This window comes from Triturus cristatus, chromosome 1_2, assembly GCF_964204655.1.
Source record: "Triturus cristatus chromosome 1_2, aTriCri1.1, whole genome shotgun sequence".
NCBI classification, from domain to species: Eukaryota; Metazoa; Chordata; class Amphibia; order Caudata; family Salamandridae; genus Triturus; species Triturus cristatus.
The window spans coordinates 218,680,847-218,752,935 of NC_140580.1; the positions used below are offsets into that span (position 1 = coordinate 218,680,847).

Below are 72,089 nucleotides of genomic sequence, written 5' to 3' on the forward strand. Positions count from 1 at the left end.
ATCGAGTGGAAATGTTTCCTGTTCCGGTATGCCTGCTCATGTGCCTGTGGTGGTATCAGGGCCACATGTGTCCCATCAATAGATCCGATGACGTTCGGCATCCTCCCCAGTGTATAAAAGGCATCCTTTATTTCAGGGAGCTCAGCTGGGCTAGGGAACTTGATGTACAGGTCAAGGAAATGCAACATCTCCTCAAAGACATCGCGTAGCACACGACTAAACATAGTTTGCGACATACCACCTGCTGTAGCCACAGTGTACTGGAAGGTACCAGTAGCAAAGAAGTGCAGGACTGCCATGACCTTTACCTCTGGGGTCAGTGCTGTAGGGTATGTCCGGCCAGGTAGCAGATGTGGCGCCAACTGCTCCGCCAACTCCCCAATCAGTGGCCTGGTGAAGCGGTACCGTCGGATGCAGTCACGGTCCTGCATGGTTTCAAGGTCTGGGAATGGTCGATGGACAGCTGGTGCCCTGCAGAACAGAGATGAACAAAGGAAGATTGTCGGTTCATCCACCCATGTGGCCATGACCAGGCTCAATATCATGACATTACACAATGTACTGAGGTGTGTGCTGTTGGACATGGACACATATGTCACCTACATGACCATCACCTCACATCTCAATTCCACATGTCCACATAAGTCCCATGTAGTGCAATGGCCAATCATTTGGCTGTGTCACCCGACCTATGTACTGCTGTGACATTACAAACACACACCACAGTGACAAGTGAGGCCTGATGTCTCCCAGGCATCACATATCTTTGCCATGCAGATACCCAGGGTCCCTGTATTGCCATATCAACACTGGCATGGACATGGCGTATCACGAACACACCACAAGGCAAGCGTGAGTCCCACAGGTAGTGGCCACTGTTGTCCCTGCAGGCCCTAAATGTACATCTCTTAGACACAAACACACCATCAAGGTTGCTGCATATACCACATGGATGTGGAGACTGTCTCCCATTGGGCACATTTGATCGGACAAATCTGAGACACAACATGCACACAGACTGTGGGTGCACATCTGAATTGTGGCTACAGGTCTCACTGTGACGTACATGCCATCACCCCCAGGACTCAGGGTGTATGTGACATGTCCTAAACATATCCAACATGCAACTGTGTCCGTAACTCATGCCCATTACTGTACATTTGCACATCACAGTGGTAATGTGCACAACACACAAAGGATTCTGCCCCATGTACATGTGCACAGCCTGGGAATGGCTGAACAAAAGTGCCACCCAACAAACAAAATGTTGCCCCCCCAACACACAGGGAATGCAGCCTTACATGCCATGGGACACTGTGTGAACAATGCTGTAGTGTGGTAGGTGTGCACAGGTGTCCCTGGCAAGTAATTGTGTGTTTAGTCCGTCAAATAGTCACACCAATGAGGTCCAACGCGGGTGACAATGAGTACGCATTGCACGGTTCATGACCGAGCCGTGCGTACGCTTTGCCATTGACTGCAATGAGGTCCGACGCGGGTGACAATGCGTACGCATTGCACGGTTCATGACCGAGCCGTGCGTACGCTTTGCCATTGACTGCAATGAGGTCCGACGCGGGTGACAATGCGTACGCACTGCACGGTTCATGACCAAGCCGTGCGTGCGCTTTGCCATTGACTGCAATGAGGTCCGACGCCGGTGACAATGCGTACTCATTGCACGGTTCATGACCGAGCCGTGCGTGCGCTTTGCCATTGACTGCAACGAGGTCCGACGCGGGTGGCAATGCATACGCATTGCACGGTTCATGACGGAGCCGTGCGTACGCTTTGCCATTGACTGCAGTGAGGTCCGACGCAGGTGACTATCATGCATGCGCGTCGGGCAGGCATGGTCCGAGACAGGCGTACGCCTTGGCCATTGAATCGTATAGACGGGTGCATGTGTACTTTAAAAAAAACGCGTTGTACAGTCAGTTGACCGAGCCGGGCGCACCCATTGGCTCTGGACTGTCATGGAGACGGATGCGGATTCAAAACTTGTATGAGTTGTGCGCTGGAAATTCAGTTGGATGCCTACAACAATGTTGCAATTCCTAGTGTTTCATGAAGGTAAAGATTTGAACGATGCGGAAGATGTGTACGAGTCTTACATTTCCATGGATTGGCCAGATTCATAGAATGCAACCGTGTTGGACCTGTCACTGGGGACACATGGCACAGAGTCTGCCTCTGCAGCACAGATATAAGGCTGGCTGGACGCCAGGGATCTCACTTGCCTGCACTACATGCTACTGGACCACATCCCTGCTACCACTGCTGCTGTCTCTGCATCCTCTGGCTCCTGCTATGGCACGTACTCTGGAGAGGACCCCAGCCTTCACTGAGGAGGAGAACTAGGCCCTGCTGGACGGGCTCCTTCCAGAGTACAGCAAGCTGTATGGGAAACCAGGGGAGCAGGTGAGTGTGCAGTCCACTGCCTTCCTAATTGTGCATGTTGTCTGACTAGCAGTACTAGCAGTGTGTACACCAGTGGCAAGCATTCTCACTGAGTACTTTCACCCCTCATAGTGTGTAGGTACATGTAATGAACAGGTGTTCTGCAGCTAAAGTGCATTTGTGCAAGCTTAAACTTCCCAGGCATTGTTAACATGTCAGACATGCAGGGCATTTGTCCATTTCCATGGGTGCACTACCTGTGTAACTAATTTTCCTTTGTGATGATGACATGTATATCCAAATGTGTGCAGCACAAATATGGGGCATGTGTGTTAATGGACTTTTAACTTTGTCATCCTCACAGGTTGATGCCCACCAGAAGCATGAGATATGCCTGACCATCGTCTGGGCAGTTCGTTTGGTGGGTTCTACAAGCGTCGGATCCGCAACTGCCAGAAGAGGTGGTAGGACCTTCGTGGCTGGACCCAGAGGATCACTAGAGTCCAGCTGAAGCTGTCACCTCCCCGCAGAAGGGGCGGACACCGGACCCTGACCCCCCACATGCTCCGGATCCTGGCGGTGGTCTTTCCGGACCTGGATAGGCAGCTGAAGGCCAGACAGCAGCAAGAGGGGGTAAGTCCATGCCTAATCTGTGTACTATGTCTGACATGCTAATTGCAGTCTTTTGGCCAGGTCAGACTTCCACATTACGTAGGTCTTGTAGTCCAGTACTCAGGTCCCTCAATTGTGTGATGCACCCTCCTCGTCTGTTCAACAGGCATGGCCCCTACAGTCTGTTGCTTGTGTCACTACGGCAATGTGTCCCTGCAGTCAGCTATGCTTCAACTTTCGGACAGCATCTGTTCCCATGAGTTTGTTGTGTGTATCATGGGTGGGTCAATTGTTCACCCAATGCCTGGGATCTGACATGTGATCTGTGTGTGCCCTTGATATGTGTTCCAATTGCTGGTCTGACTCACCACATGTGGCTGGGGTATGTCAAACAAACCCATGCAGCAGGGGACTCCAATTTGTGGGCCTCAGGAGTATGTATATAAAGTATGTCACACTTGCTTAGCCACCTGACTACTGTCCAGGGCCAAACACTGCTTCATATAGACCTGGGCAGTCATGTCTCCTCAAGGTAATTTAGAAACAGTCTGTAATCCCATTCCTGTGTATCAACTTACAGCTTGTGCTTAGTGACATGTGCCTTCAGGTGTCTACCTCTGTGTCATTATGGTGTGGCTTCCTGTTACGTACAACTGGGGTGTCCATGATTTTGAGAGTCAGCAGGACATCTGAGATGTGACTGTGAGAGACAAGACCTGTGTGACATATAGGTGTGTGATCATCTGACAGCGCACAATGGTGTATGCAACTATGTACTTCAGGCAGCTGGGTCACATGCACGGCAGACTGTGATGTGCTAATGTACAGGGAGTTGTGTTTGCAGAGACTCATATGTCTGATTTGCATGATGTGGGGTCTTCTGGGTCCTGGATATGTTGTTTGCAGGGGATGGGCAAGTGCACTTGTCATATGCAGAGTTTGCTTTACCCCTGAGCTATGATTGTGACACAGTAAATACTGTTGTTGTCTGGATGCCCTGCCCCTGTGACAGGAGACAGTGATGACTGACTTTCCAGGCATGCCAGTGCCATGGCATTTAACTTGCTATGAGTAATCCTGCATTGTGTTCAAGTGTGCACCATACACCACAGTGTGGCATTGACTATCAGGACATGAGAACATCATAGTGTGTGTTGCTTGCATGCATCACAAGCATGTGAAATGAGTTTCTGCCCATCCCTTCATCCGTAGTACGAAAAACAATGGTCCTGGACCATGAATCAAGGTAGGACCTAGTTCCTAATTTAGTGATATCATTCACATATTTTGTACTACCTGTAATCTATTTTGGTAGCTCATAGTATCCAATACAATATTATTCATATAGTCAACCATGCAATAGACCAATATCAATAAATAAATCAAGCATATTTATTTTTTAAATTTCCATTATCAATTTTTCAAGGTTGTTCCAAGGGGAACGTGCAAATAGTAAAGGTGCTTTAAGTAAGGAAGAGTGAAAAAAGGGAGAAGAAGATATTTTGGAGGTTGTGACATAGAAAACTTAGACAAGTTGAGCAATGGATTGGTTATCATTCACCATCCAAATGCATAGACCTGGTTACGTGTAACAGTTTATGCGATAAATAAATCAGGCAGATGTACATTCATTAGAAGTCAATTCTTAATAGGCACGTGGGTAGGTAAACGTATCCCAGGTTCATATATGGGGGTGTCGACGTTTCGATCCGTCTTAATGGCCTAATGCGGAAGTTTGAACCTTGGCCGTGCGGATCTTCATCAGGACTGGGGAACAACCTGGAGATGGTTAAGGGCCTGGTAGATTGCCTAAAATTAATAAGAATAAGGTGAGGGTATTGCATGGGATTATGATTAAAAACCCAATTAAGGGGCCTGTAAAGGGCTGATGAGGGCTTACCCGCTGCGATGTATGAAGCGAGTTCCTGCTTATGAATATTCAGTGGTGTACATCATATGGCTGGCCTCCGTATGTGGGGTGCCACACAGTAGTAGTGGTGGGGGCTGTAAAATTAAGGAGCCGGCTGTCAATTTATAGAGCCATTCAGGTAGAGTATAGAGTACACGTGTGAGGAGTACAAGAGGATTACCTCAAAAGCGTGGTGCCACCCACTTGCGATCCGAATCTTTGTCCAGTGGAGTCAATCCAAATCTAAAAGGGTATGATGGAGTGTAGTTAGAGGACAAGTTTGGCCAGATATTGAAGAACGGGGGTAAAAGGCTCTCTCACACAGGCTAATTACCTTGTGCCGCTCAAAATCCAGCGTCCATCCGTAACGCGTGTGTTTGTTTTCTGGACACCGCGCACCGCGAGGACGTCTATTTGAGAAGGCGTCGACGTAGGGGCTACGGTACCGGAGCGTGTAAAAGAAAGAGTTAAAAGACTCAGACCGGGTTGCAGGTTCCGAGTCAACCTGGTGTTTGTTCACAGGGGGTCAATTATAGATATTTAGAACGCGGAAACCTTTCCATAGATAAGGGTAATGTTTACAAACGCACCGAGCTATCGGTATTAAACCTCAGATATAATTACTTCAAAAAGAGAGGCGTCCCTTACACTTCTGTCGGGAGTGTGGGCCATCATAGATTAGGGCACTCAGGGAAGGTTGTAATTTATTTACAGTTTTTTATATATATTATATTTTTTACAAACCAACAATCAGACGAAAAAATGGTGACAATAATGAAACAAACTAAGACATACAGTTTAGCCAATTAGGTCAACATCATCTACGTACATAGAGCAGTGTTGTACACGGTAGTTAAAATTATTGGTTCAGCATTATGTACAACATGAAATGTCAAGAACGTACAATAACCAGAATTACAAGGTGTACAACAGGGGTAAGTTAGCATAGCAAGTTGTGTGATAAGGGTTCCGGTCATGGCTACCGTTGATGTGTGTTACACGGTTATTGTGGGACAATACTACGGTGATACTTGTCAGTAAACAAAGTAGTGTTTGAGTATAACTCAATAATTTACAGAAAATGCTCCACTAAGGCCCTAGTGACTTCATAACCGGTTGTACATGTATGTCACAGTGTTGGATTCATCCGATCTGCATAATCGAGATCTGCTTGCTAATTTCTTCAAATTCGTTCAGACCCTTTGTGATCGTGTCCAGAGAGTGTATCCACCTGCACTCTCGTTTGCTGAGTATACTGTTGAAATCACCACCTCTTGGGTTGGGTTTAACCTTCTCAATTACCCACCATTTCAGGCTATCTGCAGTGTGTTCGAATGTAGAGAAATGTTCCACAAGGGGGGCGCCGGGTGTCTTGCAGCGTATGCGACTACAATGTTGCAAGATACGGCACTTCACTTTCTGGATAGTCTGACCCACATACATAAAGTCGCATGGGCAGACAATGGCATAGATGACTCCCGTAGTATTACAGTTGCTGTGTTCGTTGAGTTGGTATGTCTGATTATTATGTGAAAATTCCGTTATATCTTTTGTCAGTCTACAGGCCTTGCATGATCCACATTTATGGTGACCTCTGATAGGTGGAATTCCCCAAAGTGTGTTTTGGCTTCCTGTGCGTGGTGTGGGGAGTAGAGATTTTACTACATGATCTCTTATATTCTTGCCTTTCCTGAAAGCATGTAGAGGTGGTGGTAGATTACCCAAGTCTTCTGCTATTAAGTGCCAGTGTTGATTGATAGCTTTTTTGATAGCACTGCTTTTCGTGTTAAATGTCGTGACGCATACTAGGCGTTCTTCCTTGGTGTTTGATCTGGATTGTGGGACTAGTAAAAACTCTCTATGGTTGTGCCATGCTCGTTTACGTGCCTGTTTTAATAGTCTGATGGGGTATCCACGTTCTAATAATCTAGCTAGGAGGCTAGCAGATTCATCAAAGTAATCCTCTTTTTTTGAGCAGTTCCTACGTAACCTCAGGAATTGACCAAAGGGTAAGTTATCCCTGAGGTTACGTGGATGGTGACTAGTGTAACGTAGCAGTGTATTCCGTTCGCTGTCTTTCCTATAGAGACTCGTGTGTAGTTTGCCTGATTGTGACTTGATGATAATGTCTAGGAAGTGCACCGCTTCTCTATTGAATTCTAGAGTGAATTGGATGTCATCGGAACATGTGTTAAGCCAGTGATGGAACGTTACCAATTGTTCATCATTGCCCTGCCAAATGATTAGTACATCATCGATGTAACGACGCCAGAGTGCTATATTGGCCCTATAAGGGTTGAGGTCACTGAAGACAAAGTGATGTTCGTACTCGTTCATATAGATAATAGCCAGATTGGGAGCAAAGCTTGCTCCCATCGCTACGCCCTTCGTCTGGTTGTAGAAACTACCCTGAAATGTAAAGTAATTCCTAGTCATTGCAATCCTAAGTAGTGAGATTATGAATTCAGTGGGAACTTCATGTGGAGCAGGTCTGGTGTTAAGTGCTGATTCCATGCTGGTAAGTGCTAGATGTTGTGGAATATTAGTGTAGAGGGACGTTATATCCATAGTGGCCAGTAAATGTGTATTGGAGTCACAAGGGCGCTCGTCCACTAATTGGATTGTTTGCATTGTGTCTCTGAGGTAAGTCGCAGTATTCTCTGCGATGGGTTTAAGGAATACATCCACGTATTTACATAGAGGCTCTAAGATTGATCCACATCCAGAGATTATTGGTCTACCCGGTGGGTCTTCCATACGCTTATGTATCTTTGGTAGGATGTAAATAGTGGGTATTCTCGGGTGTTTGTTATTTAAATATTCATACTCTAGTTTGTTTAGATAGCCTGTTTCTAAGGCCCTTTTAGTCACCTCACTTATGATGTTGCTTATCTCCTGTGTGGGGTCCCTGCTGAGTTTGGTATAATTGCCTTCAACTGACAGCTGTGCTAGGATCTCTTTTTTGTAGTCATCCACATTCTGAAGAACAATTGCCCCGCCTTTATCCGCGGGTTTAATCACGATGTTGGTGTTCTTTTTAAGGGTTTCTAGGGCCTCCCTTTCCAGTTTACTCACGTTATATTTCACATATTGTTTTTTTGTCAGTATGGAATCAATGTCCCTCATGACTACCTGTTCATATGCCAGCAATTTATGTGACATTAGGTGAGTAGGTGGATTAAACTTGGAAGGTGGTCTAAGTCCACTGGCCGAGAAAACCGGATTGTGGGGAGTCTTAAGGAAATAGTGTTTCAAGCGGATTTTCCTAAAGAATTGGTGCAATTCCATTTTCAAGTTAAAGGTGTTAGGCATGGAGGTTGGTACAAAAGAGAGGCCTTTCTCAAGGATTCCCTGTTCATTAGATGTCAGTGTATAGCCTGATAAATTGACTATCGGATTCCTGGGTGCATGGACTACCATCTGTAGTGCTGTCGTCGTGTCTGTATTTCTCCATGTGTCTCCTGTTGAAAGTGTGTCTGTTTCTTCATTTGGCCCCTCCCTTGGTTCCATGTTCCTCCTCTTGAACCCCTGGGCCTGCCCCAGGGGCGTCCCCGTCCTCGCTGACCCCACCATGGCTCCTCCACTAAAAAAGGGGGCTGTTGGTAGTTCTGCCCTGTGGGGGGTGCACTTGTATTTGTACTTGAACTAGGTCCTGCACGTTCTGTGTCACTATCAGGGTTACTGCCATCATTGTAGCTACGGCTATACCTCTGACTAACATTGTATGCATTATGTCAGATAAGGAAACTTTGTCTTATAGCGAGGACTACATAGACAAATTATTGCAGGAACAGGAAGGCAATACCTTTCTGGGGAGTACCACTACTAGTATAGACCTGACACTTAATGAAAAAGTATCCAAACTAGAACGCTTAGAGAAAAAACTAATCAGAACTCGTCTACATGGACACACACTAGCTAAATACCTCAAATCCAATGTAATCCCTGTAGGGTTACAAGTAAGGAATGAACCAGCCATTTTTCTTGATAATCCAAAATTTAAAGAGAACTTTAGCTTTGTTTCAAATAACTGCTCCAGGCACTGGATGGTGCTAGGCATTGAAACTGCGGTGGAAGAAGTGCAACGTCTAACTAAAGAGATCCACGATTTGAAAAAAGAGATCATTGAGGACAAGGCACTACTCAATGCCAAGGAAGCTTTAGAAAGGCTGGAGAGAACCATTCGTGAATTTGATATTTACACACAGGCTACCAAACTAGATAAAGTAGCCAGGGACATCAAGGTGTATGACAAAAGAACTACTTATCCATACCTACAGGAGGGCTATTACATAAGGGAACCCCAGGGCACTTTCTCTAGTAGAGGCAGGAGTGGATTCAGAAGGTACACAACCTTCTCTGGATCATCGTTCGGCAGTAACCCTGATAGTGACACAGAACGTGCAGGACCTAGTTCAAGTACAAATACAAGTGCACCCCCCACAGGGCAGAACTACCAACAGCCCCCTTTTTTAGTGGAGGAGCCATGGTGGGGTCAGCGAGGACGGGGACGCCCCTGGGGCAGGCCCAGGGGTTCAAGAGGAGGAACATGGAACCAAGGGAGGGGCCAAATGAAGAAACAGACACACTTTCAACAGGAGACACATGGAGAAATACAGACACGACGACAGCACTACAGATGGTAGTCCATGCACCCAGGAATCCGATAGTCAATTTATCAGGCTATACACTGACATCTAATGAACAGGGAATCCTTGAGAAAGGCCTCTCTTTTGTACCAACCTCCATGCCTAACACCTTTAACTTGAAAATGGAATTGCACCAATTCTTTAGGAAAATCCGCTTGAAACACTATTTCCTTAAGACTCCCCACAATCCGGTTTTCTCGGCCAGTGGACTTAGACCACCTTCCAAGTTTAATCCACCTACTCACCTAATGTCACATAAATTGCTGGCATATGAACAGGTAGTCATGAGGGACATTGATTCCATACTGACAAAAAGACAATATGTGAAATATAACGTGAGTAAACTGGAAAGGGAGGCCCTAGAAACCCTTAAAAAGAACACCAACATCGTGATTAAACCCGCGGATAAAGGCGGGGCAATTGTTCTTCAGAATGTGGATGACTACAAAAAAGAGATCCTAGCACAGCTGTCAGTTGAAGGCAATTATACCAAACTCAGCAGGGACCCCACACAGGAGATAAGCAACATCATAAGTGAGGTGACTAAAAGGGCCTTAGAAACGGGCTATCTAAACAAACTAGAGTATGAATATTTAAATAACAAACACCCGAGAATACCCACTATTTACACCCTACCAAAGATACATAAGCATATGGAAGACCCACCGGGTAGACCAATAATCTCTGGATGTGGATCAATCTTAGAGCCTCTATGTAAATACGTGGATGTATTCCTTAAACCCATCGCAGAGAATACTGCGACTTACCTCAGAGACACAATGCAAACAATCCAATTAGTGGACGAGCGCCCTTGTGACTCCAATACACATTTACTGGCCACTATGGATATAACGTCCCTCTACACTAATATTCCACAACATCTAGCACTTACCAGCATGGAATCAGCACTTAACACCAGACCTGCTCCAGATGAAGTTCCCACTGAATTCATAATCTCACTACTTAGGATTGCAATGACTAGGAATTACTTTACATTTCAGGGTAGTTTCTACAACCAGACGAAGGGCGTAGCGATGGGAGCAAGCTTTGCTCCCAATCTGGCTATTATCTATATGAACGAGTACGAACATCACTTTGTCCTCAGTGACCTCAACCCTTATAGGGCCAATATAGCACTCTGGCGTCGTTACATCGATGATGTACTAATCATTTGGCAGGGCAATGATGAACAATTGGTAACGTTCCATCACTGGCTTAACACATGTTCCGATGACATCCAATTCACTCTAGAATTCAATAGAGAAGCGGTGCACTTCCTAGACATTATCATCAAGTCACAATCAGGCAAACTACACACGAGTCTCTATAGGAAAGACAGCGAACGGAATACACTGCTACGTTACACTAGTCACCATCCACGTAACCTCAGGGATAACTTACCCTTTGGTCAATTCCTGAGGTTACGTAGGAACTGCTCAAAAAAAGAGGATTACTTTGATGAATCTGCTAGCCTCCTAGCTAGATTATTAGAACGTGGATACCCCATCAGACTATTAAAACAGGCACGTAAACGAGCATGGCACAACCATAGAGAGTTTTTACTAGTCCCACAATCCAGATCAAACACCAAGGAAGAACGCCTAGTATGCGTCACGACATTTAACACGAAAAGCAGTGCTATCAAAAAAGCTATCAATCAACACTGGCACTTAATAGCAGAAGACTTGGGTAATCTACCACCACCTCTACATGCTTTCAGGAAAGGCAAGAATATAAGAGATCATGTAGTAAAATCTCTACTCCCCACACCACGCACAGGAAGCCAAAACACACTTTGGGGAATTCCACCTATCAGAGGTCACCATAAATGTGGATCATGCAAGGCCTGTAGACTGACAAAAGATATAACGGAATTTTCACATAATAATCAGACATACCAACTCAACGAACACAGCAACTGTAATACTACGGGAGTCATCTATGCCATTGTCTGCCCATGCGACTTTATGTATGTGGGTCAGACTATCCAGAAAGTGAAGTGCCGTATCTTGCAAAATTGTAGTCGCATACGCTGCAAGACACCCGGCGCCCCCCTTGTGGAACATTTCTCTACATTCGAATACACTGCAGATAGCCTGAAATGGTGGGTAATTGAGAAGGTTAAACCCAACCCAAGAGGTGGTGATTTCAACAGTATACTCAGCAAACGAGAGTGCAGGTGGATACACTCTCTGGACACGATCACAAAGGGTCTGAACGAATTTGAAGAAATTAGCAAGCAGATCTCGATTATGCAGATCGGATGAATCCAACACTGTGACATACATGTACAACCGGTTATGAAGTCACTAGGGCCTTAGTGGAGCATTTTCTGTAAATTATTGAGTTATACTCAAACACTACTTTGTTTACTGACAAGTATCACCGTAGTATTGTCCCACAATAACCGTGTAACACACATCAACGGTAGCCATGACCGGAACCCTTATCACACAACTTGCTATGCTAACTTACCCCTGTTGTACACCTTGTAATTCTGGTTATTGTACGTTCTTGACATTTCATGTTGTACATAATGCTGAACCAATAATTTTAACTACCGTGTACAACACTGCTCTATGTACGTAGATGATGTTGACCTAATTCGCTAAACTGTATGTCTTAGTTTGTTTCATTATTGTCACCATTTTTTCGTCTGATTGTTGGTTTGTAAAAAATATAATATATATAAAAAACTGTAAATAAATTACAACCTTCCCTGAGTGCCCTAATCCATGATGGCCCACACTCCCGACAGAAGTGTAAGGGACGCCTCTCTTTTTGAAGTAATTATATCTGAGGTTTAATACCGATAGCTCGGTGCGTTTGTAAACATTACCCTTATCTATGGAAAGGTTTCCGCGTTCTAAATATCTATAATTGACCCCCTGTGAACAAACACCAGGTTGACTCGGAACCGGCAACCCGGTCTGAGTCTTTTAACTCTTTCTTTTACACGCTCCGGTACCGTAGCCCCTACGTCGACGCCTTCTCAAATAGACGTCCTCGCGGTGCGCGGTGTCCAGAAAACAAACACACGCGTTACGGATGGACGCTGGATTTTGAGCGGCACAAGGTAATTAGCCTGTGTGAGAGAGCCTTTTACCCCCGTTCTTCAATATCTGGCCAAGCTTGTCCTCTAACTACACTCCATCATACCCTTTTAGATTTGGATTGACTCCACTGGACAAAGATTCGGATCGCAAGTGGGTGGCACCACGCTTTTGAGGTAATCCTCTTGTACTCCTCACACGTGTACTCTATACTCTACCTGAATGGCTCTATAAATTGACAGCCGGCTCCTTAATTTTACAGCCCCCACCAGTACTACTGTGTGGCACCCCACATACGGAGGCCAGCCATATGATGTACACCACTGAATATTCATAAGCAGGAACTCGCTTCATACATCGCAGCGGGTAAGCCCTCATCAGCCCTTTACAGGCCCCTTAATTGGGTTTTTAATCATAATCCCATGCAATACCCTCACCTAATTCTTATTAATTTTAGGCAATCTACCAGGCCCTTAACCATCTCCAGGTTGTTCCCCAGTCCTGATGAAGATCCGCACGGCCAAGGTTCAAACTTCCGCATTAGGCCATTAAGACGGATCGAAACGTCGACACCCCCATATATGAACCTGGGATACGTTTACCTACCCACGTGCCTATTAAGAATTGACTTCTAATGAATGTACATCTGCCTGATTTATTTATCGCATAAACTGTTACACGTAACCAGGTCTATGCATTTGGATGGTGAATGATAACCAATCCATTGCTCAACTTGTCTAAGTTTTCTATGTCACAACCTCCAAAATATCTTCTTCTCCCTTTTTTCACTCTTCCTTACTTAAAGCACCTTTACTATTTGCACGTTCCCCTTGGAACAACCTCGAAAAATTGATAATGGAAATTTAAAAAATAAAATGCTTGATTTATTTATTGATATTGGTCTATTGCATGGTTGACTATATGAATAATATTGTATTGGATACTATGAGCTACCAAAATAGATTATAGGTAGTACAAAATATGTGAATGATATCACTAAGTTAGGAACTAGGTCCTACCTTGATTCATGGTCCAGGACCATTGTTTTTCGTACTATATTGCACCCAGGTCCTTGACTTTTTTTTGGGTTACCCCATTGTTTGTAATGGTTACCTTTGTGCAGGCAAGTCCTGCGAGGGTTTTATGTTAAATGTTGTATGTTAATTGTTATATGTTAATTGTTGATTTGATTCTTATAGTTTCTGTTTAGCCATCATTGTAGCTACGGCTATACCTCTGACTAACATTGCATGCATTATGTCAGATAAGGAAACTTTGTCTTATAGCGAGGACTACATAGACAAATTATTGCAGGAACAGGAAGGCAATACCTTTCTGGGGAGTACCACTACTAGTATAGACCTGACACTTAATGAAAAAGTATCCAAACTAGAACGCTTAGAGAAAAAACTAATCAGAACTCGTCTACATGGACACACACTAGCTAAATACCTCAAATCCAATGTAATCCCTGTAGGGTTACAAGTAAGGAATGAACCAGCCATTTTTCTTGATAATTCAAAATTTAAAGAGAACGTTAGCTTTGTTTCAAATAACTGCTCCAGGCACTGGATGGTGCTAGGCATTGAAACTGCGGTGGAAGAAGTGCAACGTCTAACTAAAGAGATCCACGATTTGAAAAAAGAGATCATTGAGGACAAGGCACTACTCAATGCCAAGGAAGCTTTAGAAAGGCTGGAGAGAACCATTCGTGAATTTGATGTTTACACACAGGCTACCAAACTAGATAAAGTAGCCAGGGACATCAAGGTGTATGACAAAAGAACTACTTATCCATACCTACAGGAGGGCTATTACATAAGGGAACCCCAGGGCACTTTCTCTAGTAGAGGCAGGAGTGGATTCAGAAGGTACACAACCTTCTCTGGATCATCGTTCGGCAGTAACCCTGATAGTGACACAGAACGTGCAGGACCTAGTTCAAGTACAAATACAAGTGCACCCCCCACAGGGCAGAACTACCAACAGCCCCCTTTTTTAGTGGAGGAGCCATGGTGGGGTCAGCGAGGACGGGGACGCCCCTGGGGCAGGCCCAGGGGTTCAAGAGGAGGAACATGGAACCAAGGGAGGGGCCAAATGAAGAAACAGACACACTTTCAACAGGAGACACATGGAGAAATACAGACACGACGACAGCACTACAGATGGTAGTCCATGCACCCAGGAATCCGATAGTCAATTTATCAGGCTATACACTGACATCTAATGAACAGGGAATCCTTGAGAAAGGCCTCTCTTTTGTACCAACCTCCATGCCTAACACCTTTAACTTGAAAATGGAATTGCACCAATTCTTTAGGAAAATCCGCTTGAAACACTATTTCCTTAAGACTCCCCACAATCCGGTTTTCTCGGCCAGTGGACTTAGACCACCTTCCAAGTTTAATCCACCTACTCACCTAATGTCACATAAATTGCTGGCATATGAACAGGTAGTCATGAGGGACATTGATTCCATACTGACAAAAAGACAATATGTGAAATATAACGTGAGTAAACTGGAAAGGGAGGCCCTAGAAACCCTTAAAAAGAACACCAACATCGTGATTAAACCCGCGGATAAAGGCGGGGCAATTGTTCTTCAGAATGTGGATGACTACAAAAAAGAGATCCTAGCACAGCTGTCAGTTGAAGGCAATTATACCAAACTCAGCAGGTACCCCACACAGGAGATAAGCAACATCATAAGTGAGGTGACTAAAGGGCCTTAGAAACGGGCTATCTAAACAAACTAGAGTATGAATATTTAAATAACAAACACCCGAGAATACCCACTATTTACACCCTACCAAAGATACATAAGCGTATGGAAGACCCACCGGGTAGACCAATAATCTCTGGATGTGGATCAATCTTAGAGCCTCTATGTAAATACGTGGATGTATTCCTTAAACCCATCGCAGAGAATACTGCGACTTACCTCAGAGACACAATGCAAACAATCCAATTAGTGGACGAGCGCCCTTGTGACTCCAATACACATTTACTGGCCACTATGGATATAACGTCCCTCTACACTAATATTCCACAACATCTAGCACTTACCAGCATGGAATCAGCACTTAACACCAGACCTGCTCCACATGAAGTTCCCACTGAATTCATAATCTCACTACTTAGGATTGCAATGACTAGGAATTACTTTACATTTCAGGGTAGTTTCTACAACCAGACGAAGGGCGTAGCGATGGGAGCAAGCTTTGCTCCCAATCTGGCTATTATCTATATGAACGAGTACGAACATCACTTTGTCCTCAGTGACCTCAACCCTTATAGGGCCAATATAGCACTCTGGCGTCGTTACATCGATGATGTACTAATCATTTGGCAGGGCAATGATGAACAATTGGTAACGTTCCATCACTGGCTTAACACATGTTCCGATGACATCCAATTCACTCTAGAATTCAATAGAGAAGCGGTGCACTTCCTAGACATTATCATCAAGTCACAATCAGGCAAACTACACACGAGTCTCTATAGGAAAGACAGCGAACGGAATACACTGCTACGTTACACTAGTCACCATCCACGTAACCTCAGGGATAACTTACCCTTTGGTCAATTCCTGAGGTTACGTAGGAACTGCTCAAAAAAAGAGGATTACTTTGATGAATCTGCTAGCCTCCTAGCTAGATTATTAGAACGTGGATACCCCATCAGACTATTAAAACAGGCACGTAAACGAGCATGGCTCAACCATAGAGAGTTTTTACTAGTCCCACAATCCAGATCAAACACCAAGGAAGAACGCCTAGTATGCGTCACGACATTTAACACGAAAAGCAGTGCTATCAAAAAAGCTATCAATCAACACTGGCACTTAATAGCAGAAGACTTGGGTAATCTACCACCACCTCTACATGCTTTCAGGAAAGGCAAGAATATAAGAGATCATGTAGTAAAATCTCTACTCCCCACACCACGCACAGGAAGCCAAAACACACTTTGGGGAATTCCACCTATCAGAGGTCACCATAAATGTGGATCATGCAAGGCCTGTAGACTGACAAAAGATATAACGGAATTTTCACATAATAATCAGACATACCAACTCAACGAACACAGCAACTGTAATACTACGGGAGTCATCTATGCCATTGTCTGCCCATGCGACTTTATGTATGTGGGTCAGACTATCCAGAAAGTGAAGTGCCGTATCTTGCAACATTGTAGTCGCATACGCTGCAAGACACCCGGCGCCCCCCTTGTGGAACATTTCTCTACATTCGAACACACTGCAGATAGCCTGAAATGGTGGGTAATTGAGAAGGTTAAACCCAACCCAAGAGGTGGTGATTTCAACAGTATACTCAGCAAACGAGAGTGCAGGTAGATACACTCTCTGGACACGATCACAAAGGGTCTGAACGAATTTGAAGAAATTAGCAAGCAGATCTCGATTATGCAGATCGGATGAATCCAACACTGTGACATACATGTACAACCGGTTATGAAGTCACTAGGGCCTTAGTGGAGCATTTTCTGTAAATTATTGAGTTATACTCAAACACTACTTTGTTTACTGACAAGTATCACCGTAGTATTGTCCCACAATAACCGTGTAACACACATCAACGGTAGCCATGACCGGAACCCTTATCACACAACTTGCTATGCTAACTTACCCCTGTTGTACACCTTGTAATTCTGGTTATTGTACGTTCTTGACATTTCATGTTGTACATAATGCTGAACCAATAATTTTAACTACCGTGTACAACACTGCTCTATGTACGTAGATGATGTTGACCTAATTGGCTAAACTGTATGTCTTAGTTTGTTTCATTATTGTCACCATTTTTTCGTCTGATTGTTGGTTTGTAAAAAATATAATATATATAAAAAACTGTAAATAAATTACAACCTTCCCTGAGTGCCCTAATCCATGATGGCCCACACTCCCGACAGAAGTGTAAGGGACGCCTCTCTTTTTGAAGTAATTATATCTGAGGTTTAATACCGATAGCTCGGTGCGTTTGTAAACATTACCCTTATCTATGGAAAGGTTTCCGCGTTCTAAATATCTATAATTGACCCCCTGTGAACAAACACCAGGTTGACTCGGAACCGGCAACCCGGTCTGAGTCTTTTAACTCTTTCTTTTACACGCTCCGGTACCGTAGCCCCTACGTCGACTCCTTCTCAAATAGACGTCCTCGCGGTGCGCGGTGTCCAGAAAACAAACACACGCGTTACGGATGGACGCTGGATTTTGAGCGGCACAAGGTAATTAGCCTGTGTGAGAGAGCCTTTTACCCCCGTTCTTCAATATCTGGCCAAGCTTGTCCTCTAACTACACTCCATCATACCCTTTTAGATTTGGATTGACTCCACTGGACAAAGATTCGGATCGCAAGTGGGTGGCACCACGCTTTTGAGGTAATCCTCTTGTACTCCTCACACGTGTACTCTATACTCTACCTGAATGGCTCTATAAATTGACAGCCGGCTCCTTAATTTTACAGCCCCCACCAGTACTACTGTGTGGCACCCCACATACGGAGGCCAGCCATATGATGTACACCACTGAATATTCATAAGCAGGAACTCGCTTCATACATCGCAGCGGGTAAGCCCTCATCAGCCCTTTACAGGCCCCTTAATTGGGTTTTTAATCATAATCCCATGCAATACCCTCACCTTATTCTTATTAATTTTAGGCAATCTACCAGGCCCTTAACCATCTCCAGGTTGTTCCCCAGTCCTGATGAAGATCCGCACGGCCAAGGTTCAAACTTCCGCATTAGGCCATTAAGACGGATCGAAACGTCGACACCCCCATATATGAACCTGGGATACGTTTACCTACCCACGTGCCTATTAAGAATTGACTTCTAATGAATGTACATCTGCCTGATTTATTTATCGCATAAACTGTTACACGTAACCAGGTCTATGCATTTGGATGGTGAATGATAACCAATCCATTGCTCAACTTGTCTAAGTTTTCTATGTCACAACCTCCAAAATATCTTCTTCTCCCTTTTTTCACTCTTCCTTACTTAAAGCACCTTTACTATTTGCACGTTCCCCTTGGAACAACCTCGAAAAATTGATAATGGAAATTTAAAAAATAAAATGCTTGATTTATTTATTGATATTGGTCTATTGCATGGTTGACTATATGAATAATATTGTATTGGATACTATGAGCTACCAAAATAGATTATAGGTAGTACAAAATATGTGAATGATATCACTAAGTTAGGAACTAGGTCCTACCTTGATTCATGGTCCAGGACCATTGTTTTTCGTACTATATTGCACCCAGGTCCTTGACTTTTTTTTGGGTTACCCCATTGTTTGTAATGGTTACCTTTGTGCAGGCAAGTCCTGCGAGGGTTTTATGTTAAATGTTGTATGTTAATTGTTATATGTTAATTGTTGATTTGATTCTTATAGTTTCTGTTTAGCCATCATTGTAGCTACGGCTATACCTCTGACTAACATTGCATGCATTATGTCAGATAAGGAAACTTTGTCTTATAGCGAGGACTACATAGACAAATTATTGCAGGAACAGGAAGGCAATACCTTTCTGGGGAGTACCACTACTAGTATAGACCTGACACTTAATGAAAAAGTATCCAAACTAGAACGCTTAGAGAAAAAACTAATCAGAACTCGTCTACATGGACACACACTAGCTAAATACCTCAAATCCAATGTAATCCCTGTAGGGTTACAAGTAAGGAATGAACCAGCCATTTTTCTTGATAATTCAAAATTTAAAGAGAACGTTAGCTTTGTTTCAAATAACTGCTCCAGGCACTGGATGGTGCTAGGCATTGAAACTGCGGTGGAAGAAGTGCAACGTCTAACTAAAGAGATCCACGATTTGAAAAAAGAGATCATTGAGGACAAGGCACTACTCAATGCCAAGGAAGCTTTAGAAAGGCTGGAGAGAACCATTCGTGAATTTGATGTTTACACACAGGCTACCAAACTAGATAAAGTAGCCAGGGACATCAAGGTGTATGACAAAAGAACTACTTATCCATACCTACAGGAGGGCTATTACATAAGGGAACCCCAGGGCACTTTCTCTAGTAGAGGCAGGAGTGGATTCAGAAGGTACACAACCTTCTCTGGATCATCGTTCGGCAGTAACCCTGATAGTGACACAGAACGTGCAGGACCTAGTTCAAGTACAAATACAAGTGCACCCCCCACAGGGCAGAACTACCAACAGACCCCTTTTTTAGTGGAGGAGCCATGGTGGGGTCAGCGAGGACGGGGACGCCCCTGGGGCAGGCCCAGGGGTTCAAGAGGAGGAACATGGAACCAAGGGAGGGGCCAAATGAAGAAACAGACACACTTTCAACAGGAGACACATGGAGAAATACAGACACGACGACAGCACTACAGATGGTAGTCCATGCACCCAGGAATCCGATAGTCAATTTATCAGGCTATACACTGACATCTAATGAACAGGGAATCCTTGAGAAAGGCCTCTCTTTTGTACCAACCTCCATGCCTAACACCTTTAACTTGAAAATGGAATTGCACCAATTCTTTAGGAAAATCCGCTTGAAACACTATTTCCTTAAGACTCCCCACAATCCGGTTTTCTCGGCCAGTGGACTTAGACCACCTTCCAAGTTTAATCCACCTACTCACCTAATGTCACATAAATTGCTGGCATATGAACAGGTAGTCATGAGGGACATTGATTCCATACTGACAAAAAGACAATATGTGAAATATAACGTGAGTAAACTGGAAAGGGAGGCCCTAGAAACCCTTAAAAAGAACACCAACATCGTGATTAAACCCGCGGATAAAGGCGGGGCAATTGTTCTTCAGAATGTGGATGACTACAAAAAAGAGATCCTAGCACAGCTGTCAGTTGAAGGCAATTATACCAAACTCAGCAGGTACCCCACACAGGAGATAAGCAACATCATAAGTGAGGTGACTAAAGGGCCTTAGAAACGGGCTATCTAAACAAACTAGAGTATGAATATTTAAATAACAAACACCCGAGAATACCCACTATTTACACCCTACCAAAGATACATAAGCGTATGGAAGACCCACCGGGTAGACCAATAATCTCTGGATGTGGATCAATCTTAGAGCCTCTATGTAAATACGTGGATGTATTCCTTAAACCCATCGCAGAGAATACTGCGACTTACCTCAGAGACACAATGCAAACAATCCAATTAGTGGACGAGCGCCCTTGTGACTCCAATACACATTTACTGGCCACTATGGATATAACGTCCCTCTACACTAATATTCCACAACATCTAGCACTTACCAGCATGGAATCAGCACTTAACACCAGACCTGCTCCACATGAAGTTCCCACTGAATTCATAATCTCACTACTTAGGATTGCAATGACTAGGAATTACTTTACATTTCAGGGTAGTTTCTACAACCAGACGAAGGGCGTAGCGATGGGAGCAAGCTTTGCTCCCAATCTGGCTATTATCTATATGAACGAGTACGAACATCACTTTGTCCTCAGTGACCTCAACCCTTATAGGGCCAATATAGCACTCTGGCGTCGTTACATCGATGATGTACTAATCATTTGGCAGGGCAATGATGAACAATTGGTAACGTTCCATCACTGGCTTAACACATGTTCCGATGACATCCAATTCACTCTAGAATTCAATAGAGAAGCGGTGCACTTCCTAGACATTATCATCAAGTCACAATCAGGCAAACTACACACGAGTCTCTATAGGAAAGACAGCGAACGGAATACACTGCTACGTTACACTAGTCACCATCCACGTAACCTCAGGGATAACTTACCCTTTGGTCAATTCCTGAGGTTACGTAGGAACTGCTCAAAAAAAGAGGATTACTTTGATGAATCTGCTAGCCTCCTAGCTAGATTATTAGAACGTGGATACCCCATCAGACTATTAAAACAGGCACGTAAACGAGCATGGCTCAACCATAGAGAGTTTTTACTAGTCCCACAATCCAGATCAAACACCAAGGAAGAACGCCTAGTATGCGTCACGACATTTAACACGAAAAGCAGTGCTATCAAAAAAGCTATCAATCAACACTGGCACTTAATAGCAGAAGACTTGGGTAATCTACCACCACCTCTACATGCTTTCAGGAAAGGCAAGAATATAAGAGATCATGTAGTAAAATCTCTACTCCCCACACCACGCACAGGAAGCCAAAACACACTTTGGGGAATTCCACCTATCAGAGGTCACCATAAATGTGGATCATGCAAGGCCTGTAGACTGACAAAAGATATAACGGAATTTTCACATAATAATCAGACATACCAACTCAACGAACACAGCAACTGTAATACTACGGGAGTCATCTATGCCATTGTCTGCCCATGCGACTTTATGTATGTGGGTCAGACTATCCAGAAAGTGAAGTGCCGTATCTTGCAACATTGTAGTCGCATACGCTGCAAGACACCCGGCGCCCCCCTTGTGGAACATTTCTCTACATTCGAACACACTGCAGATAGCCTGAAATGGTGGGTAATTGAGAAGGTTAAACCCAACCCAAGAGGTGGTGATTTCAACAGTATACTCAGCAAACGAGAGTGCGGGTAGATACACTCTCTGGACACGATCACAAAGGGTCTGAACGAATTTGAAGAAATTAGCAAGCAGATCTCGATTATGCAGATCGGATGAATCCAACACTGTGACATACATGTACAACCGGTTATGAAGTCACTAGGGCCTTAGTGGAGCATTTTCTGTAAATTATTGAGTTATACTCAAACACTACTTTGTTTACTGACAAGTATCACCGTAGTATTGTCCCACAATAACCGTGTAACACACATCAACGGTAGCCATGACCGGAACCCTTATCACACAACTTGCTATGCTAACTTACCCCTGTTGTACACCTTGTAATTCTGGTTATTGTACGTTCTTGACATTTCATGTTGTACATAATGCTGAACCAATAATTTTAACTACCGTGTACAACACTGCTCTATGTACGTAGATGATGTTGACCTAATTGGCTAAACTGTATGTCTTAGTTTGTTTCATTATTGTCACCATTTTTTCGTCTGATTGTTGGTTTGTAAAAAATATAATATATATAAAAAACTGTAAATAAATTACAACCTTCCCTGAGTGCCCTAATCCATGATGGCCCACACTCCCGACAGAAGTGTAAGGGACGCCTCTCTTTTTGAAGTAATTATATCTGAGGTTTAATACCGATAGCTCGGTGCGTTTGTAAACATTACCCTTATCTATGGAAAGGTTTCCGCGTTCTAAATATCTATAATTGACCCCCTGTGAACAAACACCAGGCTGACTCGGAACCGGCAACCCGGTCTGAGTCTTTTAACTCTTTCTTTTACACGCTCCGGTACCGTAGCCCCTACGTCGACTCCTTCTCAAATAGACGTCCTCGCGGTGCGCGGTGTCCAGAAAACAAACACACGCGTTACGGATGGACGCTGGATTTTGAGCGGCACAAGGTAATTAGCCTGTGTGAGAGAGCCTTTTACCCCCGTTCTTCAATATCTGGCCAAACTTGTCCTCTAACTACACTCCATCATACCCTTTTAGATTTGGATTGACTCCACTGGACAAAGATTCGGATTGCAAGTGGGTGGCACCACGCTTTTGAGGTAATCCTCTTGTACTCCTCACACGTGTACTCTATACTCTACCTGAATGGCTCTATAAATTGACAGCCGGCTCCTTAATTTTACAGCCCCCACCACTACTACTGTGTGGCACCCCACATACGGAGGCCAGCCATATGATGTACACCACTGAATATTCATAAGCAGGAACTCGCTTCATACATCGCAGCGGGTAAGCCCTCATCAGCCCTTTACAGGCCCCTTAATTGGGTTTTTAATCATAATCCCATGCAATACCCTCACCTTATTCTTATTAATTTTAGGCAATCTACCAAGCCCTTAACCATCTCCAGGTTGTTCCCCAGTCCCGATGAAGATCCGCACGGCCAAGGTTCAAACTTCCGCATTAGGCCATTAAGACGGATCGAAACGTCGACACCCCCATATATGAACCTGGGATACGTTTACCTACCCACGTGCCTATTAAGAATTGACTTCTAATGAATGTACATCTGCCTGATTTATTTATCGCATAAACTGTTACACGTAACCAGGTCTGTGCATTTGGATGGTGAATGATAACCAATCCATTGCTCAACTTGTCTAAGTTTTCTATGTCACAACCTCCAAAATATCTTCTTCTCCCTTTTTTCACTCTTCCTTACTTAAAGCACCTTTACTATTTGCACGTTCCCCTTGGAACAACCTCAAAAAATTGATAATGGAAATTTAAAAAATAAAATGCTTGATTTATTTATTGATATTGGTCTATTGCATGGTTGACTATATGAATAATATTGTATTGGATACTATGAGCTACCAAAATAGATTATAGGTAGTACAAAATATGTGAATGATATCACTAAGTTAGGAACTAGGTCCTACCTTGATTCATGGTCCAGGACCATTGTTTTTCGTACTATATTGCACCCAGGTCCTTGACTTTTTTTTGGGTTACCCCATTGTTTGTAATGGCATCCCTTCATCCGGACACCTGTACTGAGTCAGTGGCAAGAGATGTGCTGTGTGTATAGTGACATACTCCTACATGTTCACTTGCATGTACAACTAATGTGTGGGTGGTGCATGTCGGCACATTGGGGTATTAGCATCCAACATGCAACAGACATATGGTGCAAGTCAAGGAGGGATATGTGTGCCATGGTTGATGTTGACAATGACAATTGGCTTATTCTAAACAGTGTTGGCACTTTTAGCAGTGTTCAGCTGATGATGCCAGGGCTTGCCCTGTGATGTGATGTGATGTACTCACTGTGGTGTGTGCAGTCAGTGCAGGTGACTGATGTTGTTCTCTTTCTTCCTATTCCTATCCAGATACATCCACGACCACAGGAGGGGACAGCTCCACAGACCAGGAGGAGCCCCAGAGCCTGACAGGGACAGAAGGAGAGGAGTCGGGGGACCCAGTGGCACGGAGGGCGAGTGGAGCCACACCGAGGAGTCGTCAGCACCATCCATCCCAGCTGAGGGCCACAGCAGCTCTGAGGATGACTCCCTTATGGAGGTGGGTGTCAGCAGCCACCAAACCCCAGCTAGTGAGGCTGTCCCTGCCACCGCCCCCACCACCACCATCACCACCCTTCCATCGGCTCCTGTCCTAGAGGTCCGTGGAGGCTCCCATGTTCGGGAGCATATCTCCTTTGTGCCAGGCACCGCACCCCTGCACCTGTGTCCCCTGCTGCCCTGAGTGAGGAGTCTGTGGACTTACTTATACAGATCCATGTAGGGCAGACATCGATGCTGAGTGTCCTCCATGCACACAACAGTCTGTTGATACAACTGGTGACGTTCATGTAGGGCATTTCATCGGGCATATCTGCCCTACAGAGGACCAATCAGTCCATGGCCTCCTCCCTGATGGCAGCAGTGTCCCTCCTCCAACAGTCCCGCACCCCTTCTACCCCTGCACCACCCACAATTCCTAGCAGCCTACCTGTCCCAAGCACACACACACCTGCACATTCTCACAAAGCCACAGACACGGGCAGCACACAAACACCCAAACCAAGGGCTAGACTTGCACACAAGCAAGCGCAGGGGACTGATACCACACTCACAGTGGCTGGTTTGCAGACACACACACAGTCATCCACAACCACTCCGCAGTCCTCCGAAACCTCTCCCTCCCAGCCCCTTCCCTTGCCTCACTTGCAACCCCATCACCACTGTGACCGTGGCATCTTCCCCACCGGCCCAGCAGATCCAGATTACAAGGGAAAGAGGAAGTCCCCACACACAGAGGGGAGTGGCCCTCACACCCAGACACCCTCCCCCAGGCACAGTCAGACTGAGGCCCCCACCCGCAAGTCCTCCCGGAGCCGGAAGAGCAAGACCTCACCGCCGCCATGCAGCTCCAAGGCAAAGTCTCCGTCTTCCATCCCCCAGGCCACCACTCCAGAGGTTCCCCTGCCACACCCTGCCCCGGGTTTCCCCACCCACAGATACACCATCCCCAAAATGCTGAGGCCCTCTCCCCCTACCACTTGCTCCTCCACACCTGGTCAGATGGTTAGTGCCACTGATGTGGGGACCCCTTCTGTCCTGCCGACCTCACCTGCACCCCATTCCGCTCCCATGGATTTAGGCACTGCAGTGGAGCCCACAACCACCCCGTCTGACTTGGACACTGTAGTGGGGACCCATGTCATGCATAATTTGTAGGACTCGAGATGCGGAAAATGCTCATGTTTAGGCCTGGACTGGCAATCATGAAGTAAATACATGCATAAGTAAAAACGAATTTCGCTGCTTTGGCGTGGCAATGAAACTTGGATAAAATATGGAATAAAATGGATACAATTTGGAGTAATTATGTGTTTTTTTTATTTTTTTTTATTTAAACAAACTTTATTGGTTTCCACAAGATTACAACTTCCGTCATCATTAGTATACTGCCTAACATAGCAATATCGACGGATGCATCAAAGAGGCTCCAACATAGAAAGCCGTGAGACAGATATCTATAAGTTACCAATGGACAAATCTAACACGTGTCACCTGGAAGTGTTCCGGTTATTGCATCATCCATAATCCTGTTATTAGGTCGTTATCAATCTTGCCTCACACCTCTCAACCAGCAGTTCCATAGGTAGTCCACCTCTGCGGAGGCGAGGAACGGCACAGTACTAATATTGAAGAACAACAATGTGTGAGTTCAACACCTTGGAGAGTCCATTATCTTCAATGCTTTACAATCGATGTCTCAGTGAATTCGCTTTATCCAAACCAACTTAAGACAATTCCCCCTGGAGTAATTATGGTTAATGCGTATTATTGAAATACCGAAGTTCATGTGGCTGTGCAACTCGCTTGATGACCTGCAAGGCGCGGGCCATCTCTTTTCATGTTGTTCCGTGACATAGCCTGGGCCCATGGTGTGTGTTGTGTGAGCATGTGTGTGTGTGTGTCCCTTTTCATACACAGGCAGTGTTCCCTTGATCTGTTCCTGTTGTTTATGCTTGCTGAGTGGTACTGTGTTCATCCCACAACTTTGCCATGGGCTACCAGATGTGTGGGTGCATGACACACTACTGTTAATTGGTGTTTCATCATTTTGATTTTTCAGTTCTGAGTTGTGGTGATGTTGTCAGACGCAGATGGGACATAGTCAGCTGTCCGCAAGGCACTTGTTAGTTCACAATATCATGTAGTTGTCCCTAGGTGGTACCTTTCAGTGATTGAGACATGTGTATGTGTGTGTGACTGCTCCCACTTGTCGGGTTCAGGGCTGCAATGTTTGCAGGTGTCAGCATGTGTGCCTTGTGGTTCTCCTTGGCTTCTGCATTGTCCTGGGACTGTGGGAGGTATTCTGATGGTTACGTGAGCTATGACATCATGGGCAGGTACCACATACTGTGCAGTATGCCTGTCATTCCCCAGGGTTGTGAACTGTCCTTGTGTGATGAGTCTGTGCACCTTAGTTTCTCCCAACATTCCTGTGTTTGTCATGGGTGCATGTGCAATGTCACCTGTCCATGTGGGCTTCACAGATGCCCATTGTTCCAGTTCAGGGTGTTTGGTGTTGAGGGTGGAGTGATGTAAATGTTTGCTTGGATGGGCCCCTAGCTCCCGTTTGTCCATGGATGACGGGCTATGCTGAGTGATTTGTGTTTGTGTAGATGTGATGTACGTTTGTGGCACAGGACACATGTCTAGGTTTCACAGTTTGTAAGACATCTACCTTTGTCATCACAGTGGAGGTGTCATGCATGCTTGTGTCACCCCAATGTCTGGTCCCTGGGGGTAGTGCTGTTGTGTGTCAGTCTCTTGCTGTGTTAGTTTGTGTTCATTCCAGCTTGTGTCACATGTGTCTGTTGTGCTCCCTCTCATCTCACAATGCCTGATCGCCCTCTAAGGGTGTCCCAATGATGGTTTACTTTTTGTATGGCACTGTGTCCACATCTGTGTCACTGTGGTTCAGCCCCCCTCATGTGTTGTGTAGTTGCCTGGGGATACTGAGACACACACACACATGTTATATCAGATGTGTAGTGTGAGGTTGCCTGTTTGTGTTTGGGCATCTGCACCAGTGCATTGGTATTGCTGTTGTGGGCCATTGACTGGATGCTGTTTCTGTGATTTTCCCTGCTGTCCCTGTGAGTCATATCACATCATTCTGCACATTCATCCTGGTTGTTAGGTGTCATTGCTGGCATGGAATGGGAGTTTGTGACCTGACACCTACAGTCTACACAGGTTGTTTTGATTAGTGTGTCTATTTTCGAGATGTGTGTATGCTTTGTGATGGTCACTTCTGCTCTTGTGTCATTGTACACTGTATGCATTGTCAGCCCCCATGTGTGGTGCTATTCTGCACATGGCTGAGAGTATGTTTTGTTTTCACAGCACTGTTAGCCTCACCACATCTCTGTGGGTATGGGACACAACTACTAGTTTGCCCCAAAAGTGTTTAATGTGTTGGGACCAGGAATCATACATGCTGTTTGGCATTTGCAGCTTTGACCATGATGACACTTACCTTTTGGTCACTGTGATGAGGGGGGTTTTGACTCCATCACCACAATGCTGGACATTTGCTGCAGTTTGGAACTCCACACCTAACTTTTGTTCTACACAGTGAAGAGGTGTTATTTTTACATTGACACAGTGCTGTAGTGATGCTTGCCTTGTGTAGGCCACACTCAGTTTTTGGTCACATTGTATGTTCGAAGTCACTGTTGTGGGCATTTGTCACAGACTACACACTGTTGTCATGATGTTAGGCGTGCATCACCCATCCTATTGGTGGGGGTGGCAGGGGTGATGGGCAACATAAGCCCTATGAGTGGGGGTGGCAGTGGTGATGGTAAACAGGTCCCCTATGAGTGGGGGTGGCAGGGGTGATGGGCAACAGGTCCCCTATGAGTGGGGGTGGCAGGGGTGATGGGCAACATAAACCCTATGAGTGGGGTGGCAGCGGTGATGGGCAACAGGTCCCCTATGAGTGGGGATGGCAGTAGTGCTGGGCAACATAAGCCCTACGAGTGGGGGTGGCAGGGGTGATGGGCAACATAAGCCCTATGAGTGGGTGTGGCAGGGGTGATGGGCAACAGGTCCCCTATGAGTGGGTGTGGCAGGGGTGATGGGCAAAAGTTCCCCATGAGTGGGGGTGGCAGGGGTGATGGGCAACATAAGCCCTATGAGTTGGGGTGGCAGGGGTGATGGGCAACAGGTCCCCTAGGAGCAGTGCTTAATTTGTGCCGGTGCTTTCCAGTGCTTAGCACCGGCACTTAATTATTAGAGCCGGGTCTACGCATCTGCTGCTGCGCACGCCCACATTGATGTATGTTTTTTAAAATGTACCTTGGCTTTTATTATTGCACTCGTGTAAATCGGTGCAGTGCAGCCACAGGCCCACAGCCGCAGCGTTTCACGTATCCCGCAGAGTGTAAGGGTCAGTGACGGGCCAGCGTTTACTTGCGACTCAGTCACTTCTTCTTAATAATCACTTAGCCTGCAGGCAGCAGCCCGCGGCCGCCCCCGCCCAAGTCCATGACAGAGAATATATATAATATATTCAAATTAATAATCATAAATATAAATAATATGTCATGTCATCATCATCATGGCGGCCGCGGGCCCGAACGGCCCTTCAGTGCAGAGATGCAGATAATCAGATTGCAGACGCAGTGTTGACTCAGACTGTCTTTGTTTGCCACTTGACTTGCCAGAGTGGGCGGGCCACGGGAGTTCGGAACACACACACATGTATTTGGGCGGGCCGTGGGGCCGGGCTGGAGGTTCCGCTGGTGTAGGCAAGGGCTGTGCGCACGGGAGCGCGCGCACATTTTTTTCACTTTGCCACGCCCCGCGTAACCATCCGCAGCAGCGCAGCTTCATCGTGGACTTTTAAGTCAGCCCGGCAGCCCCAGTCCAACCGATGACGATAAGGGCAGGGGCGCAGGGCAGAACTGGCTGGGCAGCCTGTGTGCAGCAGCAGGCATCCATCGATCAACTGCAGCCAGTAGTACCACCACAGTACTGACGGTCTGGCAGATTGCGGTCTGGACTGGTGGTACTGTAGCAAGCAGGCAGCACCAGGCCGCTGCGGCCTAATCAATCGTAGTACGTTACGTACGTACTAATAAAAGCAAAGGCACAAGCAGTGGCAGTGCAGTCAGCACTGAGTGTGTGTGTGACCCTGCCGACCAGCACCTCACGAGTAACGGTAAGATTAGAAGTTTCAACTTAAGCACTTAAGTTAAGCAGTAACTATCTTTAGTACTAGTAGTAAAGCATAGCGAGCTAACTAGGGATGCCAATGCTATGCGGTGCCAAAACGAACGCTGTGGTTTTTTTTGGGTAGCGTGATGCAGGCCCGGTTCTACCCAAACAAAGTGCTTCAAACACCCTCCCCTCCCGTTCCCCCCCGCCCCCGCCGCCCTTATGTGTGTCAGCCGGGCTGAGACAGCTTCCCGGGCGCGCACACACGCAGACAGTTTTAGAGATGATCGCAGCCGCACCCGAGTACTTCACAGGTCTTTATAAGACCATTTAAATGTTAAAGAGGCTTTGTTTATTTTTTCACCCCTTCATCTTCACATGGCGAAAGGCAAAATCCTTTCTTTGGCACAGGTAACCTTTGCCTACTGTTCTGCTGCGTGGATATTTATTTTCCTATGCAGCGCAGGAGAAAAGAAGTTTGTTTATTCCTATTCACCTCTCGGGACCCCTGCAGCAGCTTATCACATCAGGCTGCGACACTAAGTTTGACTAATGGAGTCGGTAAGAGAATGTGTTACTATTAGATTTTCTTTTTAAAATCTGCACAGGCCCAGCAAGGCATATACTTTGTGTAAGCTTCATTTAAACAGTTTTTATTATTATCGTGGCCGATGCAGGACAACAAGACAATAAAAAATGCCCAGATAACGCTGGGGATTAATGATCCTGCTGGAGAGCAATCATTTGTCTGTTAGTAGTTTTTAAATGCAGATGAACTGTATTTTATGTGGAAGCTCAGTGGGTTACTGTCATTGTGACAGAGATCCTTGTGTTACTTGCAGTTCAGAAGTTACAATCCTAACATAGGACAGTGACCAATGAACTGTCATCAAAGAGCTGCATACAAACATGAATGGTATGGTTAGAACTTCGCTTTTTTTGTTTTGTGATATAGTTAGAACTTCCCCAGTCTTTCATTATTCTAATGTTGCTAAAATGAGTATGTTTGGGCAGATATACATTTTTATCAGTAAAGCTGACCCCCATGGAATACTCTTTAAATCCTAAGGTTTTTGTTTCTCCAGACCAAACCCTCTTAACATATACTGCCCACCAGTATGGATGACGTGTGATTCATACACTTTGTAATCTTCATTGGCTTATGTGACATTTCCTGTAGACTAATATACATACTGGTATGATTCATTGTCTCGGTATAATGTGTGCGTGGTGTAAAGTACTGACACACACTACACTGATATGAGTAGCGCTATACAACAAATGAAATGCATATGAGAGAGGGGCTACGTAAAGATGAGGGGCACTGTTGGAGGGTGGCAGTGAGGGAATCCGAGGAGGAGGTAGTGGGAGGGGCTATGGAGCGATGAGGGGCACTGTTGGAGAGTGGCAGTGAGGGAATCTGAGGAGGAGGTCATGAGGTGGAGGGGGGAGCTAGGGAGAGATGAGGGGCACTGTTGGAGGGTGGTAGTGAGGGAGTCTGAGGAGGAGATCATGAGGGGGAGGGGCTACAGAGAGATGAGGTGCACTGGTGGAGGGTGGCAGCGAGGGAATCCGAGGAGGAGGTCATGAGGGGGAGGGGTTATGGGGAGATGAGGGGCACTTGTGGCGTGTGGCAGTGAGGGAATCGGAGGAGGAGGTCAGGGGCACTGTTGGAAGGTGGCAGTAAAGGTATTTACGGAGAAAGAGGTTATTGATGCAGCACGAAAAAAGACTTTCGCATCAGCACTGAAGCCGGCCCTGTCATGGCCTTTCTGTTTTTGTTTATTTAATTAGCAGTCGTGTCATAAGGGCTACTGTGGAACATTAAAGTGTGTGCTAAATATATTTACTGCTATATTCAATGTTTTAAGTTTGAAGGTGATTTTACTAATGTTTTTACCGGGAAAAATGAAAGTGGGGCCCGATGGTGCCTGATATGGGGCTGGTGCCCAGGGTCAGCTGTGAGATAAGGTGCACTGGAGAGAAGTAGTGGATAATCAAGCCTGTAAGGGGGTGCGTTGCAGAGTCTGGGGTCAGGTGGAGGAGGTTGTAATGAAGATAGATTCTCCCTGAAGGCTCGCACAGAGGGAGCCCGAGAAGTGTCACTTGACTAATACTCCCACCTCAGAAACCTCCTCTTCCCATCAAAGGAACATTACATGGAAAAAACACTTTTTGAGAGTGATAACATTTAGAAAGAGATCTGGAAAAGAGTGTGTTTTACTGGGCCTCGTAAGACTAAGAAGAGATAAAGGAGGGCCCTGTAGCAGGCCTGGCTAGACATATATGCGACAAATCGAGCCCGCAGTGGCCCACCCAAATGCACCCTTGGCCCACCCAAATAAAAATTCCGGAAGCCGGGCCTGGCGTGATGGCATTGGTCTGGTTCTAACTTGTAGATCACCGGCGTGGACAGTGGGACTGGAAGCAGGCAGGCTGCAGGCAGCTCATCCGGCTCTGGCGGCTCCCTAATATACGAATACGACGATTATAGAATCCTCATAGTCGGAGTCCGATGTCTGTGATTCATTCAGTTTCACTGTCTGAATGCCAGACCAGTGCTTGCCTGCTTTGTGCCTGGCCTAGTAGTAACCGGAAGCCGCCACGCCCGCCGGCCCTAGCCCCGCTAGCCCTAGCGGTACGCTTTAACTCCAGATAGCAATCAGCAGGCCTCGGGTACATTTGGCTTATTGGCTGGCCTGGCTCTCATAGAGGGAGTGGTGGTTGGTCCTACAGATGGGCGGCAGTGTGGAGTGCAGTGAGATCCGGAATTTTCAAGCACAGCTAAAAGGGAAATGCTGGTTCAGGGAATCCTTCAATCCGATTCCTACCATATGTTGTTTCTCAGTATACCCTGCAAATGTATGGATAATGGGCATGACAGTCATTCCAATATACTTATGATAAAACATGCATATCAATGAGGTGGCATGGAAATTAGCCAGGCAAATTAATTTGGGTGTTTTTAGTGCTCAAAAAGGATTGGACACTGTAAATTCCCTCTGATAAGCCCCCTCTCTAATAAGAAAATGTCCCCATTATAGAAACCAAAAATACAAGAAAACTTGCACCGGGCCGGAAGGTGGCGCTATGTTGAAATTCATATTTATGCCATAATGAGCCCCTCTATATGACATATATATTTCAATCAGTGAGCAAAAGTTTTAGATTAGAACACAATGAAAACTGCGATGTGTTGCCACTTTTGAAGCAATTCCACAAAATAGAAATACAATTAATATTATAGGGCAAACCATTGAGATATAAAACAATGTTTTTGGGCCTTCTATTTTCTGAAATGTAGAAGGACATGGCTAATGGCTTGAGTGCCTTTCTTTAACATTTTCATGCGTTCTGGCCTGGGTGCCTTTGTGTGACGTTTCCATGATTTCTGGCCTGGGGCCTTTGTGTGACGTTTCCATGATTTCTGTCCTGGGGGCCTTTGTGTGACGTTTCCATGCTTCCTTGTCTGAGTATTTATGTGTGAGGTTTCCATGCTTTTTGGCATGGGTGCTTATGTGTGACATTTCCATGGTTTATGGCCTGGAATGGATGCTTATGTGTGACACACACATTTCCATGGTTTATCGCATGGGTGCTTGTGTAACATTTCCATGATTTCTGGCTTGGGTACCTTTGTGTGACGTTTCCATGCTTCCTTGTCTGAGTACTTATGTGTGAGATTTCCATGCTTTCTGGCCTGGGTGCTTATGTCAGGTCATCATTTACGATTTACTTTGCTTAGAAAGTTAATACATCTAAATATGTAATGGAAAATGTGTTGTGCACCATTGGATTTTCTTTTTACAAAATGTCCTTGAAGGGAGAATTCCCCCCATGCAAACACCTCTAGCAGTCATTAAGCTTGCTGCGCTCGCTTGCTACACACCGTAAGGGGGCTGGTCTAACAAAACTTGCCAGGGTTGCCGTGAGTTCCCAGTCTGGCCTGGAGTGTTGATTAATTAATCATTTTTGTGAATCACAGTGCGCAACTAAGTCTGCACACTGCCACCTCACCCTGCTTTTGTTGTAATACCAGAAGCCAAAACTTGAGAGGGAGACAGACTTTAAAGACTTTGTGTGTCTTTCGAGTGAATACTGCAGGGCTGCCAGGGGTATGATTTGGAAAAGGCCTGAATTTGGGTGGGCACAGTAGGATCCATTTGGATTGTTCATGTAGTCAGTCATGGATGTTTATATATGTGCAGATAAATATTATTTGTGCATGTTACGTAGATGAATTGACATCACACTTCGCACATGTCTAGCGTGTTTTCTTTCACTTTGCTTCCCTAGAATGTCACACAGTGGACAGAAGAAGATTTCAAGCTACTTCACAAAATGTAAGCCCAAGTTTGATGAGGAGCCTGCTAGCAAACTTGCTAAAAAAGACCATGCACTTCCAGTGGATGAAGGGAAGAAGGAAGATGAAGTGCGAGAGAAGGCACTAGATGAGAGTGACACCACTACTAGCAGCAGCGTTATCATCACCCCAACAGAAGAAAAGACACAAGATAGTCCTCTTAGAGATGAGCAGCATCATGCTGTTGAGATTGCTGTAGAGACGTAGGAAACTCCAAGCACTAGCAAACAGTTTGACATATCACGTAAACCACATTCAGACAGAGTTTTTAGGAAAGGCATTCTTTCTAAAGGTTGGAAACATGACCAAAAAATATATTTCCAACGCAAGCATCCATGGTTAATTGTTAAAGGCCCTAACCTTGGCTGTTATGTGTGTCGCCAAGTCCGTGATCTTGGTGCTGAGAAATCCAGAGGAATGAAATTGTCCAAAGAATGGACTGAGTGTACTGTGAAGGCATATGGCACCAATGTAGAACAGCAGCAGAAATCATTGAGGAAAAAGATTAGAGAACATGCAGAAAGCAAGGCTCATCTTGCAACTTTAAAGATCTTAGAAAACGCTAAGAGAGATCCTTTATTGCAAGTGACTGCAAAAGCGCAATCTTTACAAATGTCAGCAACAGCCAGAATATTCCGTGTAGCTTGTAAGGAAGCAAAGCGAAACAGGCTAGCGTATGGTTTTGAAATGGAGATAGACTGCCATCAGTTGAATGGACTGGCTATGGGGCGAATTCTGCACTCGAATGTAGCTTGCTCAAACATACAACGCCACATATCCTCAGAAATGAAGAGGAAGATATTTGCCAAAATTATTGAGCTTTCCTCAAAAGTAAGTCTTTTACTAGATGAAGCCACTGCGTTAAATAGGAAACCTGGCATGGAATCCCCAGCTAATATGTTTGTTGACCTCACTGAGCTGAGTGATTTGTCAGCTGATGGCATAGTAAACAGTTTACTGTCTGCACTAAAAAAAGATCCAGTTAATATAAGTGAGGACTTTCTCTCCAAATGCCTGGTTTCAGTTGCCTGTGATGGAGCTTCAGTGATGTTTGGCTGCCACAGTGGTGTTATAAAGAGGTTGCAAGAAAAAATCTCTTCCAATATTGTAGCCTGGCACTGCTCAGCACATCGCCTGGAACTTGCCGTTCATGATGTCATAAAAGATATTGGTGCTACAAATCATTTCAAAAACGTACTCGATAAGCTGTGTTCTCTATTTTCCACCTCTGTTAAAAACCGTTTGGAGCTAAAGGAATGTGCTGAAGCTCTTGATGTTCAGCTTTGCAGAATAGGTAGAGTGTTAGATACAAGCTTCAGAACAGTGGAGGCTATTTGGAATGCTTATTCTTCTATCTACAAGCACTTTACTAGTGCAGCTGATGATGGTTCCCGTGACAGTCCAACACAAAATATGTACACAGGCCTAGGAAGGCGGTTATCATCTATCCAGTTTGTTGCTAATCTTGGCCTCATGTATGATGCTCTTCAGGAGTTATCGCTCGAGTTACAGAAACGTGATTCTACAATCATTGATTCTCATTGGGCTATTTGTCGACAAATAGCAGTGTTTGAAGCAATGGTAGACAGGCAAGGGAACCATTTCTCACAATGTAAAAAGGCCATGGAAGAAAATATATTCCAAGGTGTGATGCTGCACAAAGGAAAGACCACTGACAAAATCATTGAACAGGGTCAGTTTTTTCTTAGCCTTGCAGTAAATCTAAGACATCGTTTGTTGTCTACAGGAGGAACTAATTCTGCTGACAAAAAGGCTGAGTATGATACATTGATTAACGAAGTGAAAGTTTTATACAAACAGTAATGGCCTGATGAGCTACCTGTTCTTTATGGCGAAAGTGATATTGAGTCTCTGTGTAAAAGATTCAACATTGCCAGCCGGGAAACCATACGTGCTTACAGAGAGTATAGCAATCTGGAGGAAAATAAATTAAAAAGCAGTTCAAGGAACTTTTGATGGCCTTACACACTATTGCTATCAGTACTGCAGAATGTGAGCGGGGCTTTTCTCAAATGAATCTTATATGCACATCTTCAAGAGCATCATTGGTGACTGAAACAATATCTTCTTTAATGTTTTTTAATCTTGTTGGTCCACCATTTAGGAGATTCAACCCATTCCCCTATGTTCAGTCCTGGCTTGCAAAGGGACGAAGATCAGCTGATGACACTAGGAGTAAAGCAAGGAAAGAGGAAGACTTGGAATGCAGTAGCAATTTAGACTGTTTCTGGGCTTTTCTAGAAAAATAGATGTAGCCCATTCCAACTGAAAAAATGTGTCATTGCAATGTTTTGGAAAAGTTAGGCTTTACTGTATTTGGATAGTTAATGGTTCTAGTTTATATAGGTTATTTATTTGCATTTAGAACACTTTGTTGACAGTGTCAATGTATTTAATATTTTGTTATATTTATGTCTCTTCCTTCTTTGGATGTTATATTTATTGTTCTATTAAATATATTTTATTTATTTTGTTTTTATAAGACTTAACTTGTTTTTTTGTTTTTCATTTTAGAACATGTATTTATTTGTATTTATATATTTTATTTTTAGTTATTGTGTCTTTATATAATTACATTTTGTATGGCACTATGGTCATTTTGCACTAATAATAGGTATGACTTATTTAAGATAAGGTTAAATTCAAACTGCCCAGCCAGTACCTATTCCTTTGCCCTGGTACCTCAAGGACTTTTTGGATCACATTTTTCTTTGCTTTATGTTAAGAAACAAATCTTTAATTAAAAAGTCATATTTTGAACATATGCCTCTTTTCTGATCTCTGTGTTGTCTGTGTCATACAGAACTACATAGTTCCATGTTTTTTTTACTATTCTGAATATCTAATAAATGCACATATAGCTCCAGGGGAGTAAGTTATAGTAACAAGCCCAATTGTTAATCATCCTTTTTTTTTCTCTAAAAGTAATCGCTTTAACCGAATACTCTACTATACTGATTAACCCCATACCCCTTCAGCCACTGAAAGTGACAGTGGCTGACTCATTCAAGTGTATTGCATGATTTTATTCAGTTTATCTGTTTGGACTGGTGTTTTCACAACATTTTGTTTTATTTTGTCACATAACTTAAGCTATGTCAAAGTTGTATCTTTGAACTCATAGACTCTGTTAAAAATGGCATGCCCTACCCCCAGTATTGTCCTTTCCCCAAATCAGCACACAGAGCACTGACATTTTCCCTTTTCAATGCATTAGTGGTTTTAGCTAATTTATTCCAAAATTGTTCTTTAAATGGACTTTTGCTTTAATCTTTTTCAAAATGGTTCACGGGGAACCTCCAATCAAAACCTTACTATGAGGACGGCTCACTTTCTGAAATTCAGATCAGGTATTATATTTGATTTTTCGCAGTGCCAGTTGAAGATGTGGGTGGAGCTAATAGAGTAAGTGGGTGGAGCCTGGAAAAAGTGGGTGTGGCCTCCGACAAACATTTGAGCACCTACACTTCATATTTTACAAATTAAGCGCTGCCTATGAGTGGGGTGGCAGGGGTGATGGGCAACATAAGCCCTATGAGTGGGGGTGGCAGCGGTGATGGGCAACAGGTCCCCTATGAGTAGGGGGTGGCAGGGGTGATGGGCAACATAAGTCCTATGAGTGGGGGTGGCAGGGGTGATGGACAACAGGTCCCCTATGAGTGGGGGTGGCAGTAGTGCTGGGCAACATAATCCCTATGTGTGGGGGTGGCAGGGGTGATGAGCAACATAAGCCCTATGAGTGGGGGTGGCAGGGGTGATGAGTAGCAGGTCCCCTATGAGTGGGGGTGGCAGGGGTGATGGGCAACAGGTCCCCTATGAGTGAGGGTGGCAGGGGTGATGGGCAACATTAGCTCTATGAGTGGGGGTGGCAGGGGTGATGGGCAACAGGTCCCCTATGAGTGGGGGTGGCAGTAGTGCTGGGCAACATAAGCCCTATGAGTGGGGGTGGCAGGGGTGATGGGCAACAGAAGCCCTCAAGAGTGGGGGTGGCAGGGGTGATGGGCAACAGGTCCTCTATGAGTGGGGGTGGCAGGGGTGATGGGCAATATAAGCCCTATGAGTGGGGGTGGCAGGGGTGATGGGCAACAGGTCCCCTATGGGTGGGGGTGGCAGGGGTGATGGGCAACATAAGCCCTATGAGTGGGGTGGCAGGGGTGATGGGCAATAGGTCCCCTATGAGTGGGGGTGGCAGGGGTGATGGGCAAAAGGTCCCCAATGAGTGCGGGTGGCAGTAGTGCTGGGCAACATAAGACCTGTGAGTGGGGGTGGCAGGGGTGATGGGCAACATAAGCCCTATGAGTGGGGGTGGCAGGGGTGATGGGCAACTGGTCTCCTATGAGTGAGGGTGGCAGGGGTGATGGGCAACATGAGCCCTAGGGGTGGGGGTGGTAGTGGTGCTGGCCATACAACCCCTATGATGGCCTGTTGTTAGTGGCCAGGATGTGGATCCCCTGTGTGTGTGTGCCATTTTGCGGGTACGTGTCATTTGTTCGTGTGGTAGGTGTCTGACTTACCGTCTGCGCCGTCCGCGTCTGTTCCTGATCCGGTCATAGATGTAGAGTACTGGAATGACCTGTGCGATGGGATTCATGATGTGTTCATCTCATACACACTGCTTGCTGCTCCGTCTCGTACCCGTTGCAAGCTGGTCCGTCTCGTAGCCGTGGATTGAGTTGTGGCGCGAATTGTAGCTGATATGATTCTTTTGCCGGGTGCTGTGACCTGCTGTACGTGGTGAGCCGTCTGGTGCGTAGGAAGTACGCATCATACTTGTCAGGGCAGAAACTGCTATGGATACTGCCTCCGGGCGACTCGGTTCTGCGTTAGGAGTTACGGTTCGGACGGAGAATGGAGGTTGAATCACAGCCTACATTTCGGTCGGGTTTTTGGCAGTTATGCGCATCGTACTACATCAACAGTACGGACCGGCTACGGGTACGTGTCGGTCGCAAGGTAAGGCTACGGACAGCTCTAGGAGAGCTTTCTGACCCGGATCGGAATCAACCCCATAATTGTAATTATACAAAAATAATTTTAGATTGATATATAAACAATATCTAAATGCAATTTTAGTACTAAATCATCATGTAATTTATATGAAAATATTTTTGGGTTTTGTAAATTTTTCTGTAACTCTGTTCCATTGTTCAAATTTTTTATACATGACTGCTGTACTTTTTATATCATAATTTTTACATTTTGTATTTACTATATATTAAATAACTCTATATTTTGTGTATACTAATAACTAATTTATACTTAAAAAATGTATCTGATTTTTTTTTTTAAACAGTGAAAAAAAGTCCTTTCATATATTCCCTTTATTTTTCTCTGGGGATTTAATAATTTTTTTTAGTAACGTTTAGCAACCATTTTCTTTTTACTGCTACCTCCCATTTTGTAGTCATTTCTCTCATTTTTACTATATTTTCCTGGTAGGAGTTCGCCGGAACAGGCAGAACTTTATGAAGAGTTTTTTTTAGGGTTTTGAGGTTAGGGTAGTTGTAAACCTTAGGTATAGTGTTGTGTGGGGGGTTTTCATAGATTTATTTGTCTTTGTTGTAGTGCTGTTCACTTGTGTGTTGGCCTAGGTGTAGGTAGAGTTTGTTAATAGTGTATTGTTATGTTTTTTAATATTTTGTTATTTTGTGTGCTTTGATGATTAAATGTGATGAATATGCTATTTTTACAATTACTGTTTTTGCAGGTTGGTATTCTGTTTTACTTTTCACGTTTTCAATTGCCAATGTTGTTTTTGAACATTTTTTTATTTTCTTTTCTAATGATATCAATTTTGTCTTGTAGTAAACCTATATATTGTTGTTTGATTTCCTTTCTTATTTCGGTTCCCAGGAGTGTTTTTAAACACTTTTATTTTTATAGTTCATGACGATTTAGGACAGCTTTGATGAATCTCTGTTGGACTAGCTTATTTTTGATTTTTTTGGGGCTTGTGTTTCTTTTTCCATTTTTGATGGATTATACTATTTGATTACATGGATACGGAGGAGGATTTGCAGTTACAGAATAGTAAGCACTATGTAAGTAATTTTTTCTGGGTGGGAAATACTTTATTTTGTTAATTAGGGCAGTTTTATGTGAACACTATTTAATACAATATATTTTATGAGTTATAATTAATTTTTACAATACAGTTTATGTCATAGCCGATGTTTGTGGTTGTTGAGATTTATATTTTAATATAAGTAATATACATAGTATGTTTATTCATCAGCTTTTTTCCCAAATATAGTTGATTTTTTTTTTTTGGGCTGATGTTAAAAAAAATCTATATTATTATATATGTTTTATGTTGGATTGGATTATGTTTTTAATTTTGGGGTATTTGTAAGTTATTATTTATTTTATAGTAGGGTTTTAGATATTGATTCTAAGTGTAGTACTCCTTTGTTGTTCATAGATGGTTATACTTTACATTGTATCCTGTTGTGCATTGTAGTGGTTTGTTTTCTAATTTTTTGTTTAATTTGGGTTACTGATTGTTCCATTCGTAGTTGTGGTACCTTTGGGTTTATTTTGTGCGTCTACAAATTTATAGAGTTTAGGTTGGGGTCTGCCTAGTGTGGATTAGAAGGTATTTTGTCATCCTTCCACTGGGTGGTTTGTTTTGGCTTCCAGTGCCACAATGTTGTCATAGGCATTTCACCATGTTATTTGGAATGGGTTGCTGTCTGTGTACAGAGTGGTGCAGTCTTCAAAATAATCCATTGAGGAGCTTAGTTTGTGTTAATTGCATGCTACGTGCTACGAAGGAGTAGTCCCAGGATGAGCAACGAGCAAGGAGGTGCTGCCGCTTCAGTCCATGACTCACTCGGAGCTCGAGCCCAAGCCCCAGGCTCCCTGATCCATTTTCTGGCTGCTGCCTCCACCCTCTAAGGCCTCCTACTGTGTCAGCACCAGCGGAGACCAGAGACCGGAGACCAGAGGAGAGGAGAGTGGGGACTGCCTCAAGTAAGTCTTCTCAGACCCCGGGTGGAAGTGTAGTGAGGACTGCAATTTATACGTACATTGCTAAGTTAGCACAACCGCGTTAGATGTTAGAAAGCCATCTTGCCACTTTTGCTGCTTTTTTCCTTTAAATGGGTTTTTTTCTCTCTTTTTTCTCTTCGAACTTTCACTGCCCTTATATGGATTCACAATGTGTGCCCTTAGTTCCGTTCTATCGAACTTGAACTCTGTGTTCCTTAATTATACCCCTATTAGTTAGTGGTCCGATCAAGGGGGAGTGTAGTGAGGACTGCAATTTATACGTACATTGCTAAGTTAGCACAACCGCGTTAGATGTTAGAAAGCCATCTTGCCACTTTTGCTGCTTTTGCATAGGACACTGCAGTTACATGTTATTATTTGAGAAATGCTTGCTCGCCTTTGCTTCACATGAGAACTGTCTGTTGTTCACATCCCTAACAGTGAGCTGCAACCTTGGTCTGAACATTGTGTAAAGAAACAGTCTGGGTCGCTAGACGGTGCATGTTTTTGGGTTCAGGTTGATCGGCCCACTATTTACCCATAACACGCACGCAGCTGCAAATACCTGAGAGTCGAGCGCTTTTAATGTTGCAGGCTGCTTGCTTGATTCATTCATTCGGAAGAAGAGCTTTCCCAGGAGCAGAGTATACCTGATCCTGTGATGTGATTCCACTAAGCTGATCTTTACGGTATGGGGTTCCCCATTCAAGCCTAGAGACCTTCTATTAGTCTAATAATAATAATAATATTAGTTTACTAGCGAAAGGAAGGTGGCTGCAATCCACTGTCATTTTATTATGATTTCTCCTTTCATTTTCTATGGTATTGTAACTATGCTGATGGTTTTGATTTTAATCATTTGTCTGCTTATGTTAATCAAAGTACTGCATCTTAGGACATGAGGTTTATAAAATAAACTCTTTAAACTTTACCGTGTCTCTGTTTACTCTTGTTGTGGACTGATATGAGAATAATAACAAACAGGTATTTATGATTCCCACCATTCCTGAGAATACACTAAGTTGCTTGTTCTGGGTTGTCTATACATTGGGACCGCCGAGATAAAATCGGATAACGAATGGGACACTGATGCTGGTCGGATAAGGGGTTCTGGGTTCTGAGGTGAGTTTTTGGTACACCACAATTCACTGAGGTCCTGGTTTCCTGTGCATAGTTCTGTGCATGAGCAGAATCCCTGCAACAGAAGTTGCTAGAAGAGAGGCCACATCAGAGGAGCGTTTTGATAAGAGAAGCGTCGACAACGGTCAGGTAACGGCCTGTCAAGTTCACCCTCTGCCCTGTGCTGGTTGCCTCCAGTTTCTGCATTTTGGCAGCTGAATTGTTTAGAGGAAGCTGCTACAATGACCACAGTAACTGCAATTTACCACGGACAGAGAACAGCCTGAAGGGGGCCCGCATTTAGTCATGTGGTTGGTGAGTTCGGGTCCTGTATCACGGAAGTGGCCCGGCTAGGACTGGATGTGGCTTGTGATCAGGTTAGCCACCCCCCAGCCGTCAAGACTTTGAGACTTTGAGAGGCCAGCGTAGGGTCACAGGCATTCTGTGGCATAAGGCAGATTACCCTAAGCCAGAGGTATTCAAACTTTTTTGATCTGAGCCCCCACTAAGCAAAATGTTTTAATGTCAAGCCCCCCTCCAAAGCTTTACGGCAAGGATTGGGTGAGTGGGAGGGAAAGGGCTGAGCATAGGGGGCATGGATTATTAAATCATTTCAGGAGTACATTTTTGATAGCTCATCAACCACACTAAATATGAGACTTCGAAAATAGCAAATGAATCAAACATAAACAGCTATTGACCCCAAAATACTTCCCCCAATAATTGAGGTGTTGTGAGCTCCTCACACTACTGGACCTCAAAGCCAGAAAAGAAGCCACAGTGGTAGGGACAATTTGCGCAGAGAAATGTAATATCCGTGCTTGAGTAAATGAGAACCCTTGCTACTAGGTAAGCAATACGACAACCACCAATGTCGTAAACTAGGCAAACCAAGTTTGCCCTAAACATCAACAATTTTTGAAAACCGAGCAATAGGGTTCAAAGTAAAGTCCAAGTAATGGTTCTAGTGCACATCGAAAGAAATCTCAAATAAGTTCCAATTGTTCAAGTCTTGTCTTTATTTCTTGACAGAGCTTCTTCGATGCAAGCCCCCTGTCAGCCAACACGTGTTTCATCCTGACTATGTTAGGTCATGGACTTCATCAGGGCTGCAGGCAAAAAAATATAATAACCATAATCCATTTGTGTATATTACTAATCAGAAAAACATTCATACATCTATACTGACATGATAAGCTATAGTAATACTAATACAATTAATTGTGCCAGTTGACCTAATAGGTACAAATGATGGTCGGAGCAAGACATGTGAAGTGTGTATTCACCGAAAAGTAAAGGTTGTATTCTGTGATTATAGGAAAGGAGGTAAAACGCCAGAAGGGGAATAAATATATTAGGAAAGAACCTAATAAAGAACCATTAGTTGTGAATATCATAAGTGAAGAAAGATCAAGAAGCTGTATAGACCTTAAAAGAACGACAACCACTATCCTAATCACTAGTGTCCTAAGTAGAGGCAAAAGAAAGAGAAATATTAGTAACACCTTATTGTCGGTGACCCGCCAGTGTAATTAGATCAATACCAAGTGTATCCTAGTTAACTTAAGTCATGCTGCAAGTATCAACCAAATAATATATTAAACTCACCAATACTTGGTATGATCAAGGGCTTTTACTATTAAATCCAGAAGCCTAATGCTGCGTCCACTTGCTATAAATGAACAAGAAAATAACATAAGTAGTATTCAGTCCAATGTAAGGTCCTATGTTAAACGCTAGTTATAAATATATCAAAGAGCATACCAATAAATCTCAGGCGGTAGGCTTATTGCAAAATCTTCAAGTGTAACGATCTGTGGTATTCCGCGCTATTAATCAGTCATGTACCCTAAAGTAAAAAGAGAAACCGAACTTAAGCTCACTTGTCCGCTGATGCCAGGGACACTAGTTCGAAAAGGCTATCGTCAAAAATCAATGGGCAAAGATAATCTCGCCAGCAATCGGCCAAGAGAAAACATAATATCGATGTAATACCGCTAATGGGATAAAATTAACCCCTAAAGTAATGGCAAGACAATTTAATAAGCCCAATTCGCTCCTATGCTATATCCATCCCAAGTTAACACTTCAAACGGTAGATGTATCATGAATAATCTCATCGTACTAGAACTTCGCTTACCTCATCGTGTTCAAACCGGTCCTATATCTCGACCGCATATAATCATCTCGGCGTCAGCAACGAGCGCCATCTTGAGATGGGAATAAGTAGTCCAATTAGATAACGGACTATGTGGTGCAACTCTCATGTTACCGTTAAGCGCCATATTGGAACGGTTAACGAACAGCGTAAATCATAATAGTAAATTAAACTGAATATGGCCCAGCTAAATTGAACAATAATATATACAGATAAGGTTGTCTATACCTAATTTCTTCTCATTGCAGTTGCTGGCTACCAGTACATGAAAATTAGCGCACCATATTAGATTGGGATCATCGCGTCAACCTAAAAGTCTCTACGTGACGCGCCATCTTTCTGAAAATTGGGACATCTGCAATGTTTACATTGAGTGTTCACTATCAAAATTAGTACTTGACAAATATTAAAACTGAACCCACCATCTAAAGAGTTTATCTCAATTTAGGTAATTAAAGAGTGTTAAGCAATCGGTAGATATGCAATATATTGATTGTTAGTTATCTATTGAGTAATTTGTTGATTCCGAAGAAAAGAAAAAGAAAGGAAAGGAAAGGACGAGTTACCAGAAACCAGAACCAAAATACACCCCACCATAGCAGATTCACTGTGAGGCAAGTTATACGGTAATGATCAGCATAGTACTTCGTATACACTATTATGAACAAGATAATACAGTTCTCCAGTAAATACATTGAGAGGCTAAAAGAGGCAACACATAATAAAGTCGCAAAGGGTAATTCACAGTAACTGTATCATATTTAACAGTGATGTTTACGGCTAACATTATTATCAGAGGCTAACGTGAGTAGGAGACATATAGAAGCACATTCAATTATGTACCCAAAAAGTACTGTAATTCATTTTCAATATTAATCCCCATATTCACCGCATGTAGCCTCAGAATCCAGCGTGCTTCAGACTGCCGCAGCTTTAGTTCTCGATTTCCACCTCTGATGTCACTAGGTACTGATTCTAATGCGTGGAATTTAAATTTCTGAGATTTGTTCTGCTCTGAGCATTCTAAGGCATGATGAACTATAGGGTATCTGTCATCCATATTTTTCAATGCTCTAAAGTGTTCCGCAATTCGAATTTTAAGGTTCCTAACCGTACTGCCCACATAAATCATCGAGCAATTGCAAATAATAACATAGACAACAAATTTGGTGTTACAATTGATGTACTGAGTTATGTGAAACTTTCTGGATCCATTATAAGAAAATTCTTTAGTTCCTGATAAGGCATGTTTGCACATGCTGCAATCTCCGCATTTATGAAAACCCAAGCTTCTACTCTGTAGCCAAGAGATAGTTTCATCTTTTTTCTTCGGATAGCTTGGGCTGACCATATTACGGATTGTTAAACCTTTACGGTAGGTAAGGCTTGGGTAATTGGTCAGGATCTTGTTAAGATCAGAGTCTGATGTAAGAAGACTCCAATGACGTTTGAGTATATTGAATACTTTGTGAGACCAAGGGTGGAAATTTGTTACCATTCTCACTAACTGTTCTTGTCTGCCCTTAATGTTATGATTTGATTTTAAAGTATCATTTCTGTTGAGAAGACTAGCTCGTTTTTTTGCTCTCTCAATTATATTTTTGTCATAACCCCTGTCCAAAAATCTCTCTTCAATATCTGTTATACAGTTAGAAAAATCAGTGTCCTTACTGCAGTTACGGCGTGCTCTGTAAAAATTCTCCATAGGGAATCGAGTTAATTTGCGTCCTTGGATGAGCACTTGCTGCATGCAGAACTAATATGGTGCGCTAATTTTCATGTACTGGTAGCCAGCAACTGCAATGAGAAGAAATTAGGTATAGACAACCTTATCTGTATATATTATTGTTCAATTTAGCTGGGCCATATTCAGTTTAATTTACTATTATGATTTACGCTGTTCGTTAACCGTTCCAATATGGCGCTTAACGGTAACATGAGAGTTGCACCACATAGTCCGTTATCTAATTGGACTACTTATTCCCATCTCAAGATGGCGCTCGTTGCTGACGCCGAGATGATTATATGCGGTCGAGATATAGGACCGGTTTGAACACGATGAGGTAAGCGAAGTTCTAGTACGATGAGATTATTCATGATACATCTACCGTTTGAAGTGTTAACTTGGGATGGATATAGCATAGGAGCGAATTGGGCTTATTAAATTGTCTTGCCATTACTTTAGGGGTTAATTTTATCCCATTAGCGGTATTACATCGATATTATGTTTTCTCTTGGCCGATTGCTGGCGAGATTATCTTTGCCCATTGATTTTTGACGATAGCCTTTTCGAACTAGTGTCCCTGGCATCAGCGGACAAGTGAGCTTAAGTTCGGTTTCTCTTTTTACTTTAGGGTACATGACTGATTAATAGCGCGGAATACCACAGATCGTTACACTTGAAGATTTTGCAATAAGCCTACCGCCTGAGATTTACTGGTACGCTCTTTGATATATTTATAACTAGCGTTTAACATAGGACCTTACATTGGACTGAATACTACTTATGTTATTTTCTTGTTCATTTATAGCAAGTGGACGCAGCATTAGGCTTCTGGATTTAATAGTAAAAGCCCTTGATCATACCAAGTATTGGTGAGTTTAATATATTATTTGGTTGATACTTGCAGCATGACTTAAGTTAACTAGGATACACTTGGTATTGATCTAATTACACTGGCGGGTCACCGACAATAAGGTGTTACTAATATTTCTCTTTCTTTTGCCTCTACTTAGGACACTAGTGATTAGGATAGTGGTTGTCGTTCTTTTAAGGTCTATACAGCTTCTTGATCTTTCTTCACTTATGATATTCACAACTAATGGTTCTTTATTAGGTTCTTTCCTAATATATTTATTCCCCTTCTGGCGTTTTACCTCCTTTCCTATAATCACAGAATACAACCTTTACTTTTCGGTGAATACACACTTCACATGTCTTGCTCCGACCATCATTTGTACCTATTAGGTCAACTGGCACAATTAATTGTATTAGTATTAGTATAGCTTATCATGTCAGTATAGATGTATGAATGTTTTTCTGATTAGTAATATACACAAATGGATTATGGTTATTATATTTTTTTGCCTGCAGCCCTGATGAAGTCCATGACCTAACATAGTCAGGACGAAACACGTGTTGGCTGACAGGGGGCTTGCATCGAAGAAGCTCTGTCAAGAAATAAAGACAAGACTTGAACAATTGGAACTTATTTGAGATTTCTTTCGATGTGCACTAGCACCATTACTTGGACTTTACTTTGAACCCTATTGCTCGGTTTTCAAAAATTGTGGACCTCAAAGCAACTACACTTGCTGCACAAATGATTACTTCATTCCTGAGTAGCAGGCTATCTCCTCTGCCTCTAATACCCCTTCGCCACTATGCCGGGCCATAACTCTAATCTTAAAACAGGCCCTTTCTGAAAAAAAGAGCCTCCACATGACATATAAATACATGACAATAAGATGCGTAAACCTACGATGTCACCCTAACTAGATGTACCTAAGTGTACCTAGTATGTTTATAGGTGTTGAGCCAAGAATCCCTCTAAGATAAAGTCAAGCCCATTACCTTAATTGAGAGACTGTGGGACCCTGTCTTGGTCTCGAGTTGGACACCTCGCAAAGGATGTTAGACCACTGCGAGCTGGAGTATCTGCATGCAGGAACCACAGCGTCTCACATCAGTGTGTCAGCATGGAAGTCGCGATCTCCTCTGACTATCTCAGCAATATGTGATTTTTATATACCACTCAATTAAGGCCATAGCGGCGCCTCCTTGACTGTGTGTGTCGGTGAAAAAAATACTTGCATATAGCAAGTAACCATGGAGCTCACGGTGACTAGATGTGTGATGCCCGGAAGCATCCCAAAACAACCTTGATCGTTCAGCATCAAGTAACTCCTATTTGAAAGTAGCCTGAATCCCGGGCTAATCATGGCTGCTGGGGTACCCCTCAAGTGACCGTATAGTTTTGCTACTGAGCCATATCCTGGCATATGAGAGATCCACTTAAAGTGTTCTCACAGTTTGTACCGCTTAGAAACACTTCTAGATCCCCAATCCTGCATCGAAATATATACGGTAATTCCCAATATTCCTTGATAAATTCCCTACCCATCTCTTCATATCTGCCTGCCTGTTGTTCTAGGCAATACTGAAACTAGAAAGTTGTGACCGGTAAAATGATATGGCCATGGATTAACCACTCTGTGGACGGTGATTCTGCCACAGTAAAAGGTAATCTGTCCAGTTTTTCAATATGCAGCATTGTATATTTTGCCTCCTGCTGTGCCATTTTCATCTGTTTTTCTGTTAGATTGTATGCAGAAAAAGGGGATATACTGTTGATAAAACACCAAGGCACATAAACTGGTTTTGATTGCAGCATCCATCTTAATAACATATTAGAACGTAATTGTGATTGCCCGTGCTGCAGTATGGACAAATCTTGTTCTAGTACATCAATAGCAGAAGATACAATGTTGCCCAGTGAATAAATCCTGGATGTTAACGTAGTCATACCATTGTCAACTACGGCTAATGTCTTTTCTAAGTTTATCCAATCTATTTCAAGTAGTCTCTCCGCTGCTTCTTGTTGGGAGATTTTCAAAATTTCATCATAGACAGCATATAAGAAACATTTTTGACCTGGCTTATTGGGACCAAATAAAAAGTCCTGTGGGTCCACATCCTCTGTAAGTAAGGATAAGTGTTGTTTCACCTGTGGTAGTGTTGAGGTTTTTAGCCAATCGAGGCGTAATTTCCCAACACTGTATGATGTCACCCTCCCGGGATTTTCTCTTTGTACATAGCATGGGTCTGGCCTATGGATACTGAACCCTTCTGTGATACCCCTGAATCTTTCCTGACATCTGTTAGTGTCTGTGAGCCAAACCAACCATCCCTTCCAGTTGGGGTCTGATCTATTGTATTGTAAAATGTCATCTATTGTAGCCCCTTCTTCTGATGTAATATTTCTCTCGGCATGTGATGGTGTTGGAATCTGAGGTGTGTTCAAGTCCTTGTTCTTGGCTATCCCAAGTCACAAAGTCTGTTGCACAGTTTAATTTAGAAATATCATATGCTGAGGAATGAGGCATGCTCTAAATAGCACTTCTGTTCCCTGGACTTGCCAATCTCTATCCATACTGATTTTAAGTCTATAGTGTCTTTCCATAAGTGGAAACCCTGTTCAGACAGCTGGGTAATAAAGAAAGCAGAATAAAACTGTTTGGTGTTCCTTAGCATACTTTTCTGTGTAGATGTAGGTGCAAACTTATAGTAATATGAGGTCGGGTCTGAAACGTTAAACCCTGAAAAATATGAAAATGTCTGTGCAAACGTTTTTGAACTCCTTTTTGGTGGTGTAGGGCAATGGTCCCATTGGTGATATGTGAAACATTCCAAGGGCTACTGGATTTGTGCAAAAAATGATGAAGATAATGTTGATAACAATACATAGTGTTAAAATCTGATGTGTCTTCCAACATTTCATTGCTAGAAAATGCGACAGATTGTTCTAAATCTGCAAACATATTGTTTACAGTTTCAAAATCTCAATCATCGGAAAATGTACTGGAGGTAATGATATAATTTAAAGAAATTTTAAATAAATGTATTTTTAAAAGTTTGGTCGGGCCAAATATATTATAATTGACCTTGTCCCATACTATACCATCAGGTAAAGGAACTGCTGTAATGTTTACTGATGTAAAGTCTCTTTGTTCACTATGTGATGAAACATGAGGTTTCAGGATCAAGTTTACTTTTGATGCTACAGAGCTTTGGCGAAGATAAGTTCCATTCAACAAGTAAGCAGAAGACGGTTACTAAGCCTATCTAGAAAAGAAAGAAAAGTATCCCGGTGATTATCCAAACTTCTATCCAAGGTGACACCAGGTAAGTCTTTTTAAGAAAAGTGAAGAAGTCTTTGACTTGTTGTTGATGAGTTTTTGGGGCTGGCGTCGTTTCAGGTTCACTTGGACCCAATGAAAACGTATCAAAGTCGATGAAATGGTCAGATGCAGTTCAATCTATTTTTGGTAACTCAGCAGGTTTTGTTGAATTTGTATATTGCTCTTGTTGAGGCATGTTCATGTAGACATTAGTGTTAGGTCGAAAATGAAAGTTGTCTTTCATTTTGATTTTGGTTTTCTGTTTCAAGAGGAACAAGTTCCATGGCATTGTTGCATAGTCCGTATAGGAGACTCTTCAAACATGATGAGCCTTTCCGTCTGAACTTCTTGTATGGTAGCGAGAGGAGGGTGTCTGCTAACCAGGAGTTCACAAGGCCTACTATTCAGTATCCGTCACATACTGTGGTTTTATCAGATCAATGGAGACAAACCTTTTCTACTTTTTTCTGGCAAGAGGCGGCAGAAGTACTATTCTTGTTCCTTCAACTGTCAGGACAGTTACAGGCTTACTGTATGATGGTCCAAATTCTTTTTTCTCTATTATCTTTTCTCTGACCAGATCTCCGACTTTAGGAATCCAGACAGGTCTTGCCGTGACTTGACTTCCCCAGTGGAGGACCTTTATACTTGGAGATTGCTCGAGATCAGGTACCCACATTCTCGTCCCAAATAGGACCTCATAAGGAGTGACACCCCCTAGAGAACTTCTTGGCATGTTGTTTAAGGCCCTCTGTACCCCATATAAGTGATTGACAGCACTAATCCTCTTGCTGTTAAGTATTGCTTTAAGTCCTGTTTTTTACTCTCCACAACCGAATTGCCCTCTGGATGGTACGGAGAGGAGTACTGCAGTGCAACACCGAAACTTCCCATGGCTTCCTTGTAGACCCTAGAGCTAAACGTGGGGCCACGGTCAAAATGTAATGTGCCAAATGCGTATGTCCCTATAGAGACTTGCAAATCTTTGATAACAGTTCGAGCATCAGTTGAGCGCTGAGGCCATACCCATAGGAATCTCGAGTAGGAATCCAGTGCAACCATTATGTACTTGTGAGCCCCATCAGATTGTAAGGGGCCGCAGTGGTCCAAATAAACACATGCAAGAGGACTGTCTGATATCAATAATGGTGTTTGCGCTGGACGTGTTATGGTTGCGCCCTTCATCTGTTGAAAGATGTCGCACTTTAAGACATAGTCTTTGGACTGTTTTGTTAACCCTGGCCACCAATAGCGTTGTTTCTGTATAGAACATGTTGCCGTAACTCCTGCATGTGCACAACCAATACCCTTGTGTGCAGCTAAAATTAAGCCTAACCTGTGATCCATATTTGGTATTACTCTATCCCCCACTCCTGGAATCTGAGCAAATGGAACGCTGTTTGCATCTAATTTGTAGGAGTGCTTGAGTGAAAAACCTTTTGGCAGTGCCTTGTTATCATTGCGTGAGGCAATGACAGCTACCATTATCTGTCTGTCTATTCTCGTTTTTGAACGAGTGATTGCAGCTGTGGATGCAGTTTGTACTGCCCCCTTTGCGGCTTCATCACGCAATATATTCCCTTCAATGTGAACGCCATCACGTTGATAACTCAACCTGTGTATCACGTGAACTCTTGGTAGTCCGGTTTTTAACTCAGCTACCTGTTCCCATAGCATTTTGTGCTTAATTATGCCACCTTTTGAGTCTTTGAACCCATTTTGTCCCCAGTAGTGAAGATATTCATTGTATGACAGGACACAGTAAAAGGAATTGTACACAATTAGAGTGGGTAATTCTCGATCTGTATTAATCAATGCCTGTAAGAGAGCTTTTAGTTATGCTAACTGAGACGTGCAGTCTCCAAGGGACTGAGTCTTTGTACAGCTTGGCTGGAACTTGCCATCCTTCATACGACCTTTGTCAATTGCACACACGGTGCTTTATTGTTGTTTACTTCCTGTGGCCGATTGAGCAGATCCGTCAGTGTAAATTATGTATTCATACTGATCCAGAGGCATAATTTAATTCGGGAGAGGATATTCTCGTTCGTATTGCCGGAATGCTTGCCTTTTTAGACTTGGGTTGTATCTCTATTCTACATCTGATGCAGTGAGAGAATTAGCCCATTGTATCCATCTCGGATGTAAAGCTTTAGCATTTGGAATGCTTGCCTTTGTAGCAGCCTCTAAGGCCAGTGCCAGAGTCACAACAATGATTTGTTTTTCCTGAGCCAGTGCTCTTTCTCTCACTACTGCAGTTTGCTCGACTGCCAAATGTTTTTCTGTTGATGCAAAACGCATTTCAGCGTTTGTGTACAAGTGTGATTTGTATGCTATTGGTACTGTTTCACCTTCATTGTATGTTAAGTAGGTGTACCCAGAATGACCCGCAACTATATGGATAACTAGATTGCGTACTTTTACGCGTGTCTGTAAGTGTTTGGACGCTATCATGTCAGCTTGTAGGAACGAAGGATATCTGTGTGTTCCTGTGTCCATTGCCTAACAGAGAAATCAAGTCTTATGAGGGCATAGAAAGGTTTAACCCTTTCTGTGTAATCCAAAATGTATATTCTGCCAAAATTCAGGAATCCTAGTGTAGATTGTAAAATTTTCAATGTTTTTGGAAGTTGGAGCAGCGCACACTTTTTAAAAAAAATTAGCTGTCAGACTTTTCCCTTCACTTGAAAGCTCATGTCCCCAAAAATAGGACATTGAGGTGGGCTATTTTAGATGTTTTTTTATTAAACTTTTAGCCCTCAAAGGCAAATCCCAAAATGATGGTGTTAACCCTGGTCAAGTGTTCCTCCAGCTCATCATTCGTCAGATAATATCATCTACATAGGACAATGCCTCCTCGTCCAGATTCTGATGTACCTCCGTTACCCTGGCAGAAAACAACCCTGGGCTGTTCTTATACCTCTGGGGGAGTGCACAAAATTGCAGCTGGGACCCCAGCACTGAGAATGCTGTCAAATATCTATTCTCAGGTGCTATATTTTGCCAGAAAAATCCATTTGAGATATCTAGTGTAATTTTGTGTCTTTTCCGCAGAATGTTATTCATCAATGTGGCACTATGTGTGTTCTGTACTGCAAATGTTTTTGTGCATATGTTTAGTTGTCTGTAATTTAAAACTAGACGATATGAATTATCGGGTTTCATTAGGAGAAACAAAGGATTATTCATTGAAGAGGTGCAAGTTTCAATCCACTTTGGTATTCAAGTTGATCTAAGATCTCCCTGACCTGTTTTTTTGCTTCCTGTTTTATTGGATACTGTGTCTCTGGAGTTGGAGTACATTTTAGTGGTATCACGTGGTGAGCTGACTCTTCATCCCACCCAACATGGTTGCAATATAGTGCAGGAGGAAGGGCCACCGCCCACTCGCTTGCGTATGTGTGTTTTAAGTATTTAGGAACGAGGTCGGAAAAGGCTGGCATAATTACCGTCTCTTCCTTTGAGCAATCCATAACAATAGTAGGCGGCCAATTTCTTTCGGCTAAAAGAATGTCGCTGCCAAAAGTCAGGTTCTCTCAGTAATTCATTAATTTTATTTATTAGGTTCAGACCTCAACTGAGATCAACAAATACAGATATAAAATTATCATTATTGAGTTTGAAATAATGAAAATGTTAAAACTTTTAAAACACACTATAAAAATCGAAAAGTAATAATGTTTTATCGCCTACTTATACATCATTCAATAAAGTAAAATAAGATCTTAAGATTGTGCTTTTTACCTTTAGAACAGCTTAAAAAAACTTTTTTTAAACGTAAACAAGTTATGGCATACAAATTCATTGACTGGAGAGTTACACAACATAATTAAACCTTGTGCCAAGATAGCAATATACTTTAGTTGAATTGGAGTTATATAACGTCGACGAGCCTCTACTATACTCGCATTAGGACAGATTAATAAAACGTGAAAAAAATCTTGTCGGCCACCTTTGCACAATTCACAAATGCCTTTGGAGTTATTTGTGCCATCCCAGCTAGCTAAGAATGTTGCTAATGGGAGTATACCCAAATGTAGGAGCAGAATACAGCGCTTTACCCCGTGCTTGAGTTGGAATCGTAAATAGGGAGCATAGGTTTTAAATTCTATGTTTTGCTTTATAATGCTTCAATTGGATGCAATGCTCTTTATCCATTTCATAGCTAATTCTAGGGGCCAAATGTTTTAAAAACAGTTTCAAGAGCGCTGGAGACCACTCCTGTAAAAGTGCAACAGTGCATTGTGAAACCTCAAAGGCTTTTAAACATGTTCCTCAAAAGAGACCCTTAATTTTCCTAGGCTTGTCCCCTTCCATCTGGAGTATTATTTTGTATAACTTATGTGGGACACTTACCCTAGTATCAGGTGTTTCCACCGTGATATATTCACGCAACTCTGCTGTCACCAGAAATTCCATCAGGTTCTGGCGAGCTATTGTTACTTCTGCTGCGCTGTCTAGCATCGTCAGAGCCCATTCCCCATTCAGTAGTTGAGTCCTCAGAATTCTGGGCATGCCTAACTTTGAGACCTGCTACTTTCTTCTTTCTGAATTGAGGTTTTGCTTTAGGCTTTTTTCTTTTTTGGAGGCGTAGTCTGAAGTGCGCTGCATGTCTCTGGACTTTGTACACTCTTCTTGTCTGTGTTCTGGCCGTCCTTCCCTCTCTGAGTTTTTTGATGAACTATGAAAGGAACTAGAGGAACGTGTATCAGTGTCCTGATACCTGTCAGGTTTTTTAATGTTATCTCTATTCCTAAGGTTATACCTCCTTTCAGGGGGCTCCTGCTGAGGAGACCTACCTCTGGATTGAGATGTATTCTTTTGTTGTTTGTCATTGTCCCATTTCTTCTTTGAGGAAACTGGTGTTTGCTTTGCCTGTTCTTTTTCTGGGCCTCCCATTATTTGAGGTTTTAATGGTCTAGCTCCCAAACTATCTCTACCTAATTCTGCATAAGCAGTTTCAATAATTTTAGGTAATTTTGTCTCCTGTAGTAAAGGAATGAAATCACTCAGGCGTTGGCGTATTGCCACTGATGCTGCTTCCCCTTGAATGTTTGCTAATATTATAGCTGATACCAGGGCAAAGTTATTTAGTAACTTCATTCCTAAGTTCAGAGCAGGTTCTGCTCCGTGCTCATTCTGTATTTGTCTTAATACATCTGGTATTACTGCTAATGAAGGGATACCATGAGTTCTGGTATATATTGCAGCAAAGACTGTACCCCAAGAAGTACAAAAGGGAACTGAGATAAGGTGTTATGCACAAATAGGAACAATGTTTCCTTCAAGCTTGATTAACCAACAGCCAATACATAGGATTTTGCCTACTCACCTGCAGCAGATTTTGTTCCCTCCCACTCCAGATGTCTCTGGGAATATGTGAGTAGGGGTCTCTGAGAAAAGCACGGATGAACTACTCAGATTTGACGGTTAAATAAGTAGCCAACCAATGTTGGCTGTGTCATGTCATATAGTTCCTATAAGACCCATACAGGATCTGCACGTTTGGACAACATACACTGCGGGCTTGGTTTCCAGACTGATTCCAGACACCCCCACCGGGTATGTTGGCCTGTATACCAGATAGCTCACAGCGCCACTAGAAACTCCTCTTACCAAGGAGAGAATACTTGTTGGCAACTATCAAACATGACAACCCTCATCCCTCAGAACCATGGAAACAGTGCAATACTTTTCGCTCAGTCACTCGTGCTCACTTTGTCTCAGAGAGATACACAGAATAAACAATATGGACGTTTTTCAAAAAGCATTTATTGAACATTCGTCATTCTAGTGTAAAATAGGTGTGCTGAAACAACCACTAGACAGAAACAGATCTAAAGGATTAGAAGCACTATGAAGGTAAAAGGATGATAGGTTTCTAACATCTTGCTATAACTGTGAATACAGGCAAGTATATAAAATATAAGATGCGTACTCCTACGATGCTACCCTAACTAGATGTACCTAAATGTACCTAGCATGTGTGTAGGGTTTGAGCCAAGAATCCCTCTAGGATAAAGTCAACCCCATTACCTGAAGTGAGTGACTGTAGGACCCCGTCTTGGTCTCGAGTTGGACACCCCGCAAGGGATGTTAGACCATTGCGAGCTGGACTATCTGCATGCAGGAACCTCAAAGTCTCATGTCAGTGTGCCGGCATGGAAGTCGTGATCTCAGCAAGATGTGATGTTTATATACCCAAATGTATACCAAGAGTTTCTATCTTGCTGTGCCAGTTTCAGACCGAGGATGACATTGGGATTGAATCGTGTACATAGATATTATGCAGGAGATGGTAGTCCTGCTGAGTTTCCAAGAATCCAAGGATCCTCATGCATAATGTATGAGGCTATTGTTTAGGGAAAACCCAACATTCTGTAGGCAGTACTGTAACTAGGTAAAAGGTCAGGGAGGGGGACAGGAGTCACACCACAGGGGTGGACTGGGCCACACCACTATGTTGACCTTATGGGTACTGTCTGCCTGTTGCGTACTTCTGTGAGCAAAGTAAGTTTAGGCACTGCACAGATGGCCTCCACAGGTGAGGAGAAGGGTTCCCCATGGCTCAGCTCAGTGGGCCCTGAGATTATGGAAAGAGGGATCCAACTGAGTTCAGGGATGCGTAGAATGGCAATAGACACCTGCTGTTGCGGGCCAGGTTCCATGTTCTATCGCCCCAAGTAGGGAAGCCCATCGAGGTATGGATTGGTCTACCCTGGCTTTGGAAGGGGGTTTTGTTGGAAAAGGCCCTTTTTACCGGGTTATTCCCAAACTTTTTGCTTCCTCTTCCTATTTTTTCATGACCTGATGTTGTTGGTCTTAGGACTCTGGGCACTTTACCACTGCTGATCAGTGCTAAAGTGCATGTGCTCTCTGTGTAAATTGTGTTATTGTTAGTGTTTCCATGATTGGCATATTTGATTTACTTGTCAGTCACTAGTAAAGTGCACTGAGTGTGCCAGGGCTTGTAAATCAAATGCTACTAGTGGGCCTGCAGCACTGATTGTGCCACCCACATTAGTAGCCCTGAAAAGGTAACTCAGACCTGCCACTGCAGAGTCTGCACACAGTTTGTAACTGCCATGTCGACTTGGCAAGTGCACCCACTTGCCAGGCCCTTACCTTTGCTTTTCTTACATGTGAGTCACCCCTAAGGTAGGCCCAAGGTATCCATGTGGGCAGGGTGCAGTGTATGTTGAAGGTAGGACATGCTCTGATGTGCGTGACATGTCCTGGTAGTGAATTACAGTGCATTTCATTTTACACTATCGAAAGGCTATCTGGCCCATAGGAAAGCATAGGAGTTAATTTTAAACATCTTATAAATATAACTTCCCATTTGGACCAGATAGGAAAATAAAGTTTAGTATGCCTGAACTCAGAATCTAAAGGTGCATCTTTTAGTTAAGGTGATTTTTACATTCTCTATTTGAAAATACCACTTTTAGAAAGTGGGTAATTTCTTGCCTAGCCCTCCAGTGTGCCTCTGCTGGGATTGTGGTTTGACTATCTGGCTTTGGGATGACAGGGGCTGGGGAGGAGCAGTGGTTCCAGAGAGTCTAGATGGGTCAGGGATGGGCTTAATAGACCTCGACTGCATTTAGAGTAGAGGGAGGAGATTTCCTTTCACCTGAATGGGCCCAGTCTGCCTCTGATAATGCTGTCTCCATCTCCTGCCAGGAAGCTGCACAGGGGAGGACAGAACTGGTTTTGGCTGGGCACAGACACTGTCTGGCCACAGAGAACAAAGGATTTGGGGCTATATAAAGTGGGGCCCAAACCCCTAAACTTTAGAACTTTTTTGGAACCAAGAAGACTGCCAAGAAGAAGAGCTGGAGAAGCTGTGAGGAGGGATTACCACTTTGCTGTGTGCTTTGCTAAGTTGGCCTGCAGTGGCTGCTTCGGTCTTGGGCAGTGACAGAACTGGACTGAACTTTCTACAATTTCTTTTCGTGAGTTTCTTCAAGGGCTTGAGGTAGAGCTTGTCCCCTGTTCAAGAAGTCTCAGGAACTGCAAAAACTTCAAGTTCTTCTGCCATCAGCACTGGGGACTGTGTGTTTTCTGCTGCAACAGAAGAAAAAGCAACCCATTGCCATCTATGACGCTGCTGCCGACTCCGTGTTCTGAGGGCACCGCCGCAACGCTGCACCACAACCCATGTCTCACCGACGACGCCACCTGATGACGCCTCTGAGCCGCTGTTTGCACCGCCACCTGTGGGCACCACACTCCGCGCCGCCTCGCTTCACGCCCTTGTATCCCTGATGACAATGCTACATACTGACATCAACGCCGCTGCCTGCACCGTGTTTTGAGGGCACTGCTCATAAGTTACACAACGCATAGTTCTCATCCAGCACCGCTGCCTTGGCCTACCGACGCTAGTGCTATCTACTTCAGTTCGACAGCCTACAACAGCGCTTCAGCAACGATGACGCCGCTGCTTGCACCATGACCTGCCAGCACCACAATGAGCACTGCATCACTGCGCACCGCAGCCCTGGTTGACCGTAACCGAGCCATTGCCTGCACCACAACCTGAGGGCACCGCAGGCCACATCGCTGCACTTCTACCACAGCCCTGACTCCTGCTGACTCCGGCGCTCCTGACTTCAAATGCGAGGAGTTCTATCTGCAACACGTGCGACTTCAATGGCCCGATGACTCCTGCACCGACCTCCAGAACCAACACCTGCAGACGCCATGCTTTCAGAACTCAATGAGAGGTTGCCAACGCCCTGCATTTCTAAAGGTACTGTTTTGCAGGTCTTCCTGACAGCTAGCTGGCTCATGACACCGTGGTCAGCCAGAACTGTTGCTCATGATGCTGTGATAGCCCCAGACTGAGCTATTGACTTCAAAGAACTTTATTTCAAGTCTATTTTGATTACTGAAGATTTCTAAGTACTAAATTGGGGATTTTTATAGTTTTTGATCTTGTCTTAAGTATATCAAAATATTGTATATCTTTCTAAACTGGTGTGATGTCCTTTTGTATTGTCTTCACTGTATTACCGTTTGCTATGTGCAAATTCTTTACACGCTGCCTCTAAGATAAGCCTGACTTCTCGTGCCAAGCTACCAAGGGGGTGAGCAGGGGTTATTTTAGGAGTGTAACTATCTTATCCTGACTAGAAGGAAGGGTCCCTACTTGGACAAAGGTGCAAACCCTTGTCAACTAGAGACCCCCATTTCTAACATACATTGACAATAAATCATGTGTGTACATAATATAAAGGATGTGTTACATTAGACAATGTGGGCTACACGGTGTAGGAGCCACATGTACTTTATACTTCACTGTGCTATATTAGAAGGATTACAATTAATGAACTGCAAGTAACAAAATGATCTCTGTCTTAAAAGCAGTAACCCACTTACCGATTTACATAAAATCAAAATCTGTTATCTGCCATATTAATCCTCTATGCTACTTTGATTCAAAACTGGGACTAGGCAAAACACAGATCTCTCTAGCAAATACGTTATCCTCGAGGGTTATATTACCATTATTATTGTTCTCTGAGATTTAGCTGGCACAGAAAGATCTCTGCAGCAGGTGACTTAACACTAACCCTGTGCGCAGTATGCGTAATTGTGCTACGTGTAGCTACGCAAAGTTGCACATGCGCTTCGGGAGCTACGGGTAGCTACGCGAGCATGTGTAGTTGCTTGTCCCGTCCATTCGCAATGCGTTTTTCTTGCTCGCGAACGTGTATTGCGTGTTCGGGAGTCTGTTTGCGTGCTCGGGTTATAGGTTCTCGCAAACTTACCCATGAAGTTGCCTATGGGCCGGCCATCTTGTTTTTGACTTGTCCCGCCCGTTCGCGATGCCTTATTTCCTGTTCCGGGTCGCGAATAGCGTGTACGCGATGCGCATGTCATGTTCGGGAACGCGATTAACATGTTCGCGACGTTTTGTGCGTGCTCGCAGGGAAATATTGCGCAAACTTACCCACGCGATCGCGACAGGCACGGCCTTCTTGTTTTTCACTCTATGCTATGGTTCTGGGGCCTGCTTTCTATCCTCCCTCAATCGTTGCCATCCTTAGCTTTTTACACTGTTGTTCTGATCTTTTTTATTTATTATCTATCCCTCTCTGTCCCTAAGTCTATATTTTGCATTTTATTTCTACTTTTACTGGGTTTTTTCTCACTTTTCTACTGTTTTATATTACTTCCTTTTACTCCTTCCCCTAACTTTATTTTTCCCTTATTTTCTTTTGTGCCTCCCGCTCACCCCCTAGAACCATGCCTAAGGTTAGTTCTACCAACGGCCGCTCCAAGGGCAAGGCGCCTGCGCCCAAAAGCCGCCAGCCTTGCGGCAGACTGCGCCAACCAGGGGTGCAGGCCCGGGAGCTTTTTGGGGAGGTGAAGGTGGCCGCCCCTGTTTTTTTTTGTGCAGCCCCTCCTCCTCTTGACCTTGGCAGCAGGCGGCAGGCCTGGCTCCGGGTACCCGATCCAGGAGCATCACTGCCGGTGGGCAAAGGTGCGCCGGGCTGTGTTTCACCAGTTCGGGGTCGAGCGCATCCATCGCCAGCTGTCCCACCGGTGGTCCGACATCTTGGACCGGGAGCAGGACCTACTGGACCTGCAAGGTGTCGAGGTCATGGGGCTTGGTGAGTAGCTAATACACCAGTAGTATACGTATTGTGTATAATTTTTTTCCGAATAGCAAGAATACTGCTGCTTACATTGCAGGTAAATTACGTTTTAAAATCCTCTGTGATTGTAGGACAGGTGCTCGCTGCTGCTCTTACTTGTTTGTACTTTGTGCTCGCTTGGGCTAATTGTGTAAGAGTTTACTTAGTGCGCCAGGTATGCTCAGACGTGAGTCCTGGGCTCACTGTGCCACTGGAATCAGGCTATCCTGGCTGAAGAGGGGTGAAACCCCGAAACCGGTCCTAGGATGCTTGTTTCCGGTCCAGGGAGGACCTGGCTTGGCAGTTCGGGCTGGACTGTTCCCATGAGGCACAGGGTCAAGACTGATTTGCATATAGCCAGGTCCAAACTGGGGTGGGATGGTGAGCAAAAGAATGATGGATTTAACCTAGATCTCTTGACTGGGGGTGAATGTTTTGATTTGTTCTGCATTCCGTCCATCAATTGTGTCTTTTGCTTTCTCGCCCTAAGTGCGCCAGGAATGCTCAGACATGAGTCCTGGGCTCACTGTGCCACTGGAATCAAGCTATCCTGGCTGAAGAGGGGTGAAACCCCGAAACCGGTCCTAGGATGCTTGTTTCCGGTCCGGGGAGGACCTGGCTTGGCAGTTCGGGCTGGACTGTTCCCGTGAGGCACAGGGTCAAGACTGATTTGCATATAGCCAGGTCCAAACTGGGGTGGCATGGTGAGCAAAAGAATTATGGATTTAACCCAGATCTCTTGACTGGGGGTGAATGTTTTGATTTGTTCTGCATTCCATCCATCAATTGTGTGTCTTTTGCTTTCTCGCCCTAAGTGCACCAGGTATGCTCAGACGTGAGTCCTGGGCTCACTGTGCCACTGGAATCAAGCTATCCTGGCTGAAGAGCGGTGAAACCCCGAAACCGGTCCTAGGATGCTTGTTTCCGGTCCAGGGAGGACCTGGCTTGGCAGTTCGGGCTGGACTGTTCCCATGAGGCACAGGGTCAAGACTGATTTGCATATAGCCAGGTCCAAACTGGGGTGGCATGGTGAGCAAAAGAATGATGGATTTAACCCAGATCTCTTGACTTGGGGTGAATGTTTTGATTTGTTCTGCATTCCATCCATCAATTGTGTGTCTTTTGAGTTTACTTAGAGAACTTAAGTTAGGTAATGCTATTGCTAGAGAGACTCTAGTCCTTCCTTTGTCCTCCTGTCACTAAGAAAAGATATTGGTGGATGGATTGATATAGGTTTAGTTAGTATTAGTTGGTAATTTTTTAGAGGTCTGCGTGATGCATCCTCTCTGTCACTGAGTGCTGCTTACCCCCAGTCCTTAGTAGAACCTTTTGTAGTTTGTTTAATGAGTGGTAAGGCTTAGTAATGTCACTAGCAGAACATCAGACGCAACCAATAATTTGGTGTATGCACAAATTTATGAATATGTCCTACATCTATGCATTTTTGACGGCTAAAATTTAAATGCAGACTTATTGAACAATTGGCCAGTCTGGAATATGTGGGCTAGGTCAGGTGGTACATAGGCTTAGTTAGTATTCTGGAATCAGAATGTAACACTGGATTAGTGTTCATAAATAATAAGTAGACGGTCCGTGAATCCCACAATACTACTACTAGTCGATCTGATGAGATAGGTCAATTTTATTGCAATTGTTGCTTCCTAAAATGTTTTTTGAGTGTTTGTTTAAATATTGTATTTGTTTCACAGTACACCAATCGTTAATGTGTGTCTCTTTCGTTACATGATCAGCACCCAGGGGCAAGACGAAGGGGACACAAGCGGCGGGACAAGATGAAAATGCCTGCCATGGCCAGGAGTGCTCCTCTACCGAGGGCTCTGCTGCTGGCCCCAGTAAGTCCTCCATTGGTTATATTAATAATTATATTTCCCTAACTTTTACTGCACCTTATTTTTTCAGAACTATTATTTCTGTTTCCTAATTCTATTTTTTTCAAATCTTCTTCGATCTCGACTGTTTCTAAATTCTTGTTGTTATCCCTGCCTCCAACTGCCTCTGCTATGAGCCTATGATAAGACTCTCTGTACTACTACTATTAGTCTGTCTGTAGCTAAGCTTGGCCAGTTGGCCACTCTTTATTTAAAAGGTTTTAAATAAAACTCAGATTCACCGATAGCTCTAGCCACGGAGTCTAGTCCTTTGTGTTGTCCTCTTCTGGTCTTATTCTTTCTTGAGGCTTTTCGACAATTCCCACCAACAAAATGCCCAACAAGATATTTGACTATTTTTGATAGGATATACTACTACTGTTGTGGGGATTCTGCACAGCCACATGCATAACTATTCACAAGAAAATAGTATGTTGGTGATGGGAGATTGGACCTTTCTCACACCTCAGTCAGACCACCCAGTCCCCTGACTGACTAGCTATACTCTATCATTAGGTCCCCGAACCCCCCCGAAGATACCCAATGATTAGACAACACAGAACATAATAACACCCTTTCGCGCACTCACTCGTGTAAGTCCACCACACCAAATACCACACAGTCTTTGTGTAAGTTGAAGTTCAAAAGGTTTATTTTAAAATAAAAAGCTCTGTACGTTGTTCTACAATTCAAATCATTATACTATACGAGCCAGCTAAAAAAGCAAAATGCATAAGATTAAAACAATAAACATTGTTACAAGTCCACCGAAGAGTCAAAGAATCTCTGTGAGAATTCTGGGGGACCCCTCACCTTAGAACGTAGAAGTATGTTTACATCATAAGCTCTGCAAAGCTCTTGTTCGTTCGTAGAAGGGAATATTTCGCCTGTTATGATAACAATGGTGCGGGTTAGATAGTATAATGCAAGCATTTCTCAGTCATGTCAAAAAGTGTAGCATGTTATGGTATTGGCTAAGCAATACGGACTGACCAGAAAGTGGCTTTTTTTCGACCTCTTGGATGCAACGCTCAGACAGTAGCTGTATGAGCTCATGTGGGCTCAAAGGCGTCTTCCACAAGAAGCTGCGAGGTAACGTGCGCAAAAGACATGAAGCTAAAATGGTGCATGGCTCAGGCTACCTTTGCAAAGAGTAGAGTAGACTAGAATGACCCTAGGGACCATAACAACACTACTAGTGTCTACTCTACTCTAGTACCCGATTTGGACTAGTGATGTGTGTTGTATATGTATGTATTAACTTTTTTTCCAATCTTGCCAGTGAAAAAGAATGAATAGGGAGAGGTGTATATGGCATATACAATGTGTAATGTTTTTTCTAGGCGTACTACCAACCACCACCAGTGCTGGGGCCAGCGGCGATGCGACCTTTCCTGAGGGAGCAGGAGATGCGGCAGCGGAACCTGCAGGTGCTAGTACAGGGGGTGAGCCAGCAGCAGCGGCGGGCGGTGGTAAGATATGTTCCTTACTTATTGACATTACACCAGCGGGAAGGGTGTACTGTACACTCACTGTACTGTTAGACTTAGTAAGTATGAAGTTGCAGTGAACATTAGACAACGGTTAAAGAGGACACCCTTTCACTAGCAATGGCATTAGCAGCAATAGCATTAGCAGTGTGAGTTGAGTAACCAATGGCCTCTTCTATCTGACTCCAACTCAGCTGTGAAAGTAAAATGGAGAAGACTAAAAGTCAGATCAGATCAGATGACCTTGATGGATGTTTTGAACAAAAAGGGAAAGAAGTGTGAAAGCAGGAAGGACGGGCGAGATGTAATATGACTGGCAGAGAAGGATACTTTGGAACCATGCATAGGTGGCTGATAGGAATCAGATGCATGGGTTGTTGAAGGATGGGTGGAAGGTCAAAGAAAAGATGCCTGCATGGGTGCCCAAACCGTATGGGTGGATAGGATAGCAAGAATCTTCAGCGGTATTTGAGTCAAACTCAAAGCCAAGGCAAGCACGGACGCATGGGTGGTTGTTGGTGAAACAAACTAAGGTTTGTTGAGAGATTAAGAAGAATGTTAGACGTTTACTTTGAATGGATGCATGCCTGGATGTATTCATCATAGATAGCATAGGTGGCGACTGTCACTGTATGCAGGCCAGAGTCTTTGAAGAGAATGTAAAAGAAACCGCGCCACAGTAGCAAAGCCGAGGGGAATAGAAGTTGTATTTTCAGAATACTCCCTTGACTCACAGTAGTTTGCAAGCACATCATATATGTATATTGTGTATGTATGTAGTTATCAAGTTTTAAGAAAAACAAGGGTACCCCAATACGTAAACCTGGGGTGAAAAATGCGGAAAAAAAACAATGGTTCGGGTGTGGCCAAAAGGTCCAATAATAAAGTGATCCTAAGGAGAGCACTTATGGTTAGCGAGTTGAAGATTAATTATTTTAAAGGAGCAAAAAAATGTAATAATGTACATAGGGACATAAGTCAGTTCATTTGAAACATTTATTTCCACAACAATAGAATTCAGGTGCTCACACTATAAGTGAAAGAGGCGTGACGTGCAGAGTGATGGTGAAGTTTAAAATAACGGCATCGCATTGACAACAATAGTGTAAAACTCCTCAAGCAACTTTATAGAATAGGAAGAGTTTTGTTGTAAAGGTTTAATGGCGTTTCGATCTCAACTGTTCGAGATCATCATCAGGACATATAACGGGTGAGCAAGCTGAATCTAAAATGAGGAAAAACGGGCAAATAAATAAGCTATAGTTTGATCCCTACATGTAGTATAATTAATACAATCAGAGGCTACTTTTTATAAAAAACATAATGACATATATAAATATATATTACTCCTGAATTATTCTGTATAACATGTCTAGGGGTCAAGGTAGGTGTGGAAATACAAGAATTAAGGCAAATACAGAAGCGAAAGACATGATTTAAAGGCAATTCGGAAGCGAAAGTCAACGATGTAAATTACAAGTGGTGAAAGTATTTAAACAGTGGAAAAGAGAAGATAAATAGTAGCAATTCAGAAGCAAAAGACCAGTAATGGTGAAAATGCTGCATGTGAATACGCAAGCAAAGGTGGGAGTACAAGGAATAATTTGCGCTAGTAGGAACGTAGAGTTGAGAGCGCAGATGAAGCTGGGTAGCAACCCGCTAAATGAGAGAAGGGGGGAGAGGGAGAACACTCAGAGTAGACTTACTGATGCAATTATTCGTAGCGCAAGGAAGAGCAATTGAGGGCTTCAGAAAACAGCTGAGGGTAGACGAGTTCACCCAGATTAATTCGCTGAATCACAATGGCGAACTTTATAGCACTTTGTTCAGAAAGCCTACTGAAAGAAATACCCTCCTCCAATACAGCAGTGCACATCCCAGGGCACTGAGAGATGGACTGTCGTATGGCCAGTTCCTCAGAATCCGAAGAAACTATAAATTCAAAGAAGATTTCTTCTTAGAAGCCAACACACTATGCAAGAAGCTCACTGACAGAGGCTATCCCAAACGCCTAGTAAAACGTTCCATGAAACGGGCCTGGTACTCACACCGTGAACACCTGCTTCAGCCCAAATTCAAAACACCATTATCCAGAATTACATGTGTGACCACATTTTGTCCTGTGAGTAACAAACTGACGAAAATGATCAAAAAACATTGGACAGTCCTAGCGCCACTAAATCTCGCAACAGGTACCCCACTTTTTTCATTCAAAAGAGGTCGCAACATAAAAGACCATTTGGTTAGGGCCTACAAACCTACAAAAAGAGATCAGACTATACACCCCTACCTCAATCTTCCTACACTGCAAGGGCACTACAAATGTAACAACTGCATGGCATGCGAGTCCACTACTAACACCAAAGTATTTGAATTTGAGAACTATACATATACTTTACAGTCTTTTTCAAATTGCAATTCACAAAATGTAATCTACTGTATTGAGTGTCCATGCAAACTGAGGTACATCGGCCAAACCACACAAAAGATCAAGGCAAGAATCGCCCAAAACAGGAGCAGAATCCGATGTAAGATCACGACGGCGCCCCTCGTGGAACACTTTATATCAAAAGGACACTCTGAAACAGACTTCACTTGGCAGGTCATTGAAACCCTTCACTCCAATGTTAGGGGAGGAAGCCAACAACAGATACTCAACCGATTGGAATGCAAATGGATTTTTAATTGCCGCACTATTGAACATGGTCTCAACTTGATTGATGAATGGAATGCCATACTATGAACATTTGACTATTCATATCTGCACATTTTGACCTCAGCCACCTGATACCACTATGTACTTCTTGCTTAGGGTTTTCCTAACAGATGTATACACACTTCCTTATGTTTGAACCTCTTGCTACCCATTGGTTCATGTGCTACCCATTGGTTCATGTCTGGTTTATATGTTGCCACAGTAATTGAATATCAGTGAGTACATTGCTAGACTATATGCCTTAACTGATTTTGTGGTTGGTTTTTAATTCATATAGCAAGGATGTATGACGTTACAACGCGTGCTGTTACAACGCATGCTGTTACAACGAAACTGTTACAACACAAGTGGATTTACAACGCATGCCATGACAACGCAAGTCTTTACATCGACTTGCGCTAGATGGCGTGCTAACATTAGAAAAGTGTAATTTACTATTCCAACTCCAGTCCACTTAACAGTAGGGAAGGTGTTGGGATAGTAAACTACACTATTTGTAATGTTAGCACGCCATCTAGCGCAAGTCGATGTAAAGACTTGCGTTGTAATGGCAGGCGTTGTAAATCCAATTGCGTTGTAACAGTTTTGTTGTAATGGTAGTGCGTTGTAAAAGTTGCGTTGTAAAGGTTGTTCCCCGTACAGCAACTACCTCAGTAGGTACAACACATTAGGTTGCTTAAGAATTAATTCTGCTATCATGTGCCTGAAACAGTTGTTGCACACACATTGATTTATTTTTTCCTATGACTTTCTTCTCTTTTCTTACTCTGCTGAGTTAGTACTTTTCCCTCGTTCCCTTACTTGATTTCCTACTGACAGACATTTCCCTTCAGCATGCTCCCTTGCACACAACCGTTCGCAGGTGTGTGCTAATAAGCTCCGCCCTGCTGCTGGTTTTTACAGCTGACACAGCCCTTAAGTACTTCTTGGCTCACTCTGTCTCACTCTCTCACTAAACGTGAACAGCCCAAGCAGCATGACGCGCTGAGCTCCTCTCCCAAGACTTTCCAAATATGAACTGAGAGTGACTTTAACTGTAAGTACTATGACTGCGCATACACTTTTACCATCATTTAATCTTTACCTTGGAGTTTCTGACCCCCCCCTCCTTTTGCCCTTAACAGAAACTTATTGGCAGCAAATCATTAAGCGCAATTTATACAGCTGACCCTGCCTTTCAAGTTTACACAGTAAGTGTTTCCTTTCACCATTTTCCTTGCAAGCGCCCTTCACGGATGCACACCAGTTTCTAATTACTGCTCTAACTCCTTTACAGCACGTGATATTCTCACGCTCGTACCTTCAGCGAATTAATCTGGGTGAACTGGTCTACCCTCAGCTGTTTTCTGAAGCCCTCAATTGCTCTTCCTTGCGCTACGAATAATTGCATCAGTAAGTCTACTCAGAGTGTTCTCCCTCTCCCTCCTTCTCTCATTTAGCGGGTTGCTACCCAGCTTCATCTGCGCTCTCAACTCTACCTTCCTACTAGCGCAAATTATTCCTTGTACTCCCACCTATGCTTGCGTATTCACATGCAGCATTTTCACCATTACTGGTCTTTTGCTTCTGAATTGCTACTATTTATCTTCTCTTTTCCACCGTTTAAATACTTTCACCACTTGTAATTCACATCGTTGACTTTCGCTTCCGAATTGCCTTTAAATCATGTCTTTCGCTTCTGTATTTGCCTTAATTCATGTATTTCCACACCTACCTTGACCCCTAGACATGTTATACAGAATAATTCAGGAGTAATATATATTTATATATGTCATTATGTTTTTTATAAAAAGGAGCCTCTGATTGTATTAATTATACTACATGTAGGGATCAAACTATAGCCTATTTATTTGCCCGTTTTTCCTCATTTTAGATTCAGCTTGCTCACCCGTTATATGTCCTGATGATGATCTCGAACAGTTGAGATCGAAATGCCGTTGACCCTTTACAACAAAACTCTTTCTATTCTATAAAGTTGCTTGAGGAGTTTTACACTATTGTTGTCAATGCGATGCCGTTATTTTAAACTTCACCATCACTCTGCACATCAAGCCTCTTTCACTTATTGTGTGAACACCTGAATTCTTGTTGTGGAAATAAAGGTTTCACATGAACTGACTTATGTCCCTATGTACATTATTACATTTTTTTGCTCCTTTAAAATAATTAATCTTCAACTCTCTAACCATAAGTGCTCTCCTTAGGATCACTTTATTATTGGACCTTTAGGCCACACCCGAACCATTGTTTTTTTACCGCATATTTTACCCCAGGTTCACGTATTGGGGTACCCTTGTTTTTCTGAAAACTTGTTAAGCGCAGTGGCTACACTGCAAGGGTTCCACTTAAACAAGTGGCTATATTGATTATCCTATATATATAATGTATGCATACCAGAATAGACATAGGGTAGACATCATACCCTTAAGTACTAGATACCACAATATGTCTATATCTAATATTCCCACTTATACAGAGGAATATATTGCCAGAATCATTAGCGGACCTTCACTCTTTCATACACCAGTACCGAGTAGCAACACAACTACAGAAGTAGCCAGTGAAAAATTGATAGCTCTAGAAAGATTGAAAAAGAAACATATACGCACAGAACTTCATGCTCGCATGCTCACCGAATATCTCAATGCAGATAATATTCCGGTAGGCCTACAAGTGCGCAATATACCAGCGATTTTTCTGCAAGACAAAAAATTCAAGACAGGCTTTTCACACATTGGTACCACCTGTTCCCGCCATTGGATGGTGTTAGGAATTTACATAGCCCTAGAACACAGTAAAAAGGGATTGGAGGAGATTCTAGAACTGGAAAAAGCCATCCTAGAGCTGAATAGCCTAGCAGATGCAAAAGCAGCTTTAGAGAAACTAGATTGCACTATCCTAGACTTCCAAGCTCTTGAACATCACAAAAAATCCAATAAGGTGTCAAAGGACATAAGAAACTACAACAAAGATAAAACTTACCCTTACCTCCAAGACGATTTTTTCACCTCAAACACCCTAGAACAAAGAAACACCACTAGCACCTGGGGTAGATTTAGAAACAGACAACCAGTTACTTTCTCTGACTCCTCTTTAGACTCAGACTCTTCAGACCCCGGCGCAGGCCCTAGTACCTCTTCCAACAATCCCAATTTTTTAGGGAGAGGCCAACCATTTGGATGGGACAGACCGAGGGGCAGGGGCAGAGGGAGGACCAGGTACAAATTTCCCCCAGGCGAGCGCCAGACAAGACGCAAATTCTACCAATGGGGGTACCAGTACTAGACATGGTACCTTTCTCCACAACACAGGAAGCAGACCTCATGCCTATTTTCAATCTGTCAAAACACCAACTGGCTTCCACAGATATCGCCCTACTGAGCAGAGGTCTTTCATATGTAATAATGGAAAAACACAACTGGTTCACAATACAATCTGAGATCTTCCAGTTTTTCAGAAAAGTTAGACTGAATGCCTTTTTTCATAAGAAAGATACTCCTCCCAAAGTTGATGCGACAGGACTACATCCCAAATCTACTTTCAATCCCCCCAGTGGATCCATGCCCCCTGAAGTCATTAATTTTGAACACCTTGTACTAAAAGACCTACATAAAATACAACAAGAATACATGTTTACCCCTTTCAATGTGAGCCTAGATGAAAAAAACAGTCTCAAGATACTCAAAGAAATGGATGATATTGTTATAAAACCATGTGACAAAGGAGGAGGTATAGTCTTACAGGACAAACCCTCATAAGACAACAAGATCGATAGACAGCTTAGCAACACCTCACACTACGAACCTCTGGCACGCAACCCTTTGAGAGAAATCAGCGACCTGATTCTTAATGTGACCAAAATGGGTGTAGATGAAGGCTATGTTAGCAAGAATGAATTCTTGTTCCTCAATAATAAAACCCCACGGACTCCAGTACTGTACACCCTTCCCAAAATACACAAAAATCTAGAGGTACCACCAGGTAGGCCTATTCTATCCGGCTGCGGCTCAATTATAGAGCCCCTTGGTAGATACATTGACTACTTCATTAATGGTATGGTACAAGACACCACCACATATGTAAAGGATACCACTCACTTAATCAATTTGATAGAATCACAACCCTTTAATCCTCAATCAGAACTCTTGGTTACTCTTGACATTGAATCGTTATACACGAACATCCCTCAAGATAGAGGCATAGAAGTCATCAAAAAGCATCTCAACCTCCATCCCTCCCCACATCAGGTACCTACAGACTTCATCACATCACTCCTGGAAATAGCATTGACTAAAAACTACTTCTTTTTCCAAGAGAAATATTACAGACAATGCAAAGGTACATCTATGGGGGCAGTTTTCGCCCCCAATTTTGCCATTCTGTTTGTAGACGACATTGAGACTAATATCATCCTCAATATGATGAACCCATTCCTTCAAAACATTTGTGTATGGCGCAGATACATAGACGATGTGTTCATGATCTGGGGTGGCACTAACTCTGAACTTGAAGCCTTTTGCTCCTGGCTCAACAATGCACAACCTGACCTTAAATTCACCTACAGCTATGACAATACCAATATTGACTACTTGGATGTCACCATCAAAAATCACAATGGCGAACTTTATACCACCTTGTTCAGAAAGCCTACTGAAAGAAATACCCTCCTCCAATACAGCAGTGCACATCCCAGGGCACTGAGAGATGGACTACCGTATGGCAAGTTCCTCAGAATCAGAAGAAACTGTAAATTCAAAGAAGATTTCTTCTTAGAAGCCAACACACTATGCAAGAAGCTCACTGACAGAGGCTATCCCAAACGCCTAGTAAAACGTTCCATGAAACGGGCCTGGTACTCACACCGTGAACACCTGCTTCAGCCCAAAGTCAAAACACCATTA

The 72,089-nt window shown here is 43.5% G+C and overlaps 1 protein-coding gene across 1 annotated transcript; it reads left to right on the forward strand.

Annotated features, from left to right (window-relative positions):
* The first annotated feature begins 34,675 nt into the window (after positions 1-34,675).
* On the forward strand, positions 34,676-36,082 carry LOC146867071 (E3 SUMO-protein ligase KIAA1586-like). The gene has a single exon (XM_085619870.1). The coding sequence runs from the start codon at positions 34,676-34,678 to the stop codon at positions 36,080-36,082; it is 1,407 nt and encodes a 468-aa protein (XP_085475996.1).
* The last annotated feature ends 36,007 nt before the right edge of the window (positions 36,083-72,089 follow it).

Bases quoted from the DNA above. Each gene is read 5' to 3' on its own strand.
- LOC146867071 (XM_085619870.1), top strand. From the start codon at position 34,676: ATGAAATTGTCCAAAGAATGGACTGAGTGTACTGTGAAGGCATATGGC.